At 43.0% G+C, this 72089-nt stretch overlaps 3 protein-coding genes across 3 annotated transcripts; 2 read left to right on the forward strand and 1 right to left on the reverse strand.

Moving 5' to 3' along the window:
* The first annotated feature begins 7553 nt into the window (after positions 1-7553).
* On the forward strand, positions 7554-36205 carry LOC100136711 (Rhag). The gene is made up of 10 exons (NM_001124674.2): positions 7554-7872; positions 25465-25648; positions 28880-29030; positions 29662-29809; positions 33616-33782; positions 34189-34326; positions 34735-34856; positions 35151-35221; positions 35357-35430; positions 35809-36205. Exons 1-10 carry the CDS (start codon positions 7692-7694, stop codon positions 35875-35877), a joined length of 1305 nt encoding a protein of 434 aa, NP_001118146.1. The 5' UTR covers positions 7554-7691; the 3' UTR covers positions 35878-36205.
* A 3254-nt stretch (positions 36206-39459) lies between these two features.
* Positions 39460-44389, forward strand: LOC110522020 (ADP-ribosylation factor-like protein 6-interacting protein 4). Its single transcript, XM_021600081.2, has 7 exons — positions 39460-39921; positions 40263-40563; positions 40675-40809; positions 40957-41018; positions 41140-41235; positions 41343-41435; positions 43090-44389. The coding sequence occupies exons 1-7, from the start codon at positions 39919-39921 to the stop codon at positions 43138-43140; spliced, it is 741 nt and encodes a 246-aa protein (XP_021455756.2). The 5' UTR covers positions 39460-39918; the 3' UTR covers positions 43141-44389.
* A 292-nt stretch (positions 44390-44681) lies between these two features.
* LOC110522021 (protein RD3) lies at positions 44682-54681 on the reverse strand. The gene is made up of 3 exons (XM_021600082.2): positions 54395-54681; positions 48460-48786; positions 44682-45580 (listed from the first exon to the last, which is right to left on the reverse strand). Exons 2-3 carry the CDS (start codon positions 48750-48752, stop codon positions 45223-45225), a joined length of 651 nt encoding a protein of 216 aa, XP_021455757.2. The 5' UTR covers positions 48753-48786; positions 54395-54681; the 3' UTR covers positions 44682-45222.
* Positions 54682-72089: the final 17408 nt, after the last annotated feature.

Consider the following 72089-nt stretch of genomic DNA (forward strand, 5'->3'; position numbering starts at 1 on the left):
AAAGTTGGATCAGCCTGTAGTGTGTTTTTCCACTTTAATTTTGAGTGTGACTCGAAATCCAGACCTCCATGGGTTGATAAATTTGATTTACATCGATATTTTTTTGTGGGATTTTGTTGTCAGCACATTCAACTATGTAAAGAAAAAAATATTTAATAAGAATATTTCATTCATTCAGATCTAGGATGTGTTATTTTAGTGTTCCCTTTATTTTTTGAGCAGTGTATTTAATTAAATCATTCAAAAAGCTTTGTTAATACAATTGCAGACAGAAGTTGACAAACAGGAACACAGCAAGCATTTTTCTGAGCAAATTCTGCATCAAACAAAAGGTCTCAAGTTGTTTTATTAAACCGAAGTCCCACCTTAGTGATGTCACTGACTACGTCATTACCTTTTTACTCCTGAGGCCAAAACCCTACATAAACAATGGCTTTTAGTGTTATCTTAAATTGAGCAGTAACGTCCACTCCCCAAAGCTGATTTATTGTGGAATGTCTATTATCTCCCACACTCCCCTGCAGAGTTCTGTCTCATTCAGACATTATAAGAGATAGAGAGAGAGACAAAGAAAAATAACAACTGTGGAACAATTCTAAAACTATAAAATGAATATATATATTGTTAATCTGTAGTCTAGGACCCTATAAATGTAAGGAGGGAGTAGTCTTATAACCCCTCCCCTTCTATTAATAAAATATAAGCATAATCAATTATTCTAATACATCAAACATTTTGGTCCACCCTTTTCATGACCCCTAGGTGAACCCGACACATGGAAGAATAGATTCAAGGCATAATGTACAGACAAGGGTATGGTAAGATGTGAATACAGTGGAGGTAAATCAAATCAAAGTGTATTTGTCACGTACAACAGGTGTAGGTAGACCTTACAGTGAAATGCTTACTTACAGGCTCTAACCAATAGTGCAAAAAAAGTATTAGGTGAACAATAGGTAAGTAGAGAAATAAAACAACAGTAAAAAGACAGTGAAAAATAACAGTATCGAGGCTATATACAGTAGCTAGGCTACAACAGTAGCGATGCTACATACAGACACCGGTTAGTCAGACTGATTGAGGTAGTATGTACATATGGTTAAAGTGACTATGCTTATATGATGAACAGAGAGTAGCAGTAATGTAAAAGAGGGGTTGGTGGGTGGTGGGTGGTGGGTGGCGGGACACAACCGCAAGTAGCCCAGTTGGTCGGGAGCACTGGTTGCACTGGGCATTGAGTGACGATCAAAGTTTAATTGTCACGTGCGCCGAATACAACAGGTGTAGGTAGACCTTACAGTGAAATGCTTACTTACAGGCTCTAACCAATAGTGCAAAAAAGTGACTATGCTTATATGATGAACAGAGAGTAGCAGTAACATAAAAGAGTTGTTGGTGGGTGGTGGGTGGTGGGTGGCGGGACACAACCGCAAGTAGCCCGGTTGGTCGGGAGCACTGGTTGCACTGGGCATTGAGTGACGATGAGAGGGGTACACACCATTTAAACCAGGTGAGGTCACCGCATGTGTGGGAGGTGGAACAAAAGGGTTAGCTAAGGCATATTGAACAGGGCTGGAGGCTCTACAGTGAAATAAGGCAATAATCACTAACCAAAACAGCAATGGACAAGGCATATTGACAATAGGGAGAGGCATGCGTAGCCGAGTGATCATGGAGTCTAGTGAGTAGCTAGGCGGGCTGGAGACATGACGATTGAGACAGCTAGCGGGCCGGAGGTAGCTGGCTAGCAGAAGTGCCTTAGGGGGACGGCGCGAAGGAAGTCAGTTGTAGCCCCCTTGGGCGGTTACGTCGGCAGACCAGTTGTGATGGATCGGCAGGGCTCCTTGTAGTAAAAGCGTCCAGGCCAATTGGCAAAATAGGTATTGTAGCCCAAGGAGTGGCTAATAGACCTCATTAGCTAGCTAGGCTAGCTCCAGGCTAATTGGTGCTTGCTTCGGAACAGAGACGTTAGCCACTCGGATAGCAGCTAGCTAGCTGCGATGATCCAGGTTAAAAGGTTCAGAGCTCTGGGTTGAATCTCGCTGGTATGCTCTGGGTTGAATCACGCTGTGCAGACTGGCAGGAGTTGTCCAGGATAAAGGTTAGCTGATGACCGCTAGGAGTGGCTAGCTGACTACTACTTCTGTTGGGGGTTCCGGTAATAAAGTAAATAGCAGATCCATACCACAAGTATGAGGTCCTGAGTGCTCTGGAAAATGTTTTCATCAAGGATCTCTCTGTACTTTTCTCCATTTATCTTTCACTCGATCCTGACTAGTATCCCAGTCCCTGGTGCTAAAAAAATCATCCCCACAGCATGATGGTGCCACCACCTTGCTTCAAAGCAGGGATGGCGCCAGGTTTCCTCCAAACGTGACTCTTGGCATGCAGGCCAAAAATAGTAACATTTTGGCCTCCCAGGTGGCACAGTGGTCTAGGGCACTGCATCGCGGCACTAGCAGTGCCACCAGAGACTCTGGGTTCGCGCCCAGGCTCTGTCAGCCGGCCGTGACTGGGAGGTCCGTGGGGCGACGCACAATTGACCTAGTGTCATCCGTAGGGTAGGGATATCCTTGTCTCATCGTGCACCAGCGACTCCTGTGGCGGGCTAGTGCACGCTAACCAAGGTCGCCAGGTTTCCTCCTGTGTTTCCTCCGACACATTGGTGCGGCTGGCTTCCGGGTTAGATGCGCGCTGTGTTAAGAAGCAGTGCGGCTTGGTTAGGTTGTGTTTCGGAGGACGCATGACTTTCGACCTTCGTCTCTCCCGAGCCCGTACGGGAGACAAGATAGTAATTACAAATCATTGGATACTATGAAATTGGTGAGAAAAATGGGGTAAAATAAAAATTATTGGAAAAAAATAGTAACATTTTGGTTTCATCAGAACAGAGAGTTGTTTCTCATGGTCTGAGAGTCCATTAGATGCCTTTTGGCAAACTCCAAGCGGGCTGTCATTTGCCTTTTACTGAGGAGTGTCTAATGTCTGGCAACTCTACCATAAAGTCCTGATTGGTAGAGTACTGCAGAGATGGAGAACTATCCAGAAGAACAACCATCTCCACAGAGGAACTCTGGAGCTCTGTCAGAGTGACCATCGGGTTCTTGGTCACCTGCCTAACCATGGCCCTTCTCCCCCGGTTGCTCAGTTTGGCCGAGCGGCCAGCTCTAGCAAGAGTCTTGGTGGTTCCAAACTTCTTCCACTTAAAACTTCTTCGGGATCGGTGTCCCTTCCACGGGACGAATTAGCTAACGTAGGCTAAATCAATTCGTAATCGGTTGTAAGTAACAAGAACATTTCCCAGGACATAGACATATCTGATATTGGCAGAAAGCTTCAATTCTTGTTAATCTAACTGCACTGTCCAATTTACAGTAGCTATTACAGTGAAATAATACCATGCTATTGTTTGAGGAGAGTGCACAATTTTGAACATGAAAAGTTCACATCACATGTGTGCTTAAAGCACTACAGAAAACCTGCTAACCAAACAACAGTGCAGGGCATGCTCATGGAATTAAAGGGCAACTATACTGAAAAATAAAAGTTTCTTACATTTTTCTCAGACCTCAAAAGCCATCCGCTGATGTGCATAAGCATTGTTGTGTACAAAGAAAATCCAGTTGAGTTGTTTTTCTATTAAGAAAGTATGAAAAAAACTGGGGTAATCCAGAATTTGGGTGGGGAAATCTGAAACCTGGAAAAACAAAACCAAGAAATTGGAATTTGGGAAAAAGACTGAAGTAGGCAAAAAATGAAAAAATATTTTAAAAGGCCCTACCCTTTATTAAGAGGTGCTTATACCACCCTTTATAAAGCACAGGTTTATGGCATATTTGACATAATTGGTTTATAAGGGCACAGGGCGAGACCCAGATGCAGACAAGGGAGGCAGAAAGTTTGAGTCTCTGATATTTATTAGTATCCAAGGGGGCAGGCAAGAGAATGGTCGTGGACAGGCAAAAGAACATAACAAGGTCAGAGTCCAGGAGGCACAGAGTGGCAGGCAGGCTCGAGGTCAGGGCAGGCATTATAGTCAAGGCAGGCAAGGGTCAAAACCAGAAGGACTAGCAAAAAAACAGAAAGAGGAAAAAGCAGGAGCACAGAGTAACACGCCGGTTGACTTGACAAAACAAGGTGAACTGGCACAGACAGACAGAAAACACAGGTATAAATACCCAGGGGATAATGGGGCAGATGGGTGACTCCTGGAGGGAGGTGGAGACAAGCATAAGCACAGGTGAAACAGATCAGGGTGTGACAGGGTTATGTCACATTTGACATTGGTGGTTATGACACATTTATGAGCCCTTTATAAAGTATGACATATGGTTATAGATGGTTTGTAACGGATTTATGTAGTGTTTAGGAAGGCTTTATGAAGGCTTTATAAGCTGCATGTCGTTTAAAGTGGGACCCCCCCATTGAAAAAGCATTGGCTCCATTCAACATTTTCAGACACAAAATCACAAAAGTGATTGATCAATATAATGAATGCATATGGTAATATTTCATTGTCACTAATTACATTTTCCTCTTTAAATGTTTGTCCCTTTCTACTGTAGCACTCATTTCTAAACATTACAATTTAGAGCCTCTCTTTTACCAATGTGGCATATTACTCTGACAAACAGGTGGAAACCAAGATGGCTGCTCTCTCTTTCTGTTCTCCAACCATAGAAGAACTTGACAGAGGAGGGGGTAATAATATCCCTCAACATGTGGAAGCGATTTCCAACAGGTCTGGGAACAGGTCCACTGGGTTGAGCTCCAAGAACAACAGAAAAGCGTAGCTGGCAGAGTTTGAATACATATGCCGCTCATTCATAAGACTCTTTAGGCCTACTGACGGACCCATGCCCAGTGGTAATTTGGTAGAAAGCCTCAGGTTGTTAGCACAAATAGGACCTTTACTGTGGGAACCAGTCACAGAGGGATAAAGTGGGGGTACAAACTTAAGTGGAACAGCTTGAATGTGGGAGGAAGGCTGGCTACGGGAAAGGCTGCATTGGAAGAGATACTGTGTGGAATCCAAATTTGGTAATGCACTTTCTTAACACTGGCAGGTGTAATGCATTAACTTATTAGGCAAGAATGGTCAAATGACTCCTTAAAATGTTGAGTGTGGGAGGTTGGCTATGGGAAGGCTGCATTGTGAGAGAAGCAAAGTTGGATAATTCACTTTAACACTGGCATATGTAATGTATTTTTAGGCAATACTTGTCATATTACTCCCTTAAACATTTTTTTATTTTTTTATTTCATAATGATCCTGATAAAATAACAGGCATGCTGTGCAGAACATTTACTACATAGAGACATGACATTATACTCCTTATAAGACATTATAAAGGCTCATATATGCTTATAACAAGTTATTAAGAATTATACCTGTAAATGTCTACTCTGATTAGTTGTAATAATGGCACACAGTAGGAGGAGTGTCTTTGAATGGATTTCAATCAAATCCACACTGCATTGACACTGGCCATGTGCTACAACATGTGTATTTAAATAAATACATTTGGATTCATATTAAAGTGTATATTTGCACAGCACATGATGAGCATTTTTTTGTCTACCATTTGACTGGATTATGCCTCAACATAACATGACATTGCAATTGCACTTGTGATCCGGGGATAAACACATTGGTTTAGATACACAATCTATACAAAAGTATGTGGACACCCCTTCAAATGAGTGAATTTGGCTTTTTCAGCCACACCCGTTGCTGACAGGTGCATAAAATCGAGCACACAATCATGCAATTTCCATAGACTAACATTGGTTGTCGAATGGCCTTTTACAATCAGAACTCAGGAGAAGACTCAGATGCAGACAGCTAGAGTCACATGTTTATTGACCCAAACAGGGGGCAGGCAAAAGACAGGTCAAAGGCAGGCAGAGGTCCATAATCCAGGACAGAGTCAATAAGGTACAGAACAGCAGGGAGACTCGGGGTCAGGACAGGCAGAGTTTCGAAAACAGGTCAGAGTCAGGCAGGTACAGAATGACAGGCAGGCTCGGGGTCAGGGCAGGCATAATGGTCAGAACCGGGGAAACTAGGAAACAGAACTTGAGATAGCAGGGAGACCGGAAAACACGCTGGAAAGACCTGACAAGACAAGCCGAAATGGCAACAGACAAACAGAGAAAACAGGTATAAATACACTGGGGATAATGGGGAAGATTGGCGACACCTGCAGGAGGGTGGAGACAAGCACAAAGACAGGTGAAACAGATCAGGGTGTGATACTTACTGAAGAGCTCAGTGAGTTTCAATGTGGCACCTATCCAACAAGTCAATTTGTCAAATTTCTGCCCTGCTAGAGCTGCTCCGGTCAACTGTAAGTGCTGATATTGTAAAGTGGAAACGTCTAGGAACAACAACGGCTCAGCTGAGAAATGGTAGGCCACACAAGCTCACAGAACGGGACCGCTGAAGCGTAAAAAATTGTATGTCCTTGTTTGTGACACTCACTACCAACTTCCAAACTGCCTCTGGAAGCAACGCCAGCACAACAACTGTTAGTTGTGAGCTTCATGCATTTGGTTTCCATGGCCAAGCAGCTGCACACAAGCCTAAGATCACCATGCGCAATGCCAAGCGTCAGCTGGAGTGGTATAAAGCTTTCCGCCATTGGACTGGAGCAGTGGAAATGAATCACGCTTTACCATCTGGCAGTCAAAGGACGAATCTGAGTTTGCTAAATGCCAGGAGAATGCTACCTGCCCAAATGCATAGTGCCAACTGTAAAGTTTGACGGAAGAGGAATAATGGTCTGTGGCTGTTTTTCATGGTTCGGGATAGGTTCCAGTGAAGGAAAATCTTAATGCTACAGCATACAATGACATGTTAGACGATTCTGTAATTCCAACTTTGTGCAGGCATGACAATGCCCCCGTGCACAAAGCGAGGTCCATACAGAAATGGTTTGTCAAGATAGGTGTGGGAAGAACTTGACTGGCACAGGCACAGAGCCCTGACCTCAACCCCATCGAACACCTTTGTGATGAATTGGAACGCCGATTGTGAGCCTAATCGCCTAACATCTGTGGCAGACCTCACTAATTCTCTTGTGGCTGAATGGAAGCAAGTCCCCGCAGCAATGTTCCAACATCTAGTGGAAAGCCTTCCCAAAAGAGTGGAGGCTGTTATAGTAGGAAAGAGGGAACCACTCCATATTAATGCCCATGATTTTGAAATGAGATGTTCGACGAGCAGGTGTCCATATACTTTTGGTCATGTAGTGTATCACCCAAACACACCAGAATGACTCTGACAGTGACAAATTAGTTGAAAAAAGCTCATTAGCCATTCATCTCATGTCTCTGTCACTGGCCGGGGGTCATTACTGTGTGTTTTGCCAAAGTCTTGTTTTTTCCCCCTCTTTTAATAAGAGTAAACACCCAACAGTGAGGAAACCCATCCCCATGAGCAAAGTGAAGAAAGGGGAGTAACCATGCGGGCCTGACTTTTCTGCCCTGCCATTGGTCCCCACGAAACCTGCACCAATTTAAAACCAGACACCAGTTGCTCTCCACCCGTCAGACTATTACCACAAGCCCCAAAAGATAGATAGGGAGAGAGAGAAAAAGTGAGCGTGTGTCAGAGACAGAGGGTCAGCCTGAGATAAACAGAGAGAGAGAGAGAGAGAGAGAGACACACACAGTTAGTTAATATTGGCATGCCTGCATACTCCACCAACATGAGGCTTAAGTTTCCTATCCTAGCTCTGACTCTGGAGATTATCACCATCATCCTGTTCGGTGTGTTTGTGGACTACGATGATGGGAAACACGGGGGGCACGGAGCCCACAACACCACACACCATAAGGAGAAGAAGGATCCTCTGACCCTTTATCCCAGTAAGTGACACCTGAAGGCTCCTTCATGTTAGCCTGGTCCCAGATCAGTTTGTGTGGTCTTGGAATGACAATGACCATAGGAGTTGGCAAGACAGGAACAGGTCTGGGAGCAGGCTTCCTCAGTGTGGTGCCACATATTGTATGTGTGGGCTGTCAGTGTGTCAGCCTGGTTGTGGGAGCTTGGCTGAATCATGGATTGTATTGTATTGACTCCTTAATGCCAACCCCAGTTGCTATGGATGAAGGGCTATTGAAGTTGAGTCTCACAGATTTGACCCTTATTCTCTTAATAATTGTGCAGTAGCTTTGAGGGATAAGCTATGGATCATTGGAGATGGTATTATTGAGTATTATTCAGATACTCCTGTGAACAATCAGAGAGAGAGATGTCGTGGGAAAGCATGGTGTGAGGTTGTTGTGCACGTGCCCATTCCAGCATCCTCACACCTAGAAATACTCTTTAGGGAATGGGCCAGATGCTCGAGCTGTCATAGGGGCACCACTCTCTCTCATACTGGACAGGTTCACTGTGGCTAGCCTCCAGATGGATTGTGCAAATGGGAAGATGAATGCCAGGACTGAATGGCATCCACATACTTACAATAGAACTTGCAAGTGCACTTAAGGGAGTTGCAGTCATGTGTTTTAGTGAGACATACGATTGAGTTAAAAATGTACGTGGATTTGTGTTTGGAGATAGATAAGTCTATCTATGAAAAGTGCCAAAGCCCCACCCCTACTACTTTACCTTTTGTACAAAAAATAATTTAGATGTTAGTCTGGTGTTCTTCGGGTGGTTCTTGGAATCCCAGAAAGTGTATTTTCTACCAATTTTAAAACAGCATAAATACTTGCAGACTTACAGTATAGAGGTTTGCCCAGAAATGGGCAGGGCAGGTGTGACCCGAAGAGATTAGCGTAGTGCTTAACATTTGGGCCGATCCTTTTCCATTCCAAGAATTTTGCATATCCAAAGACATCCTAAAACCTTTAGAACTATTGGTTGTTTTTAATGTTGTTTAATGGGTTATACAGCTGGAGATGTGTATAAAGGCGACATTGACTTTCTTTTCTTAAGAAAGCTGTTACATTTGCAAATTCCATTCATAACTATCATAATTGACCCCCCAAAATGGTCAATTTACTCAACAGACTGGCTAATTAACGCCCCATAACATGCTCATTCAGCTGAACAACCACAAGTTGCACCCCCCCCCCCCCCCCCCTAACAAAAACTATTGGAGTAGACTACGAGAAAATATCAGGGGTCTGATGTGTGCAATGCAGGGTCGTCTATATTGTGCATTACCAAAGCTCCACAATTACAGGTTCATAGCAGAGGAAATAAGAGGAGGAATGCAATTTTGAAAAATAGGAGCCTGTTGTTGCTGGGCTTTACCATCAATGGACAAAATCATTGTTAAAAAAAAATATTGAGAGGAACCAATGGTTTCTGTGGCTCTGTGAAGTACTTGTTTTCCTCAAAGAATGGGGACCTTAAGATTTGTTACACAGAGTTGTTTTACAGCCATAGTCTACTCCTTTCATCAAAGTCAGGCCGAATTTGTAATTTGTAATTACAGTTCACAAAAAGCAACTTCACCAATTGCACTGGTGTAAAAAGCTCCCCAATTGTCATACCAGAATAAAAGTATAGATACCTTCATAGAAAATGACTCAATTAAAAGTGAAAGTTACCCAGTAAAATACCACTTGAGGAAAAAGTATCTGGTTTTAAATGTAAACTCAGCAAAAAAGAAACCCTCTCACTGTCAACTGTGTTTATTTTCAGCAAACTTAACATGTGTAAATATTTGTAAGAAACACAACAAGATTCAACAACTGAGACATAAACTGAACAAGTTCCACAGACATGTGACAAAACAGAAATGGAATAATATGTCCCTGAACAAAAGGGGAGTCAAAATCAAAAGTAACAGTCAGTATCTGGTGTGGCCACCAGCTGCATTAAGTACTGCGTGCATCTCCTCCTCATGGACTGCACCAAATTTGCCAGTTCTTGCTGTGAGTTGTCATCCTGTACCTGTCCCGCAGGTGTGATGTTCGGATGTACCGATCCTGTGCAGGTGTTGTTACACATGGTCTGCCACTGCGAGGACGATCAGCTGTCCATCCTGTCTCCCTGTAGCGCTGTCTTAGGCGTCTCACAGTACGGACATTGCAATTTCTTGCCCTGGCCACATCTGCAGTCCTCATGCCTCCTTGCAGCATGTCTAAGGCACGTTCACGCAGATGAGCAGGGACCCTGGACATCTTTCTTTTGGTGTTTTTCAGAGTTAGTAGAAAGGCCTCTTTAGTGTCTTTCAGTGTCTTTTTAGTGTGTTTCATAACTGTGACCTTAATTGCCTACCGTCTGTAAGCTGTTAGTGTCTTAATGGTCGTTCCACAGGTGCATTAATTGTTTGTTCTTTGAACAAGCATGGGAAACAGTGTTTAAACCCTTTACAATGAAGATCTGTTAATTAAGTTATTTGGATTTTTACAAATTATCTTTGAAAGACAGGGTCCTGAAAAAGGGACATTTCTTTTTTTTAGTACAGTGGTGGAAAAAGAACTACGTTCTCATACTCAATTCTCCTTATATTAAGCAAACCAGGAGGCACAATTTGTGTTTTTTAAATGTATTTACGAACTGCCAGGGGCACACTCCAACACTCAGACATAATTTACAAACACAGTATTTGTGTTTAGTGAGTCAGATCAGAGGCAGTAGGGATGACCATGTTATATTGATAGGTGAGTGAATTGGACCATATTGCTGTCCTGCCTGAGCATTCTAAATGTTTTTGTGTGTCAGGGAAAATGTATGTGAGTAAAAATTACATATCTTCTTTAGGAATGTAGTAGAGTAAAAGTAAAAGTAGTAAAACATATCAATATTAAAGCACAGATACCCCCCAAAAACGACTTAAGTAGTATTTCAAGTTACTTTACACCACTGACCAATTGCAGTTAGATTCAGTATGATGCTAAATGAAACTCAAAGACACTGGTGCCTTGGAGGTTTGAGATTTGTCAAAATCTGCATGATCCATTCTGGTTATCATGCCTGGGAGACAGAATGAGGATTCCCCATACGGGATTACGGAAATGCGGACAGAAGGTTGATAAAACGCAAGCTTAATTCCCTTCAATTACGTTTAAGCCAGGTCATTTGTCAGAGCTATGGTGACCTCCAAACACGTCAGCATTTAACATTATTGAAAATATTTTGGCTGCTGGCCTGAAACCTAATTTCAGACTATCAACCTGAAATCCTGGTTAGCACACTACAACTACCATGGATGGAAGATGACCTAACATGTTGGACATAGAGCCCATCTGAGAGGCTAGGTTCCAAATGGACCTTCTCTCTACCTCCCACAACACCCTTCTCTCAGAGCCTTCAACTGGTATGGTGTCTCAAAGGTATCAAGTATTCAGGTGATATAAGATTGATGGGGTCGAGGCTGATCAAGAATGCAGGGCAAGCAGCCTTAGAGCATTGTTAATAGAAATGAACCTCAGCCACTAGCTTCTGTATCCTGCATTGCTAAAATGCCCATTCCTATGAGACCATCCAAGGGGTTCCTCTAAAGGCCACTGCAGAGTGTCACGGAACCGACTAGACAGCCTACTGTTAACATTGTACTTGCTAAGTCTACGGTTTTTAGGCTTGTGTCGCGTTAGCAAAATGGATTCGGGAGACAGATGCAGGAATGCGTAATAGGGTTTTCTATTTAGCCCAAATTACGGCGTGCCGTGTAAAGGCACGGGGACGAAGACCAAACAAACACGTAACAAAAACACAGGGTTGAAACCCAAGACAAAAGAGCGACAAGTATCTCAAATAAATACACAAACGCACAATGATTAACACACGGGGCGAGACCCGTAATCATCTGCACAATCCACAAGGGCACGAAAGCCCAAAACACACAGCACAGGTACTCACATGCACCAACGGACATTGTAACAATAAACGACAGCCCCATGGAAACCAAAGGGCACACTTATACAAGTACTAATCAGTGGGAATAGGGGACAGGTGTGCGTGATGAAAGTTCCGTGGATCCGTGACAGCTTGCCTAATGTTTTTGTAACCTGACTGGATGTGTGCAAAAATGTGAGAAGTAAAGTGTATGCGACCCGGGCCAGGAAGACAGTAAACTAACTTTAGATCCAGGGTCAGCTCAGTCTTGACTCTTTTGGGTTGGCGAGCCCAAGTGGGTTATTTTGTTCAGATGGTGCCAAAAACAAATATATGCAAAAAGAAAAACTACAAACAGGCATGCCCAATAGTGCTGAGCGATTAGTGCTTTTTGAGGTAAGTTCGGTTGTAACGGTTTTCTTGAGGTGAAGGAGAGGCGGACCAAAATGCAGCGTGGTGGTTATTCATGATTCTTTAATAAAGAAAACTATACATGAATAAACTAACCAAAAAAACAATAAACGTGAGAAAACCTAAACAGCCTATCTGGTGACAACAAAGACAGGAACAATCACCCACAAAATACTCAAAGAATATGGCTGCCTAAATATGGTTCCCAATCAGAGACAACGATAAACACCTGCCTCTGATTGAGAACCACTCCAGACAGCCATAGACTTACCTAGAAACCCCCACTAAGCCACAAACCCAATACCTAACAAAACCCCAGGACAAAACACACCACATACAAAAACTCATGTCACACCCTGGCCTAACCAAAATAATAAAGAAAACACAAAATACTAAGACCAGGGCGTGACATCGGTTTCGGTTTGATTATAAAAAGCTAATCACAGTTTTTGATTTTAGTTTCAATTTAAAAAATATATATATATTAAATGCATTATTAAATAATGACATCATATATTTTTTTGCTAAAAAGACATACCCAAAAGTAACTGCTATTCATGTGTAATTACATGATTCTGACATGCAAAAACATTGTATATTTGGAAAGAAGATATCTGGGAGATTATGAGGAAATAAACTGAAGACAATTTACATAGTTCAGAATACACAAGATCAAGCACACACAAAACCGTAAAAAAATAAATATAGATATTTTAATTGACAAGCTATAAGGGAATTATTGATGATTAGAGCTGTTCACAACATGTGAACAATATCAGAAATAAAAAGGGATTGATAGACCTAACAACTAGAAATGGGCAGATATTTTAGTAAGTGGTGTCAGGTGTGGTCACGGGACGTTTCCAAGTGTCCCTAAACCTCTCCAAAGTGGCATACAGTTGAAGTCGGAAGTTTACATATACTTAGGTTGGAGTCATTAAAACTCGTTTTTCAACCACTCCACACATTTCTTGTTAACAAACTATAGTTTTTGCAAGTCAGTTAGGACATCTACTTTGTAATTTTGTAAAAGTGATTTTTCCAACAATTGTTTACAGACAGATTATTTCACTTATGATTCACTGTATCACAATTCCAGTGGGTCAGAAGTTCACTTACACTAAGTTGACTGTGCCTTTAAACAGTTTGGAAAATTCCAGAAAATTATGTCATGGCTTTAGAAGCTTCTGATAGGCTAATTGACATAATTTTTGTGTGTACCTGTGGATGTATCTCAAGACCTACCTTCAAACTCAGTGCCTCTCACCTGACATCATGGGAAAATCTAAAGAAATCAGCCAATACCTCAGAAAATATATTGTAGACCTCCACAAGTCTGGTTCAACCTCGGGAGCAATTTCCAAACGCTTGAAGGTACTATGTTCATCTGTGCAAACAACAGTACGCAAGTATAAACAACATGGGACCACGCAGCCGTCATACCGCTCAGGAAGGAGATGCGTTCTGTCTCCTAGAGATGAACGTAGTTTGATGCGAAAAGTGCAAATCAATCCCAGAGCAACAGCAAAGGACCTTGTAAAGATGCTGGAGGAAACAGGCCCAAAAAGTATATATATCCACAGTAAAACGAGTCCTATATCGACATAACCTGAAAGGCCGCTCAGCAAGGAAGAAGCCACTGCTCCAAAACCTCAATAAAAAAGCCAGACTATGGTTTGCAACTGCACATGGGGACAAAGATCGTACTTTTTGGAGAAATGTCCTCTGGTCTGATGAAACAAAAATAGAACTGTTTGGCCACAATCGCAATCGTTATGTTTGGAGGAACAAGGGGGAGGCTTGCAAGCCGAAGAACGCCATCCCAACCGTGAAGCACGGGGGTGGCAGCATCATGTTGTGGGGGTGCTTTGCTGCAGGAGGGCCTGGTGCACTTCACAAAATAGATGGCATCATGAGGAAAGAAAAGTATGTGGATATATTGAAGCTACATCTCAAGACATCAGTCAGGAAGTTAAAGCTTGGTCGCAAATGGGTCTTCCAAATGGACAATGAGCCCAAGCACACTTCCAAAGTTGTGGCAAAATGGCTTAATTAAGGACAACAAAGTCAAGGTATTGGAGTGGCCATCACAAAGCCCTGACCTCAATCCTATAGAACATTTGTGGGCAGAACTGGAAAAGTGTGTGCGAGCAAGGAGGCCGACACACCTGACTCAGTTACAACAGCTCTGTCAGGAGGAATGGGCCAAAATTCACCCAACTTATTGTGGGAAGGTTGTGGAAGGCTACCCGAAACGTTTGATCCAAGTTAAACAATTTAAAGGCAATGCTACGAAATACTAATTGAGTGCATGTAAAATTCTGACCCACTGGGAATGTGATGAAAGAAATAAAAGCTGAAATAAATAATTCTCTCTGCTATTATTCTGACATTTTACATCCTTAATTTAAAGTGGTGATCCTAACTGACCTAAGACAGGGAATCTTTACTAGGAGTTTAAATGTATTTGCCTAAGGTGTATGTAAACTTCCGACTTCAACTTCCGACTTGCAAATTAGATTATTCCAGTGCTATTACATATTTGTAATCCCTAAATGCTATTTGTTCAGTATAAAAACACAATTTCTACCATATCAACCTCACTCGAACATTGTGGTGGTGTTGTGGGGTATCCAGGGTGCATTCTAGTGTCATTTCAACCTCTCCAAAGTGTCAGAATGTGGTAATTGCACTGCTTTTGCACACGGGATGTGCCAAAATATTTATTGTTCTCTATAAAAACGACATTTCTACAACACCAACCTCTCTCAAACATATCCACTGTTTTTTCAACCTCTCCAAAATGCCTGAATGTTTAGCCTAGGCTATTGGTCCCACATACAAATGAACTGTTTACAAAAACAATATAAAATAAATAGATGTACAGTACCAGTCAAAAGTTTAAAGGGTTTTTAATTATTTGTACTATTTTCTACATTGTAGAATAATAGTGAAGACATCAACACTATGAAATAACACATATGGAATCATGTAATAACAAAAAAAGTGTTAAACAAATCAAAATATACTTTATATTCAGATTCTTCAAAGTAGCCACTGGACATTAAAGAAGATACAAAAATGTCTTATCAAACACAAACTTGGTTACACATGTGTCCTCCAATAAAAAAAAAATAGAAATTAGCTGAATGATTTACAAATGACATTCGTGTTCATGTTACATCCCAGATGATTGGATTTCACTTTCATCATAGCTTGTGCATGTCTTGCATAGTCTTTGACGAAGTCCCTCTCTGCCAGGAAACACCCTTTTTTTCTCTTTGTGTTTTGTGCAATGCTTGCAGTTCTTCCTTTTGTCTTTTGGCAGGTGTGTTGGATAGTGGCGCTCACTTTGAGTGGAGGGTCTTGTGATGGTGGTGAGGTTGCTTTGGGCCCGCAATTCAGCAATTTCCAATACCAGCTACTCTCAGAAGGCCAACTGGGTGAGATGGGTTTGACCTTTTGGTTTGACCATGTGCTTGTGGAGAATGAAAGCCTTTACTGTAGCAATGTCCACAAAGTGGTAGAAAAAAAGTTATATACTACTTCCTGGTCTTGTGGAAGACCTGGTAATAGCCTATCAGAGGATCAGATAGGTCAACAACCCCCATGCTGGCATTGAAGTCCTTCACAGAAACAGGAATGGGGTCATTCTTCCTCACCCATGCCCCATCGGCTAGCACAAAGAGCTTGTAACCCCATTTGGTCTGCAAGCCAATTCGAGCATTTGAGGCAACCAAGCGCTCATCTATATATAGATTATGAGCAGGCTGTTATGGGTGTAAGATGGCACAGTGATGCCATCTGTTGGTAAATGTTCATTACTGCAACTCTTGTGTTTTACCGGGGTGCTTCAGATACCCGGATGTGTTGTGATGTACTGAACAAGACTGGTTACTCGCATCAATGCCTCTGTCTCGTCATTTAACATTCAAACATGGTGTCAGAGTCGGATAACTAACCATGCTTTCCGCAAATTAGAGTCACCTGCTCTGGTTTACAAACAAATGCTTATTTGTGTAAAATTTCGCCCGGAATTGGCCTTAAGCTAGAGTGAGTTTGCTAGTTAGCTTCAGTGTTGTTAGCACCGGTTAGACATGGCAGCGAACATTCCCCCTCCCGCCGTTATGAAGCTCAGCGGGGATTGGAGCACGAACTGGGATACGTTTAGAGGTGAATGGGAGGACTACGCGCTAGCAACGGGACTTCTGGAAAAGGAAGATGAGGTAGTGGCTGCCACTTTGAGGACTATAATGGGAACTGAATGCCGACACGTATACAAACACAACCTGAACCTAACAGCAGCACAGCAAGGTAACGCTATAGCTATTCTTGATGCTCTTGAACATTACTTTACGCCAGCAAAGAACGTCATCTACGAGCGTTATGTTTTCGGTCATTGCAAACAGGAGGACGGGGAGTCCATTGACAGCTTTGTCACTAGGTTAAGGGAAAAGGCAGCTACATGTGACTATGGTGCTTTAAGAGATGAACTGATCAGAGATACGATTGTGCTTGGCATAACGGATGAGGGCACCCGCAGACGTTTGCTGAGAGAACGTGACCTGACGCTGGCCTTGGCAGTGGAGACATGCCGTGCAGCAGAGCTTACTGATATACGGATGAGGTCCATGGAGCTAGAAAGGCAACATACGGACAATGTAAATGCTACATTCAGGCAGCCAGTAAAGAAATTCCCCTTTGCCACAGCTAATGCTAATACTACAGCCAACTCTGCAGTAGACAACCTCAATACATGCCGATATTGTGGCATTTCTCATGGACGAGGAAAAGAACACTGCCCAGCCTATGGAAAAATATGCAAATCCTGTGGTACAGCTAATCACTTCGCAAGGGTCTGCATGAAAAGCAAGAGAAAGGAGGGTAAAGTGCACTCCATGGAAACAAACACAGATGAATGGAACGACAGCACAGAGGATGTACATGCTAGCGAGTGCATAGGGGCAGTGAGGGCAAAAGGGCAAAAGTGGTTTGTCACTCTGCTACTTAATAATAAACCACAGCAATGCCAGCTAGATTCAGGGGCCACATGCAACGTTATGAGCCTTAAAGACAAAAGGAGGCTCGCGCCCAGAGACAAACTCACACAGAGTAGCACCAAGCTGAAACTGTATTCAGGCCAGTTCATGACCTCTTTAGGCCTGTTTGTGACAGAGTGTGTTTTACGTGGCCAGAAATACACCCTTGAGTTTGAAATAGTTGAGGCTAGTCAACAGCCATTACTGTCAGGTTCTACATGCGAGCGCCTTGGACTTATTAACTTCACCATCCCAGCTGATCTTAACATTATAGACAAAGTCCAGGCTGGGCCCCTGAGCAAGGAGACACTCCTAAGCAAGTACCATGATGTCTTCAACGCACCGGTCGAGTCAGTTCCTGGGGAAGTCCACTTTGAGTTGGACGCAGCAATCCAGCCTGTCCAGTGTGCACCCCGCAATGTACCAGTGGCCATGAAAGCAGCTACGAAGGCTCAGCTTGACAAATACGAAGCAGATGGCCACATCATATCCGTCACCGAGCCTACGGACTGGATAAGTAATATGGTTATCGTCAAGAAACCAGACAAGCTACGGATATGCATTGATCCTAAACACCTCAACCGGGCTCTGCGACGTTCACATTACATTATGCCCACGTTGGAGGATGTTCTTTACAAGCTCCCAAAGGCCAGAGTCTTCACGCTCGTGGATGCCAGAGATGCCTTTCTGCAATGCAAGCTCGACGAGCCCAGCAGCTACATGACCACCTTTTGGACACCCTGGGGCAGGAAGAGGTGGTTGAAGCTTCCGTTTGGTGTCTCCGTTGCTCCAGAGGTGTATCAGCGGAAACAGCATGAGCTGTTGATGGGACTCAGTGGCGTGGAACCCATAGCAGATGACATTCTTGTAGTGGGCTGTGGGGACAGTGATGAGGAGGCAGAATGTGACCATGATGCCAAGCTGCTGGCCCTGATGGTCAGATGCAGACAGGTCAAGCTAAGGCTAAGCATAAAAAAGCTTCAGTTTAAAGTGCCAGAGGTCCGCTTTCATGGGCACATCTTGTCCTCCACCGGATTGAAGGCGGATCCTGAAAAAGTGAAGGCTGTCTTGGAAATGCCCCACCCATCTGACGTGAAGGGAGTGCAGCGCTTCGTCGGATTCGTCACCTACCTGGCCAAATTCCTACCGCGGCTCTCTGAAGTGTGTGAGCCACTGAGGAGGCTCATGGACAAGGACACCATCTGGCATTGGCTCCCAAAACATGACGCAGCGGTGAGGGAAATAAAACAACTGGTCACCCAGACACCTGTACTGCGATACTACAATGTGTCAAAACCTGTCACGATTCAGAGTGACTCTAGCCAGTATGGACTTGGCTGTTGCCTCATGCAGGAGGGCCAGCCTGTGGCATTCGCCTCTAGGGCACTCACCCCAACAGAGCAGAACTATGCCCAGATAGAGAAGGAGTGCCTCAGCATTGTGTTTGCATGCCAACGCTTCCACCACTACCTGTACGGGCGCGACAATATTACCGCAGAGACCGATCACAAGCCCCTTATTGCTATATTCAGCAAGCCTCTCCTGAATGCCCCAAAACGACTGCAGAGCATGCTACTGGCCCTACAAAACTACAACCTCAAGGTGGTGTATAAGCCAGGGCCAGAGATGTATGTGAGTGACACGCTCAGCAGGGCTACTGCATCAGGCACACACACACGCTCCATGCATGAACAACACGCAGTGTGCAGCTTACAAACAGAGCAAGTGGATGTTGAACACATCAACCAGGCTGACTACCTTAATGTTACGGACCAGCGCCTTATACAAATCAGACAGCACACAGACAGGGATGGGCAACTCCAGGCATTGAGGTCTGTGATTATGATGGGCTGGCCCGACTGCAGGGAAGAAACTGCTTTAGCCGTCAGAGAATATTGGCCAATCAAAGAGGAGCTCAGTGTTCAAAACGGAGTAATATTCAAGAGTCAGAGAGTCGTTATTCCCCGGTCTCTGCGCCCTGAGATGTTGGCACGCGTGCACTCAAGTCACATAGGAGGTGAGGCCTGTTACAGACAAGCACGTGACACACTGTATTGGCCAGGAATGCAGAGTGAAATTAAAGACTATGTCAGTAAATGCACAATCTGCAATGAATATGCCATTGAGCAACAGAGAGAGACGATGATGTCCCACGAGCTACCGATGCGCCCCTGGCAGATAGTAAGTCTAGATCTCTTCCAGCACAGTGGCAAAGACTTTCTGCTGGTAGTCGATCATTACTCAGACTTTTGGGAGATTGACCTCCTCCCCGACCTCTCAGCAGAGACAACGATCAAACGCTGCAAGGCTCAGTTTGCCCGCTATGGCCAGCCAGATAGGGTAATTTCAGACAATGGACCCCAATTCTCCGGAGTTGAGTTCCGAAAATTTGCTGCAGGATGGGAATTCGAGCACGTCACTTCATCACCACGACACCCAAAAGCTAATGGGAAGGCAGAGTCCGCAGTAAAAATCGCAAAGAACCTCTGCAAAAAGGCTCTGCGAGAGGGCAAAGATGCTTGGAAAGCAATCCTGCAGTGGCGCAATACCCCGACAGAAGGCATGGACAGCAGCCCGGCACAGCGCCTCATGGCACGGCGCTTAAAAGCAGCTCTGCCAGTAGCCAGCACTCTCCTGGAGCCATGTGTGGTGACAGACGTGCTGGGGAAGCTACGTCACAGAAGACAGGTCTCCAAGTTCATCTACGACAAATCAGCAAAAGACTTACCTGATCTCAGGGTGGGTGAAACGGTGCGAATGAAGCCACTACCAGGGGACCGGACAGGCCTCTGGAGACTCGGATCCTGTGTACAGAAAGTGGCACCACGCTCCTACTTGGTCGAAGTGAATGGATCACTGTACCGTCGTAACAGGGTTGACCTTCGGATTGCTGAGCCAGCACCTACTCAGAACCCTGATGGTCAAAGGGGTCGCATGACAAAAGACAGAACCCCAGCAAGTTACATGGGGCCTGAGGCACTGGGCGAAGAGCCAGGGGATCACAGGTCGGCCGCTCCCTCACCCATCAATTCTCCCCCTAGACATTCAGGTGACACGCCTGTGCGGGAACCCGCAGTCCTCGCAGACAAGCCCCCTGTCTTTTCACGATGCGGGCGTCTGTCCCAGCCACCAAAAAGACTTAATCTGTAGGTTTCCCATCAGGGATTGTTGACAGAGATAAAAGTGAAGAGAATATCAAAATGTGTTGTTGTTCTGGAAAAAAAAAAAAAAAAAAAAATACTAAACTGTTCATGTTGGAAATTGTTACTAGGTTTGTTTTGTTAGTGAATTGACACCTCCTGTCCTATTTTATTAAAGGGAAGATGTTATGGGTGTAAGATGGCACAGTGATGCCATCTGTTGGTAAATGTTCATTACTGCAACTCTTGTGTTTTACCGGGGTGCTTCAGATACCCGGATGTGTTGTGATGTACTGAACAAGACTGGTTACTCGCATCAATGCCTCTGTCTCGTCATTTAACATTCAAACACAGGCTGGAAGTACATTTTGCATGCCTCCACCATGTCATGATAAAGGGGCTTGACTCTTGCAAGACGATCATACCCTGCAGTCCCCTTTTTCTGGTCATTCTCCTGATCCATTTGTGGATCACTCATGTTAAGAGTACGGTTGATGGCCAAGAATCAGTTTTCACTCATGATGGAGGTGGGGAACTCGAGCTGATAGAGTGGGGATCTTGCTCCAGTTGTCAACTAATCTTGATACCTTTACCAGTCCCATGTAAATCACCAAGGAAATCTAGTTGAGCGTGTCACCCATGGTGACAGGGCTCCAGGACATCTTCCCTCCCCCTGTTGCTTCCAGCTGTGCATATTCATTTTAATTTGATGACTTTACTCTTTGATATTCCTTAATAACCCCCAAAAAATAAGAAATATTGGTAAATCGCTCAGCACTAATGCCAAAACTAAAGATAAAAAACAAACGAAAGGCCTCACGGCCACCCAAAACGTCCTTTTAGCACAGCACTTGGACATGGTTGGTGCTGCCACCTGGGGTACGGAGTGTTGAAGTCTATCTTGGTCCAGTGTGGTGCCTAACTGTATGCTAACACTAAACTACCTTCTACAGTACATAACAATAGTGCATATCTCTGTATTATTTATTTGGTTTTGCAAGGTTGGAGATTTTAGATGACAATGTTGGGTAAGATGAATGTGTAGTGGTAGGCCGAAGAAGGGAGATATCCAATATGGACAAGATAAAAGCTGAGACTTGTTTTGCTGCTATGTTCCGAAGCTCCAAGTTCAGTACTCTACGTCTCAGTTGGTATAGTAGGGTGCTGACACCGGAAGGAATTTATCAGGTTAGTTCGTTCCCAGCAATAATACACGATACATCATGTATTCTAGTTTTTGTTACCCTATTGTCCATTCCCTTGCATCATCCCACTCATTGTGAGGTAATGTTTTGCACGTTGCTTGATTTGCACATTCCCAATCAGTACCCTCAATGCTAAAGAACAGAAAATATTGCATGCAATGTATTAACAACAAAAATGCTGATCTGTTCAGTCAACACATGGCTATCTTATCTTGTACAGTCGTGGCCAAAAGTTTTGAGAATGACACAAATATACATTTTCAAAAAGTCTGCTGAGTCAGTTTGTATGATGGCAATTTTCATATACTCCAGAATGTTATGAAGAGTGATCAGATGAATTGCAATTCATTGCAAAGTCACTCTTTGCCATGCAAATTAACTGAATCCCCCCCCCCCCCCCCACAACAAAAAAATTCCACTGCATTTCAGCCCTGCCACAAAAGGACCAGCTGACATCATGTCAGGGATTCTCTCGTTAACACAGGTGTGAGTGTTGACGAGGACAAGGCTGGAGATCACTCTGTCATGCTGATTGAGTTTGAATAACAGACTGGACTTCAAAAGGAGACTTCAAAAGGAGGGTGGTGCTTGGAATCATTGTTCTTACTCTGTCAATCATGGTTACCTGCAAGGAAACACGTGCGGTCATCATTGCTTTGCACAAAAAGGGCTTCACAGGCAAGGATATTGCTGCCAGTAAGATTGCACCTAAATCAACCATTTATCGGATCACCAAGAACTTCAAGGAGAGCGGTTCAATTGTTGTGAAGAAGGCTTCAGGGCACCCAAGAAAGTCCAGCAAGCGCCAGGACCGTCTCCTAAAGTTGATTTATCTGCAGGATCGGGCATCATCAGTACAGAGCTTGCTCAGGAATGACAGCAGGCAGGTGTGAGTGCATCTGCATGCACAAGTGAGGCAAGGACTTTTGGAGGATGGCCTGGTGTCAAGAAGGGCAGCAAAGAAGCCTCTTATCTCCAGGAAAAACATCAGGGACAGACAGATATTCTGCAAAAGGTACAGGGATTGGACTGCTGAGGACTGATGTAAAGTCATTTTCTCTGATGAATCCCCTTTCTGATTGTTTGGGGCATACAGAATAAAGCATGTGAGGTGAGCACTACCATCAGTCCTGTGTCGTGCCAACAGTAAAGCATCCTGAGACCATTCATGTGTGGGGTTGCTTCTCTGCCAAGGGAGTGGGCTCACTCACAATTTTGCCTAAGAACACAGCCATGAATAAAGAATGGTACCAACACATCCTCCGAGAGCAACTTATCCCAACCATCCAGGAACAGTTTGGTGATGAACAATGCCCTTTCCAGCATGATGGAGCACCTTGCCATAAGGCAAAAGTGATAACTAAGTGGCTCGGGGAACAAAACATCGATATTTTGGGTCCATGGCCAGGAAACTCCCCAGACCTCAATCCCATTGAGAACTTGAGGTCAACCCTCAAGAGGCAGGTGGACAAACAAAAACCCACAAATTCTGACAAACTCCAAGCATTGATTATGCAAGAATGGGCTGCCATCAGTCAGGATGTGGCCAAGAAGTGAATTGACAGTATGCCAAGGCGGATTGCAGAGGTCTTAAAAAAGAAGGGTCAACACTGCAAATATTGACTCTTTGCATCAACTTCATGTAATTGTCAATAAAAGCCTTAGACACTTATGAAATGCTTGTAATTATACTTCAGTATTCCATAGTAACATCTGGCAAAAATATCTAAAGACACTGAAGCAGCAAACTTTGTGGAAATGTATATGTGTGTCATTCTCAATACTTTTGGCCAAGACTGTATATATCTTATATCTTATCTTACATATTTTACATTGTTCAGACTTTGATATCAGGGAAAATATTGAATAGATTTTAGTTATTTGTTTGTTACCGGATAGGCGCGGGTGTTCTGGCCAGTGCCAGAGGGGTTATAATGTATCCTATGACGTCTCGGAGGCATTGCATAAGTAATACTAAACCTGATTATAATCATGGTCCAGTGCGCTGAATCTCATCCATAGCAATACAATGCACTCCTGGGTAGAAAGAGACAGTCACATGTAAACACGATAATGAGTGAGGAATTCATGGACTTCTAATTTGAGACAAAATCTGTTTAGAAGAGCTAACCTTCCTGTTTATTCTGTCTCTATCACTGTGTGGCAGAAAGAGGGAGCCTCCGAACAAACTCAACTCTTAAATGAATTGCCAGTTACAACAATCCCTCTACAACTGCCTAAAATGTAGCATCGGTTTTTACTTATAGTAAGGCCTGGTATGGCACAGAGACACATACAGAGAAAGAGATGTGTATGGCACTGGAATGGCATGCTGGTAGACATGTTTTTTGGAGAGTCATACACAGCTTACATAGAGTACATAGAGTAGTCATATATAGTCACAGACAAAAAAAGACAACGGACCTATCGGGCTAGTCTATGCTGCACCTAAGCCCCCCAACCACCAACCCCACACCCTGTATTCCATTACTTACCCAGGACAGTCTGGGTGGTGACTGTTTGCCTAAGTCCCTTTTTTAAATATATTTTTTTACCTTTATTTAAGTCAGTTAAGATAAAAATTCTTATTTTCAATGACGGCCTAGGAACAGTGGGTTAACTGCCTGTTCAGGAGCAGAATGGCAGATTTGTACCTTGTCAGCTCAGGGCTTTGAACTTGCAACCTTCCGGTTGCTAGTCCACCGCTCCTACCACTATGCTACCCTACCCAGCTTCCCTGACAACCACAATGCTAACTTCCCACCACAATGCTAACCAGACCTGGGGAAACAAGGACTATTGTTTCCACATTCTGCAAACGGCCACACCTTGATGTACTTTCCAGATGAGGACCCGTCATCCATCGCACAATGACTGGTCACTTTTGGGAATTGGGAGTCTGGCTTCCTGCGGTCAGGCATTTCAGGGAAGAGAACCTTTTCTGAGTGTCGAGCGAGAGTGGGAGTAGAGTGTGTGGGTGGGAGTGGGAGTGGAGCTTGGAGAATTAGGATTGTTCCTCCAGCAGCGGTGGACAAACCGTTTTAAGCTCCACGCACCTACGTACGTACGCACACACATACACACATTTGGTCAGTCTCTTGGGCCAGTAGCCTGATCCTTATCTGCAGAAACTCGGATAGTGCTCACATCCTGCTGTCCGCACACACAGTGAGCTAAAGTCCTTATAAATAAAGTCTGTCCTCTTGTATACATCAATCTAAACATGCATAAAGTGCGAGCACAGGGATCCATCTATTAAGTTTAGAAGACTTGGTTAAGATCATGTGATCCCAGTGAATGGAACAGTGTAAGGCTACTGACATGACACATCAAACTGGGTTATTGGGAGCCTGAGTTCTCAGTATCCCATTCACAGACTAATCTAATTGGTCTTCCCTCCTCAGGATTTCCATTGACCCCCTCATGGGGATAGGGGTTACTAATGTTGCTGCACAATCCAATGCGGGTGCTCTGTGAATCATTTGAGCAGCCAAAGGCAAAGCAACATAATGAATGGAATATTTACACACTACTAATAGCCCTAGGTTTTGATCAATAGCTAGACTGTCAACTGATTTGAATGTCTTTGACGTGTTGTAATAGAGGATTATACTCACATAGCAAGCCCTCCCAGGGTTTTATTCATTTGTTATAGTTTTCATTCACTATTCATTCAAAGTGAATAAATCATACGGGGCCTGTTTTATAGAGAAAAAATGCAATGATATTATGTTAACACTACCACCAACGTGTTTTTGGATTTCATGTGAATTTAAAATGTTAAGATCTCTGCCATTTTGGAAGTCACTTTTTTTTATGAATCAAACTCCACTGAGCTGACCTCTGACCTGCCATTTGTTCCCCAGTGTTCCAGGATGTCCACGTTATGATCTTCATTGGCTTTGGCTTCCTGATGACGTTTCTGAAGAGATATGGCTTCAGCAGCGTGGGCCTCAACCTGCTCCTGGCCGCCTTCGCTCTGCAGTGGGGTCTGATCATGCAAGGCCTCTGGCACCTGGACGACGGCAAGATCAAAGTCTCCATCTTCAAGTAAATAATAATAATAAATAAAGCTAGCAGTATCATCATAGTACCCATGATATAAGACATCTTCAAGTAAATAGAACATAGACATTACCAAAACCGTCAAAACCAATAATCAGCTTGCAGTAATAGCACATGTACGTACAGTTGAAGTCTGAAGTTTACATACACCATAGCCAAATACATTTAAACTCAGTGTTTCACAATTCCTGACATTTAATCCTAGTAAAAATTCTGTTTTAGGTCAGTTAGGATCACCACTTTATTTTAAGAATGTGAAATGTCAGAATAATAATAGAGAGAATGATTTATTTCAGCTTTTATTTCTTTCATCTCATTCCCAGTGGGTCAGAAGTTTACATACACTCACTTGGTATTTGGTAGCATTGCCTTTAAATTGTTTAACTTGGGTCAAACGTTTTGGGTAGCCTTCCACAACCTTCCCCATTAAGTTGGGTGAATTACGGCCCATTCCTCCTGACAGAGCTGGTTGTAACTGAGTCCGGTTTGTAAGGCCTCCTTGTTCGCACAAGCTTTTTCAGTTCTGCCCACAAATGTTCTATAGGATTGAGGTCAGGGCTTTGGTGATGGCCACTCCAATACCTTGACTTTGTTGTCCTTAAGCCATTTTGCCACAACATTGGAAGTATGCTTGGGGTCATTGTCCATTTGGAAGACCCATTTGCGACCAAGCTTTAACTTCCTGACTGATGTCTTGAGATGTTACTTCAATATATCGACATAATTTTCTTTCCTCATGATGCCATCAAATTTGTGAAGTGCACCAGGCCCTCCTGCAGCAAAGCACCCACACAATATGATGCTGCAACCCCCGTGCTTCACAGTTGGGATGGTGTTCTTCGGCTTGCAAGCCTCCCCCTTTTTCCTCCAAGCATAACAATGTTCATTATGGCCAAACAGTTATATTTTTGTTTCATCAGACCAGAGGACATTTCTCCAAAAAGTACGATCTTTGTCCCCATGTGCAGTTGCAAACCATAGTCTGGCTTTTTTATAGCGATTTTGGAAGCAGTGGCTTCTTCCTTGCTGAGTGGCCTTTCAGGTTATGTCGATATAGGACTCGTTTTACTGTGGATATAGATACTTTTGGACCTGTTTCCTCCAGCATCTTCACAAAGTCCTTTGCTGTTACTCTGGGATTGATTTGCACATTTCGCACCAAAGTACGTTCATCTCTGGGAGACAGAACGCGTCTCCTTCCTGAGCGGTATGATGGCTGCGTGGTCCCATGTTGTTTATACTTGCGCACTATTGTTTGTACAGATGAATGTGGTACCTTCAGGCATTTCGAAATTGCTCCCAAGGATGAACCAGACTTGTGGAGGTCTTGGCTGATTTCTTTTGATTTTCCCATGATGTCAAGAAAAGAGGCACTGGGATTGAAGGTAGTCCTTGAAATACATCCACAGGTAAACCTCAAATTGACTCAAATGATATCAATTAGCATATCAGAAGCTTCTAAAGCCACGGCATCATTTTCTGGAATGTTCCAAGCTGTTTAAAAGCACAGTCAACTTAGTGTATGTAAACTTGTGACCCAATGGAATTGTGATACAGTGAGTTATTAGTGAAATAATCTGTCTGTAAACAATTTCGGGAAAAATTACTTATGTCATGCACAAAGTAGATGTCCTAATCGACTTGCCAAAACTATAGTTTGTTAACAAGACATTTGTGGAGTGGTTGAAAAACGAGTTTTAATGACCCCAACCTAAGTGTATGTAAACTTCCGACTTTAACTGTACACATTAGATGACAGTCGTAGAGAAGCCTTCTACTCTAGACACATTAACCTTTCTAGTGCGGAACCCCTCGACAACATTCCGCTGAAAAGGCAGCACGCGTAATTTAAAACGTTTTTTTTAGAAATATGTAACTTTCACACATTAACAAGTCCAATACAGCAAATGAAAGATAAACATAAGGTTAATCTACCCATCGTGTCCGATTTCAAAAATGCTTTACAGCTAAAGCACAACCTGTGATTATGTTAGGTCATAGCCAAGTCGAAAAAACACACAGCCATTTTCCCAGCCAAAGATAGGAGTCACAGAAATATAGATAAAATGAATAACTAAACTTTGATGATCTTCATCAGATAACACTCATAGGACATCATGTTACACAATACATGTATGTTTTGTTCGATAATGTGCATATTTATATCCAAAAATCTCAGTTTACATTGGCGCCTTACGTGCAGTAATGTTTTGATTCCAAAACTTCCAGTGATTTTGCAAAAATACTCATAATAAACATTGATAAAATATACAAGTGTTAAAAGATAAACTTCTCCTTTAATTACCTTTGATGATCTTCATTAGAAGGCACTCCCAGGAATCCCAGTTCGACAATAAATGACTGATTTGTTCCATAAAGTTCCATCATTTATGTCCAAATAGCCACTTGTTGTTAGCGTGTTCAGCCCAGTAATCCATCTTCATGAGGCGCAGGCACTTCATCCAGACAAAAACTCAAAAAGTTCCGTTACAGTCCTTTAGAAACATGTCAAACGATGTATGGAATCAATCGTCAGGATGAAATTAACATAAAACATCAATAATGTTCCAACCGGAGAATTCCTTTGTCTTCAGAAAAGCACTGGAACGAGAAGGAACTCTGTCGGGAGCGCGCGTCATGAGACCAAGGCTCTCTGCCAGACCACTGACTCAAAGAGGTCTCATGAGCCCCTCCTTTATAGTAGAATACTCAAATGAGTTTCTAAAGATGGTTGAAATCTAGTGGAAGCCCTAAGAAGTGCAACCTCATCCAAATCTCAATGTGTATTCAGTAGGCCAAGCTTTGAAAAACTACAAACCTTAGATATCCCACCTCCTGGTTGGATTCTTCTCAGGTTTTCACCTGCCATATGAGTTCTGTTATACTCAGACATCATTCAAACAATTTTCAAAACTTCAGAGTGTTTTCTATCCAATACTACTAATAATATGCATATATTAGCATCTGGGACAGAGTAAGAGGCAGTTCACTCGGGGCACGCTATTCATCCAAAAGTGAAAATGCTGCCCCCTATCCCAAAAAGGTTAATACAGCAACAGAACGGGTAGAATGAATGAAGCTAGCATTAGTGGTACGTGCACAAGATAGAGGACAATCATAGAGAAGTGTTCTGTTCTAGTGTTAACAAGACATCTCTCGCGCTCTCTTTCTCTCTCTTCACTCCCTCCTACTCGTCCTCTCCCTCCTCACCATAAGGATGATCAATGCAGATTTCAGCACAGCCACCGTTCTCATCTCATTTGGGGCAGTGCTGGGTAAAACCAGTCCTGTCCAGCTCCTCATCATGACCATCCTGGAGATCACCATCTTCAGCATCAACGAACATCTGGTGGCCGAAATCCTGGAGGTCAGTGCACTTCACCATAATCTCAGATCCCAGAACTAACCCTTATTCTAACAGTCTGTCACAACAAACTAACTTCAACCTTGTCCACTCATCTAAGAACTTGTGAACATGAAAAACACTATACTAGAAAATTATATTAGTTAATACAGTTCAATAAGCAATATTGTGTGCAATCTTGTGAGTAGCAGCAAAGACTGTGTGAATCTCCTGTTGACCCATATATGTGTACTATCTGTTTACCTGGGACCTTATACACCTGGCCCATAACCCTAGTGAGACTGCCCTCTAGTGGTGAGAAGTGACAGCCCAAGATAACTGCGATCAGACAAGATTCATCCTGAATCCAAAAGGGCTCAGACAAATATAACCACAGCGTAAATTCTTAGGGATGAACCTACAAAGGGAAAAATATATCTAGGTCAATTTTATTTGATATTCTTGAATCAGTCCAATCCTGTACCCAACTTATCAGTGCACAAGATTTGCTTGGGAATGTGCAGAGGTGTGAAGGATGGGTGATTGACAGGTGACTGAGGTTACTAGCAGACTAAGGAGAAAGTTAGGTTAGTAGGGCTGTTCTTTTTTTTTACAACATGAACTAACTACTTTATATGGTTTGTCCCACTCACAGGCCAATGATGTTGGGGCCTCCATGATTATCCATGCCTTTGGGGCGTACTTCGGTCTCGCAGTGGCCCGCATGCTGTACCGGCCAGCTCTGAGGAACAGCCATGAGAACGATGGCTCTGTTTACCACTCTGACCTCTTCGCCATGATCGGTAAGAGCAGCTCACATGACAGTCATCAAGATCAATGCATTTTAGCCTCCCGTGTGGCACAGCGGTAAAAGGCACTGCATCGCAGTGCTAGAGGCGTCACTACAGACCCGGGTTTGATCCGGGCTGTGTCGCAGCCGGCCGTGAACGGGAGACCCATGAGGCAGCGCACAATTGGCCCAGCGTCGTCCGGGTTAGGGGACTTCGGTCGCCAGTTGTATGTTGTTTCCTCTGACACATTGGTGCAGCTGGCTTCTGGGTTAAGCAAGCAGTGTGTCAAGATGCAGTGCAGCTTGGAGGGGTCGTGTTTCGGAGGACGCATAGCTCTTGACCTTTGCCTCTCCGTACGGAGTTGCAGCAATGGGACAAGCCTGCAACTACCAATTGGATATCATGAAATTGGGGACTAAAAAATGTATCATAATAATCTATGCATTTTATTGATTAGTGTAGACCACATATGTCAGAGTCAAGGCCCGCGGGCCACATCCGGCCCGCAAGAAGGTTTTTTACGGCCCCTGGGATGATCTTGATTTATTATTAGAACCGGCCCGCAGCAAGCCGGCAGCCCGCAGATCTTTTACACGCACCAATACTACATTTCCCACAATGCAAAGGTGACGCACCGAGCAGTAGGCTGCTTCATTTCAATATTTATTGGCACAGCAGTCGTCAGCATCACAGTAAAATTAACTTTCAGATACCCATCAAAAATGGCAAAACGGAAGGTGGATACTGAGAACCGGGGGTTTCAAACAAGGTGGGAGTCGGAGTATATGTTCACGAAGGTAGCTGGAAAACCTGTGTGTCTTCTGTGTGGAGAAAGTGTGGCGGTACTGAAAGAGTATAATCTGAGACGACATTATGAAACGAAACACGCGGACAAAAACAAGAATATGGACATGGAACAAAGGCTACAAAAGGCAGAGGAATTAAAACGAGGCCTCAAATCTCGACAGGCTCTGTTCAAAAAAGCCAAATCACAAGGCCAGGCTGCTGTCAAGGCCAGTTTTATTTTGGCAGAAGAGATCGCTAAATCAGCCCGGCCATTTACGGAGGGGGATTTCATCAAAAACTGCATGATTAAAGTTTGTGACGAAGTTTGCCCAGAAAAAAGGCAACTCTTTTTAAATGTGAGTCTGAGCAGAAACACCATTGCCGAGAGAGTAGACCAGTTGTCCATCAATCTAAAAGAGCAGCTTGTGAAAAAGGGAAAAGATTTTATTGCATATTCCTTGGCTGTGGATGAGAGCACCGACATTTCTGACATTGCCCAGTTGTCAATTTTCATCCGCGGAGTGGACTCCAACCTAAGCGTGACAGAGGAGTTTTTGGCTTTACGTCCTATGCATGGCACAACTACGGGGCATGATTTGTATGAAGAGGTGTCAAGATGTGTAAATGAGATGGAGCTGCCTTGGGAAAAACTCGTGGGTTTGACAACCGACGGAGCACCTGCGATGTGTGGACACAGGAGCGGACTGGTGGCGAAGATACGGGAAAAGATGCAAGAGGAAAACGCGACAGGTGAGCTGACAGCTTATCATTGTATCATACACCAGGAAGCGTTGTGCGGTAAAGCCTTGAAAATGGAGCATGTAATGAGCATCATCACGTGCACAGTTAACTTTATCAGAGCCAAAGGTTTGAATCACCGCCAGTTCAAGGCATTTCTGACGGAGTTAGAAACGGAGCATGGTGATTTGCCTTATCACACAGAGGTGCGATGGCTAAGCCAGGGAAAGGTGCTTCAAAGATGTTTCGAGCTTCGTGAGGAGATTTGTCTGTTCTTGGACAGCAAAGGGAAAGACACAACACAACTCCGAGACGAAATGTTTCTGTGTGAAATGGCTTTTCTGTGTGACATTACGAGTCATCTGAATGCAATAAACTTGCAGCTGCAGGGTCGGGATCGTGTCATCTCTGATATGTACAGTACAGTGAAGGCATTTAAAACCAAACTGACTCTGTGGGAGACGCAGATGCGGAAAGAAAATTTGAGCCACTTTCCCAGCTGCCAGACCATGAAAGAGAAGCTCTCTACCAGTGCGTTCCCGAGCACACAGTTGGCTGATAAAATAGGTATGCTTTCCGCTGACTTTCGACGCCGATTTGCTGACTTTGAAGCACAAAAAAGCAGGTTGGAACTGCTCGGTAACCCATTTGCTGTTGACGTGGAAAGCTCACCACCAAACCTCCAAATGGAGTTGATTGACCTCCAATGCAATGATGCACTGAGGGCAAAATATGCGGCAGTGGGTGCTGCGGAGTTCGCCCGTTTCCTCCCCGGCACAATGCCCCAGCTGCGCATCCAGGCTGCTCAAACGTTGTCTATGTTTGGCAGCACATACCTGTGTGAACAACTGTTTTCTTTGATGAACCTGAACAAAACATCACACAGAAGTCGACTTACTGCTGAACACCTCCACTCAATTCTGAGGATTTCTTCAGCTCAGAGCCTTACCCCGAACATTGATGAACTTGTGGAAAAGATGGGACACCACCAAGTATCACCCTCAACCTCAAACAAGTGAACATTACTGTGCAATCACATATTTAGAGTTTTTACTCAGTTCAAGTTTAAAAGTTAAAATGTAATATTTGTTTTCACTGCATGTTACTTCTCCTTAAACAAAGTGTTGTTTTTGATTAATAGATTTTTGCACTTTATTTTTTTGTATTTCAATCCAATTATATTTTTAAAATATTTCAGTTGAGTGGATGATAGAAAATTGCTATTATTGTTTTTTCTTTGAAGTAAATTTAGCCCACTTTTGCTAAAATAGAAAATATAGTCTACTGATGGTGCCTTGAATACCGGTTTCTTTCATTTAATGTTCATGTTATGGGGATATTTATATAAAGGAAATTTGTCTTTTGTGTCTGTTGAAAATTAAAGATTACTGACAGAGCCATAAGAAAATATTGCTTTATTTATCTGATCATATTGTAATATATTTGTTAGGTTTTCAGTAGGTTCAATTAGGTTCACTAGACTATATGCGTCATTTAAAAATTTTTCAATGAACATTCGAACAGTCCGGCCCTCGTCTTGTAGCTGATTTTTTTATTTGGCCCTCCGTCCATTTGACTTTGACACCCCTGGTGTAGACAGTCCCTAACAACTGTTATAGATTAAAGAGTAGTAGATAGAGCCGCAAAATATTTTTAAAATGTTCTTTGGAACACTAGAAATAACAATTCAGCAATAAGGGTGTTCTAAGTATCAAGCATCTCAGAGTAGGAGTACTGATTTTAGTATCATTTTTTATTTGTATTTATTTTACTAGGAAAGTCAGTTAAGAACAAATTCTTATTTACAATGACAACCTACCGGGGAACTTCCTGTGCCTTGTTCAGGGGGAGAACAACAGATTTCTTATCTTGTAAACTTCAATCCATCAACACTTTCGGTTGCTGGCCCAACGCTCTAACCACTAGGCTATTCGCCGCGCCACTTTTAGATCACAATTAATGGGATTGCATGGACAGGGGGACCTGAACCTAGATTACCATTCCTACTCTGAGACGCTTGATACATACGGCTCCTGGTGTCTGTTTGCGCTGTACATTTTATCACAGGGGAAGGGGAAGGGGAAGCTCCCCCAAATCATAGTCTCAGTCACCACCTAGTGGAAATACAGTGTATCACTTCTAAAACTCACTGTATTATAAAAACAGTGACACTAGCAGGCATAATTCTGTTCAATGTAGTTTCAATATATTTAATACATCACTTTTTGTTTATATATTTTAGAATTAACTAAAGTAGCAGACAAATAAAAATCCTCCTTGAATATCTTCTCCAGGTACCGTGTTCCTCTGGATGTTCTGGCCCAGTTTCAACTCTGCCATCGCTGAATCTGGCACTGATCAGCTCATGGCGGTGACCAACACCTACTTCTCTCTGGCTGCCTGCGTACTCTCTGCCTATGCCGTCTCCAGCTTGGTGGAGCACAAAGGGAAACTGGACATGGCGAGTCTTCCAATGCTTCATTCAAACCACAAAGGGTCACAGCAAATCTGTAGATTGTTTACTTTCTTTCAATTGATTTTGACTTGTTTATGTTCAAACAAGAATATTGAGTGTGTGCGCGTGTATTGTGTGTCTTTGGGAAAGAGACAATAAAATCTCACACAGCACCTACTATAGCATAGCTCACTACAGACCCGGGTTTAATCCCGGGCTGTAGCACAACTGGCAGTGATCGGGAGTCCCATAGGGCGGCGCACAATTGGCCCAGCGTCGTCCGGGTTAGGGGAGAGTTTGGCCGGGGTAGGCCGCCATTGTAAATAAGAATTTGTTTTTAACTGACTTGCCAAGTTTAATAAAGGTTAAATAAAATATAAAATAAAAAAAGATGCTTCTGTGTCTTCCATAGGTCCACATCCAGAATGCCACTCTGGCAGGAGGTGTTGCCGTGGGAACCTGCGCTGACATGGACATCGGCCCTTTTGGTGCCATGATCATCGGGTTCGTGGCTGGCATCGTCTCCACCCTGGGCTTCAAGTTCCTCACTGTGAGTTCAAAGGTCACACAAGTCTGAACCAATAGAAAGGGAGATACCTAGTCATAACGGAATGCATTCAACCAAAATGTGTCTTAACCAAAGCCCTCTGAATCAGAGAGGTGCAGAGGGCTGTCTTGATCAACATCATCAGTCCCTGAGGAGTAGTTGTTTTTGTTGGGGGTTAACTGCCTTGCTCAAAGGCAAATCTGGAAAATCTGGTTCTGGTTTGTTAAACGAGTCTTGCCTGCTGGGGAAAAACATGCATTTTAGTCAAAACAATCACCCATCCATCCATGACTGACTAACCTGCCATCAGATGGCTAGAAATATGTTGAAATGAGAGGGCACTAGGGAATATAGAATTTATAGAATTTATAGAATATAGAATTTACACAACTGTTTATCTCTGTGTTTCAGCCAATCCTGGCATCCAACCTGGGCATCCAGGACACCTGTGGTGTCCACAATCTGCACGGCATGCCTGGCATCCTCGGGGGTATTGCTGGCATTGTGGCGGTCGCTCTGGGCAAGAAGAAAGGGTAGGGCTCATCCAATGGCATTCTTCATACTGTATATCTATAAAGGCATTGGATAAATTAATTAGAGGTCTTAGAAATAAAAGGCATTTGAAAAGGAATGATTTTCTAAAGACCTTTGGTAAATGACGATGTATAGTCAATATCAGATACAGATAGTGTAGTTTTTGAACGTCTAATAATTCACTTTTCCGTTAAGGTGTGAACTTGGCCTCAATAATTAGTCTCAAAATAAGGGTCTCTTGCCATAATTACCTAAGTACTGTCATTTTCTCATCTCCGCCATTCTTCCCTCAGGAGTGCTGCCATGCAGGGTGCAGCCCTGGCCTCATCCCTTGGGTTCGCTTTGGTTGGAGGAACTATTACAGGTGTCATTCAAAAAAATCTACATCACATTTGAACAGACAGTTTTCATATTTTATAAAACTATGCAGCTTGTTTTATACGATGCCCGCTGGGAAACATATTTAATAATACTGTTAATAACTTTTCTATTTGTACAGGTCTGATAATGAAGCTTCCATTCTGGGGACAGCCTCCAGATCAGAACTGCTTTGATGATTCCATTTATTGGGAGGTAATAATCTGAAAGAAACAAATACAACACATTATCCTGATCCATGAATGACCATCACTAGCTTACAGTTGAATCAAATGCCTGAGGTATATGGTATAACGTACAGGATGTTACATTATTGGTGTGACACTCATGTAACATTTGACATATCCAGTCCCATAATGTGGCATTAGCCACATATAGATTGTTATTAGTCACACATGGCAAATGTGGCATACTGTCTTGTATTACATTGAACGTGACCACCTGGAGACACACATAAAATATTTGATTTGTAAATTTAAAAAAGACTATCTTATAACAAATATGATTTGGTATAGATTAAATTGTGGCTAAATTCTGAGATCTGTGGCTGACTGAGATGTGACTGTGTTCTAGGTTCCTGGGGAGGAGGAGGAGGAGGGCGAGGAGAGCCTGGCTCACGGAGACCAAAAAGCAGAGGCGTAAAGCTCCCACTCTTTGCTGCACATTCACGACCTACAACCCTCTGAGCTAGAGATGGGAAAGTGAGGAATCATGAACCACACATTAGACATTGGGTGTACTCTATCTCAATAGTCTTAACTGGCTTCCTCTCCTTGTCACCTCTCCTTCATCTAATTGGTAAATCCCTACCAGGACTTCATTCGTCACCCGTCTAATTTCTTGACCATCAGTGCAGAGGACGTAAAGGAGAGAATCTATGTTGTACTATTGAATTCAACCCAGGATGGCCAGTGCTGTGAAATTGTCAGTTATTTTCAACTACTGCATAAATAATTGGATTGATATGAGACAAATTGAGATCATATCGTGATTCATGCTACCTTATTAAGACATCTCTAAATCAACTCGATCAGCAGGGAAATGTTAGCCTATGTTGTACTTTTCTAGGTCCAAACTAGGTCCTCATTGTCCATAGATTTGTACTAAATATTTTAATCTTCAATTGAAGTAGGTCCACTGAAGAGCATTTGGGAAACAAGTCATAGCTCATTATAATTTCAACTAAAGTGTAAGAGGTGGGTGTGTTACATTTTTTTTAATTTTTTTTTACTATTATTAGGTCTCAATGCAATTGAGATAATATTGTAAGGATTTTCTTATCTTAAACAAATAATGTTTACAGAAACTCATTTCAAGCAACATGCTTGCAGTGCTTTGGATGTGTTAGTCTGAAAATTGATTTAAATGAAGGAGCATTTTGATATAAATGATCCTGAATAAGTTGCATTGAAACATGAACTGTTCTTTCACACAATCGGAGGAAAGATACTTTCAGGGATTCTTTTTTTACACTGAATTTGATGACCATGAGCCATTAGAAACTGTATAGAAATAGTAGAAACAGTATATCAAGCTGACAATATCACCAATTGTCTCACATGCTTTGTGACACTATCAAAATGTTAACAGACATTTGTTTTGCCTCATTAGTTAGGGCTATACATTGTATATTTTTCTCAACGTGTCTTTTTATGTCGCCATCCAACTGACATAGCCGATATTGTGTGCTAGGCCTTGTTTAATGAATAAAATCAACTGCTACTTTAGCCTGCTGCAGAGTTAGGCCGCGTGACTGGAGCTCACTACTCCTACTGGAAAGAATCTGATACCAGACCAGGCTGCAAAGTTTAGGCAGTAGCTAAGGGCCAGTATTTATCAAGCGTCTCAGAGTGGGGTGCTGATCTTGGATCAGTTTTACCTTTCTAGATCAGCACTCCTGAGACGCTTGATAAACACGGGCCCAGGTCTCACGGGGAATGGAGCTGGGCAAGAATAGGTTCTGCATTAAGCTACTCCCTGTGTGCATCCAAATACTCTAAGGTTCCCCTTCTTCTACCCCAGTATCCTCACAGCTAAAGTGGAGTTGAGTGTCTTTCATTTTCATTTTTCAAACACAGAAAGTCAATTGAAATCTGACATGTCCAATTAAAAACCGGATAGTCTACATGTCACATGGATTCTGAATAAATGGGGCATGAGAAAGCAAGCCACTAAGAGATTTAGGATACATGAGCTGTCTATATTTCTTTCACTTATTATTGTAACCTCTTAATGCAAAGTGTAGTTAGTTACATAATGGATATAGTCAGTTTCTCTAAATCCCTGCACCTAGGACTAACAATTGTTACTTAGTGATGCAGATCACAAGTATCTCTTTATACACTGAGTGTACAAAACCTTAAGAACACTTTCATCATATTGAGTTGCACCCCCCCCCCCCTTTTTCCCCCAGAATAGTCTCAATTTGTTGGGTCATGGACTCTACAAGGTATCGAAAGCGTTCCACAGGTATGCTGGCCCATGTTGACTCCAATGCTTGACCCCAAAGGTGTTTGATGGGGTTGAAGTCAGGGCTCTGTGCAGACCAGTTAAGTTCTTCCACACCAATCTCAACAAACCACTTCTGTATGGACCTCGCTTTGTGCACGGCGGTATTGTCATGCTGAAACAGGAATGTGCCTTCCCCAAAATGTTGCCACAAAGTTGGAAGCACAGAATCATCTGGAATGTCATTGTATGCTGTAGCATTAACATTTCCCACAGTTGTGTCAAGTTGGCTGGATGTCCTTTAGGTGGTGGACCATTCTTGATACACATGGGAGACTGTTGAGTGTGATAACCCCAGCAGCGTTGCAATTCCCAACACAAACCAGTGTGCCTGGCACCTACTACCATACCCCGTTCAAAGGCACTTAAATATTTTGTCTTGCCTCTTCATCCTCTAAATGGCACACATACACAATCCATGTCTCAATTGCCTCAAGGATGAAACAAAATCCTTCTTTAACCTGTCTCCTCTTCTTCATCTACACTGATTTGAAGTGGATTTAACAAGTTAGATCAATAAGGGATCATAGCATTGACCTGGTCAGTCTATGTCTTGGAAAGAGCAGGTATTTATAATGTTTTGTACACTCAGGCTATATCGCAACCATTTTGTTGAATAAAGTGATACCTGAGAATGCAGGAGGAAAATAGTCAACAATAGTTCCTGTACTAGACCATTGTAGCAGGTAAAGATGAAACTGACTACAGATACACTACATGGCCCAAATGATGCTTGTCTAACATCTCATTCCAAAATCATGGGCATTAAAATGGAGTTGGTCCCACCTTTGTTGCTATAACAGCTTACTTTTGGCCATGTAGTGTAGCTAGCTAGATAAGTAGTACATTTGGCTGATGTAGTAGCCTATGTGTGATTTAGATGTAATGCTTAGAACACCAGCAGGCAATATTTTTTTTTTTTAAATGCTTGATATGACATTTTTTTTTTTAAGTTACAGAAAATTAATATGTATTACATTTTTGTTAATGTATAAATATTTATACTGTAATTTATGAATATGGTTTTATACAATATAAGAGTGACTCTGTCTGTGTTCTTTGACATGATTCCATTGCATTATCACCATCAACATTCTTTTCACAATCAGAACGTAGAAGGCGTGTTGTACATTTTCAAGGGCCAAGACACTAATTGTGCTATCAAGACAATCGGAGCTCTAGAAAGATGCCAGAGAGTCGGATGACCATTCAAAACGAATTTCCCAGTCGGAGCTCGTTTTTTTCATAGTTTCCAGTTGTCGTGAACTAATACATCGTTCAAAACAACTGATAACTCGGAACTGGGAACTCGGCTATTTCCGACTTCTGACTTCAGTGTGTTCAAAACAGCTGGGAACTCAAAAAAGGGAGCTCCGATTGAGAAAAATCGATTTGAACAGTCATCCAACTCGGAATTCCAACTCGGGATCTCTGGCCTCTTTCTAGAGCTCCGACTTTCCAACCTGAAGATCACTGACGTCATGATTTGACCTGATATTTTCCCGAATTCCCAGTAGATTTGAACACCGCACCACTGAAGTCGGAAGTCTGACATTTCCGAGTTCTCAGTTATTTTGAACATGGCATAATGATTCTTCATCCTTTGACCACATAGACCGCGATTTGTCAGTGGATGACACGTCCGATGACTTGGCACGCAACCATTGGTTGTTGCGTCTCCTCGCCTAGCTATGGAACGCGCTCCCAAATTGCATGTTTTATTATGAGTTTCTTTTAATAAGACATTTTTTATAAACTATGAGATGTCAGGTTTATTCTGTATGAGGAGCATCACATATGTCACTGAATTATTTTGTGTATTCAGGACTCGTGTATCCTATTAGAGACAGACATTTTCTCTCTTTCTGTTTGAATTATTACCTTGCTGCCAAGCAATCAAACCGAAAATAACGTGTCCGCATCGAGGTTTAAAAATATTGTGGTGTTCCTTTAATAAATTAACGGTGCATTGTGGGATGTAAAATGGCTCCATGGTGTTGTCAGCAAACTAGCCCACCAGTCAACTCTTACAGCCTTAACGTTACATTTACAAATAAGTACCGTCGATGAAGCATTGCTATTAATTTCTGAATAGTAGTATAGAGAATATAGCTTTGAGAATCAACAACTTTTATTGCATTCACCTCTTTTTTTTTCGTCGAAACAACAGCCACCATGGTAAGTACCTAGCGAGCTAGCTCCCTAGCCTTCTTCACTTCCGTTAACGTTATATGCAACTTGCTATTATATATGAGCGCTAACGTTAGCTAGCTAGCTAACTTGTCAGCGCAATTAGTAAGCCACCTTACCGAAATTCACCAGTGTCGATCTGATGGGTGACAACCGGAGAGAGTTATCGCCAACTTTATCCTAACTCCAATCTGCATGAACGGCTAGGCTAACTAATTTAGCCTACTGATCTACTGCTCTGTCTGGGTTTATAAACTCAAGACGAGCTTATGATAGAGGTTTGGCCTCACAATGCAAACAGACTTACATACGTACTTTATTTTTGTTAGTCTGCCGAAGTAGACAAAGTGAGAAGTCAGTCCAGCACAAGAAGAGATGATAGAAGAAGTACTGAGTCCTCCACAAGAAGAGATGACATTAGAAGAGATGACAAAAGAAGTACAGAGACTGCCAGAAGAAGAGATGACAAAAGAAGTACTGAGACTTCCAGAAGAAGATATGACGGAAGAAGTACTGAGACTGCCACAAGAAGAGATGACCGAAGAAGTACTGAGACTGCCACAAGAAGAGATGACCGAAGAAGTACTGAGACCGCCATAGGAAGAGATGACAGAAGAACAACAAGTACAGGTAATTTAATGGTCTGTGGTGATCACTTATCAGCTGATATCACATGTGTGTGTGTGCCTACCTTGAAATAATGGATAACACACACTGTGCTTCTGTATTTTTCTATTGAAGGGAAAGAAAAAATTAAAAGGAAAAGCCGCAGTAGATCATCTTCCTCCTCATCCAGCTCATCCTCATCATCGGGATCCTCTTCATCATCCTCATCCCGCTCCTCGTCTGGCAGTAGGAGTAGTTCGAGCAGCAGTGGTGAGTGTGCCAGTACATGTACCGTAGTTAAGACGCAAATGTATCTGAAATATTTTTGTGTATTTTTTTATTTGTATTTATATAAATATACAAAAAGCAGTTAAAGCCTGATAGTGTCTCAGTTAGATTTTGCAATCTCCTTTCTAGATTCCCACAGCAAGTCCAGAAAGAATTCTAAGAAAAGGAAAAAGGAAAAACAACTCAAAAAGGTAAATATTCATTAGTTTTCAGTAGCTAATTATTTTGTTGGTGTAGTCTGTACCTTGTTAGATATCAAATGGTAATTTTAAGTTATTTCAAATATGCTCTGTTTTCACTCTGTTTTAAAAGAAAGGGAAAAGGGAGAAAAAGCTTAAACGGAAGAAGGACAAGAAAATGAAGACGGAGGAGGAAAGCGCTGGACCTGGACCTATTCAGATATCCAAGGTAGAAAATGTTTATGGGGCTATTTTTCCTAAAGGAAGTACGCTACAGCCATACCTGTAGTTTAAAGCTGTCTGAAAGCTGTCATTTTGAAATGAATTGTCTTTCAGTATTTAAAAGAGAGAAAGAGAAAAAGCAAGTTCAGCATGATTTCAGGAAAGAAGATAAAAATGAAATTGAAGAAGTCAAAGAAAGACAAGCTGGTGAGTATTCCATGACGGTTTTTACTTGCAATGATTGTGGTATGTGAAGGTTGTTTATCGACCTTAGTTGATTTCACTGATTCTAAGTCGACTCGCTCTTGGTGCTAGTCTTCTAAACGTGTGTGTGTGTGTGCATACATGTATGCATGCATACATACATAGCAGTCAAAAGTTTGGACACCTACTCATTCAAGTGTTCTTTATTTTAAAAATGTTCTACATTGTAGAATAATGGTGAAGACCTCAACTATTAAATAACACATATGGAATCATGTAGCAAGCAGAAAAGTGTTAAACAAATCAATTTTACATTTTTCAAAGTAGCCACCCTTTGCCTCGACTTCAGCTTTGTACACTCTTGGCATTCTCTCAACCAGCTTCACCTGGAATGCTTTTCCAACTGTCTTGAAGGAGTACCCACATATGCTGAACACTTGTTGGCTGCTTTTCCTTCACTCTGCGGTCCAACTCATCCCAAACCATCTCAATTGGGTGGAGGTTGGTTGATTGTGAAGGCCAGGTCATCTGATGCAGCATTCCAACACTCCTTCTTGGTAGTCCTTACACAGCCTAGAGGTGGGTTGGGTCATTGTTGTGATAAAAACAAGCAATAGTTCTACTAAGTGCAAACCAAATTGGATGGCATATCGCTGCAGAATGCTGTGGTAGTTATGCTGGTTAACCTTGAATTCTAAATACATCAGACAGTGCTTGATGGTGGGAACCACGCATGCGGAGATCATCCGTTCACCTACTCAGCATCTCACAAAGACATGGCGGTTGGAACCAAAAATGTCAAATTTGGACTCATCAAACCAAAGAACAGATTCCCACCGGTCTAATGTCCATTGCTCATGTTTCTTGGCCCAAGCAAGTCTCTTTTCTTCTTGGTGTCCTTTAGTAGTGGTTTCTTTGCAGAAATTTGACTATGAAGACCTGATTTCACGCAGCCTCCTCTAAACAGTTGATGTTGAGATATCTGTTACTTGAACTCTGAAGCATTTATTTGGGCTCTAATTTCTGTGGCTGGTAACTCTAATGAACTTATCCTCTGAAGAGAAGGTAACTCTGGGTCTTCCTTTCCTGTGGCGGTCCTCGTGAGAGCCAGTTTCATCAGTGCTTGATGTATTTTGCGACTGCACATCAAGAAACTTTCAAAGTTCTTGACATTTTCCTGATTGACTGACCTTCATGTCTTTAAAGTAATGATGGACTGTCGTTTCTCTTTGCTTATTTGAGCTATTCTTGCCATAATATGGACTTGGTCTTTTACCAGATAGGGCTATCTTCTGTATACCACCCCTACCTTGTCACAACACAGCTGATTGGCTCAAATGCATTAAGAAGGAAAGCAATTCCACAAATTAACTTTTAACAAGGCACACCTGTTAATTATAATGCATCCCAGGTAACTACCTCATGAAGCTGGTTGAGAGAATGCCAAGAGTGTGCAAAGCTGTCAAGGCAAAGGGTGGCTACTTTGGAAAATATGAAATATATTTTGTTTTATTAACACTTTTTTTTGGTTACTACTAGTTTTGATGTCTTCCCTATTATTCTACAATGTAGAAAACAGTAAAAATAAAGAAAAACCCTTGAATGAGTAGGTGTCAACTTTTGACTGATTTTGTGTGTGTGTTTATTTTTTCGACAGAGAGACAAGAATCGCGCAGAACTGCTTGAATTCCTCAACTCCACGTTGTAATGCATGGACCGTCACTGTTAGTTGCGTTCCAGAATCTTCCACTTTTTTCCAGAACAGAACTCAGGGAAGGAACCCATGTGATAAAGCTCCAAAAGAAAATAAATTTTTAGGTTTATTATCACAGGAAGAGATTGGGGATATGGCCCAGGTTGTTTGAAAATGTCAGTAAAAGCCATGTCTCGGAATTTGACTTCATGCTGTCACTTGGTTGCCGGCGCCTTTCTGCAGACTATTTGTAACCGATGTCTCTGTTTTGATTTTTAGAACTGTCATTTTTACTATAATATTGAAGGAGCCAGTCGCTGACTTTTTGTCTATATGTTTGCTAAGCAAGATAGTGTTGCTGTGGTGGAATACTGTCATCCGCAAAGATCTTAGTGATGAACAACCTACCCGAGTTCAAATTGTATTTGTTTTCTTTGGGATTGATCAAAGGGGCAATCTGCTGTTGCTAAATCAATTTTTAGATTTAAATGAATGATATACTCGTTTATTCTCGAAGGTATCTATAAAAGTTATATTCTAACTGTCGTACCCCACCAGGACCCAAAATATAAGCTTGTTTTAAATGTAAACAAACACTATATAGCCTTTAAACATAGTTTTAACCATCATTTGGCTGTCATGGATGGTCAGTCCTTGTTTTCATAGCTCTGTCCATGAGTTTGTTATCCAATTTCTCCAGCCCCATAGCTGAGCTATGTACCTAATCAATGGCAGGGTGTCTGCTTTGTTATTGTTTTGAACTGCATATTTCCCCCTTTAAGCATGCCTGGCACAATGGAACAAAGGAAAAGTGCCAACTCTGTCCATTTTTCTCTCCAGGCAGGCTCAAAGTATTTGAAATCAAATACTATTTGAACCCAGATGTGATGAACAAAGATTTGTGTAAGCTTCATTGTAGTGTAATCTGTCAAATAAAACACCAGTCTGGCATTGCATTGTTTGATGATCTATGTTTTAAAGAACGGACAAAACTGTCCTGCAGCTAACTCTTGACTGTATCCCCTGGAGTTTTATTTCTTTAATGGTTGGTGTTTAAGACATATTTATATCAGAGTCATCTATAGAATGTACAAATCTGAGACCCGTAACTGGATGTCATCCCATGTAAATCAAATGTATTTTGGATGAGCGTTATACTTTGTGAAGGCAACTTGACTTGTGACAGTCCACTCAATACAACAGCTCTTTTCTCAACAGCAATAAACTGCTGCTGTTATACTCTACAGTAGTGATGTGCAATGTCCGATACAAAACATCCATTCCCTTTGTGTGTGAATTATTGCTGCCATTGTGAAACTGTTGTGAGACAGTTTGTCCTGTATCTAGGATTTGTCAATTTTCTTGGACACAGCAAATAGCACAGACTCCTGGATATTAGTTGCTATGCAATAAAACAGTGCCTATATACTTACCACTTAGAAAATGTGGATTTTCTGCTTCTCTCTTGAGAAAATGCCATAAGAAGGTGATGGGCTTTCAAAATATTTGCACAGAAATAAGTCAATAGCAATGAAGTAAGACTGACAACACAGACGTGAATCAAGATGTGCTGTATTCCAACTAAAGAATTAAAAGATCGATACAATTTCATATTGAACATAGTGTAATAGAGCAGTCAGTGATACATTTTCATTTTTAGCTATAAAACGGTCTAAAGCTGTTTTTAGTACTATTTCCCTTTTACAGTTCTAAAAATGTCACAACTTCTTGTTAATTGCTTTTGATGTAAGTCTCATTGGTTAATTCGTTTTAAGGATAAATAGTTACCAAGTATTAAGTTGAAAAGGCACTGAAAATGTATAATTTACAAGACAAAGATTTCAATAGTACAGTACAGCAGATAAGGTGTCTGACAATCTCATTGTGAAGTATTCTAAGCATAGCTCCCCAGTCAAAAGCATTCAATAGGGATCACCCCATACTGCCAAAGGAGAGGATGGCAGAGATGTCTCCTATTTCTCCCCATTATTGTGCAAAGCAGACTGGGCAGGTTCTGGGGGGACTATTATAGGCTACATCTCACTAGCTTCTCTCCGTCCCCCACTGAACCACAACACTGTCTTGTGGATCTCCAGCTCAGATGGCCTTGGTAGTGTAAAGCCCTTTGTGTCTGAAGTCAGGCATGCTCCTAACCCTCTGGGCCCTGTCAGCCCTCTCTTCCAGCGCCTTCTCCACGTCTTCCGACACCGTCTTCAGCTCCCCCTTTCCCCTGGTCGAGGTCAGGCCCACGGTGCTGCCAAAGGGGTTGATTTTGATGCGTGACTTGAAGTTCATGAGAGACATGCTCATGGCCCGCTTGTTGTTCCACTGGCGCGAGAGCCGCTGTGCCTCCTGCTCCTCCCTCAGGAGGTCCAGGGCCTCGAGGATGACAGAGCGGAAAAGGGCCGACACCTCCTGCTTCTCTGGCTCGTTCTCAGTCACCACCTGGCGGAACCTGGACGTCAGGTAGGGAACAAGGAAAGAGGGAGAAGTCACATCAGTCTCAGCTGGGGGTGCAAAATTCCTGGAACTCTCCATATACTCCCTGGTTTTCCTGAAATCCTGGATGGACAATTACGGATTTCCTGCTTATTCCCTCCCGATTTCGGGGAAACCAGGGAATTGAATGAAAGTTCCAGGAATTTTGAAACCCTGAACCCTCAGTTATGTGTGACTGGTCAGGTTTCGAACACGTTTCCTTTGCACTACATGACTGTTAGGTTAGCCCCCTGAGCTCCAGCCAAGGAATTAACTCAGGGAGCCAACGCAGGTCTTCATGTTGCTGGCCAGGGTTCAAATCCGGGTATCTTGCACACCACAATACTTTTTAAGCCCACTGAGCTAAAGCCTAGGCATTGATACAAGGAGCCAACACAAGTCTTCAGGTCTCAACCACCCCCAATACACATGCATCTGGATTGAATGATGTTTCATCTGTGGATTTTAAAATGGTACAAACCAAGAGACCTTTAGCCACCCGCTATAATCAATAGCTTTGTTTCACTTTGCCTGGTTATGGTTTCAGAGGAAAAACTGTGTGCGCATCCAAAGGAGCGTACATTTGAAACTCGCGGGAAGGGGATGAGCGCGGGCAATTCCACTCACCAGCTTATACCATTCTCACTGTACCACCACAACATGTGCTATCACTAATGCACTAGAAAAACATTTAATCCAAAAAAGCCTGTTATATAGTTAACTGCCAAAATAAAGGAAACACCAACATTTTAGTAGGGTGTTAAAAGGCGTCAGGCCACCACGAGCCGCCAGATAAGCTTTAATGCGCCTTGGCATAGAAGTGTCTGGAACTCTATTGAGGGATGCGACACCATTCTTCCATGAAAATTTCCATAATTTGGTGTTTTGTTGATGGTGGTGGAAAACGCTTTCTCAGGCACCGCTCCAGAATCTCCCATAATTTGTTCAATTGGGTTGAGATCTGGTGACTGAGACACACGCACACACACAAACACACACCCTTTAAACCCCTTATGTTACTTTGCGACCCATCTTTCAAAGTCATTGAGATCTCTTCTTCTAGCCATGGAAGCCAACATTATGGTCAACTGGGCATTTTTATACATTACCATAAGCATGATGGGATGTTAATTGCTTAATAAGCTCAGAAAACCACACCTGTTTTGAAAGCATGTGTATTGAAAGCATGTGCTGCTTCCACATACTTTGCATCCTTTATTTTGGCAGACCTGTATGTCGGAAAGAGCGTCTCTGCTTTTCCCCATGCTTTTGTGACATCAGTGCTCTCAAGTCCCTTGCCCATCAGCCAGTATAGCAGGTAGATAGCTAACGATGGCCCCTCTGTCTGCATGAACAGCAGGGCAGGGGGAGAGACAGGAAGGCTTGCCAACTATAGCCACTTACTCCCCTCAAGACAAGGCTGATAAGTTCTTAGGATGCCTTTAAATAGACCAGCCCCCACCAGCCCTTTACTCCTGTTGATTTGGCAGATTGGCCTCCAGTGTTTTCTGTTCCCTCCACCAACTCACTCTCTCTCTCTCTCTCTGCCTTTTCAATATTAATGTGGGTACATTTTCTCTCCACAGAAGGAAAATCACCATCAAATATCTGAACTCTACCTCAACAGCTACTGTACATTATACTGCACGTCGTATGTTTTTCACAATGGTCCAGGAATAATGATCCTCTGCACGTACATAACCAGTGGGAGTTGATTTACCTGAAACCACCTCTCATTCCCCAATGGGCTTCCTTCCAGTACCTGTGGTTAATATTCAATTATCACCTGACTGAGCCCTCGGATAACACCTAGGTCAGTACCACCTTTCCACAAATAGATCAACTAGCACCAACTAACGATTAGTGCGAGACACCTGAGACAACCAATCGATAGCTTCACCTTTCCTAATTTGAACTGCTTTGTGCTGAGCAGGGTAGTGTTCATTTGGCATCAAATGGACTAAAACAGGAAGGGACTACCTAGAGTTGTTTAAATAAGAAATGCTCACTTTAGTTTTCCATTGCATGCCCTACTGAACACAACCTTGGTCAGAGGGTTGGTTCAGGGAGTATGAGGATTCTGTGTTATGCACTATAGCCCGTTACCACATATGTGATTGAATATTATCTGCTGTTGGCTTGTGTGGATGTATGTATGTGTTTTGCAACATAGCTGACTTGAAACATTGCTAACAGTTTCAGGGCCATGGGCCTTTCTCATGATGGAAAAATACAGAATAACATGAAGACAGGAACTGTGCAATGAGTTGGGGGGGCACATTCAGAACGTAGTGTTACGAGAACAAACAGTCTTTTGTTAGATAACAGGAGCCAGGTGCGAGATAACAGTATCGAGCATGAGCGCATAGATATTCTTCACAGCAAGTTACATCTATCAACTGGAGCGCCCGGGGGCTGGTACCAGCTCGTACGACAACAATCAACGATAGGCTGGGTGAGTTTAAACCACGCCCAGTCTCTACTCTGACAGGCCGGCTCGGAAGCAGGAACTATTTCTGTCAGGGTATATTTATAATATCTTTGTCAAGAACAAGTCAGTTCTCTGTTTGACCTGCGAGGTGGGACAGAGAGCCCGTATATATGAAAATTGCATTTACCTCTTATTGCTTAGCTAATAAAAAATACATAGTATACAATCGGTGACTCATTATCATATTTATCCTGATACCAGATTCGAATTGACGCAACCCAAACAGGAGTAAGAGGGTAATCGATCATGAGAACACCATCGAATCAATGGGGGTCAAGGGTTGGATAGATAACTTGACCAGAAGGCCAGTGTAGATTATGGGGTTAAGTAAAGAAACAAATAAGGTCAAGACAAGGGTTTTTCACCTCAGTATGACGGTTCCACAGTAGGACGGATGCACCTTGGAGCACAGGTCCTCCAGGCCCAGCCTCTCGCCAGTCGACACATTGTAGGTGTTGCGTGGCGTGTTGACCAGCCAGGTGTAGTCCACGCCTGTCTGAAGGCGCCGATACTCGTTGTCCCTCTCACGCTGCATCCTCTCTGCCTCCTTCAGCTGCCAGCTGAGCTCCAGCATCAAGGTGTCTGTGACCACGTCAGATGGGTCCCGCCGTGGACTCCGGTAGTCCGGCTCGCTGCTCCAACCGAACCACGAGGCCATCACCGCAGTTGCCTTGTCCCCCTTTTACCATGTGCTTGCATGGGAGGAACCAGAGCGTAAGAAGAGAACATGGTGTAATTCAGTACATGGCATACAGTGCATTTGGGAAGTATTCAGACCCCTTGAATTTTTCCACATTTTGATACGTTACAAGCCTTATTCTGAAATAGATTTTTTTTTTAAATGTAAATGTCATCAATCTACCCACGATACCCCATAATGACAAAGCGAAAACAGAAATGCCTTATATAAATAAGTATTCAGACTCTTTGCTATAAGACTTGAAATTGTGCTCAGGTGCATCCTGTTTCCATTGATCATCCTTGTGATGTTTCTACAACTTGGTTGGAGTCCACCTGTGGTAAATTCAATTCTTAAATGGAAGAAGTTTGGAATTACCAAGACTCTTCCTAGAGCTGTCCGGCCGGCCAAACTGAGCAATCGGGTCACTCTGACAGAGCTCCAGAGTTCCTCTGTGGAGATGGTAGAACCTTCCAGAAGGACAATCAGGCACCAATCAACCACCAATCAGGCCTTTATGGTAGAGTGGCCAGACGGAAACCACTCCTAAGTAAAAGGCACATGACAGCCTGCATGGAGTTTGCCAAAAGGCACCTAAAGGACTCTCAGACCATGAGAAACAAGATGGTCTGGTCTGATGAAACCAAGATTGGACGCTTAGGTGCAAATGCCAAGCGCCATGTCTGGAGGAAACCTGGCACCATCCCTATGGTGAAGCATGTTGGTGGCAGCATCATGCCGTGGGGATGTTTTTCAGCAGCAGGGACTAGGAGACTTTGTCAGAATTGAGGGAAAGGCGAACGGAGCAAAGTACAGCGATCCTTGATGAAAACCTGCTCTGGAGCGTTCAGGACCTCAGACTGGGGCGAAGGTTCACCTTTCAACAGGACAACGACCCTAAGCACACAGCCAAGACAATGCAGGAGTGGCTTCGGGACATTTCTCTGAATGTCCTTGAGTGGCCCAGCCAGAGTCCGGACTTGAACCCGATCGAACATCTCTGGAGACCTGATAATAGCTGTGCAGCGATGCTCCCCATCCAACCTGACAGAGCTTGTGAGGATATGCAAAGAAAAATGGAAGAAACTCCCCAAATACAGGTATGCCTAGCTTGTAACGTCATACTCAAGAAGACTTGAGACTGTAATCGCTGCCAAAGCTGCTTAAACAAAGTACTGTCTAAAGAGTTTGAATACTTATGTACAGTGCCTTGCGAAAGTATTCGGCCCCCTTGAACTTTGCGACCTTTTGCCACATTTCAGGCTTCAAACATAAAGATATAAAACTGTATTTTTTTGTGAAGAATCAACAACAAGTGGGACACAATCATGAAGTGGAACGACATTTATGGGATATTTCAAACTTTTTTAACAAAAATTGGGCGTGCAAAATTATTCAGCCCCCTTAAGTTAATACTTTGTAGCGCCACCTTTTGCTGCGAGAACAGCTGTAAGTCGCTTGGGGTATGTCTCTATCAGTTTTGCACATCAAGTGACTGACATTTTTTCCCATTCCTCCTTGCAAAACAGCTCGAGCTCAGTGAGGTTGGATGGAGAGCATTTGTGAACAGCAGTTTTCAGTTATTTCCACAGATTCTCGATTGGATTCAGGTCTGGACTTTGACTTGGCCATTCTAACACCTGGATATGTTTAATTTTGAACCATTCCATTGTAGATTTTGCTTTATGTTTTGGATCATTGTCTTGTTGGAAGACAAATCTCCATCCCAGTCTCAGGTCTTTTGTAGACTCCATCAGGTTTTCTTCCAGAATGGTCCTGTATTTGGCTCCATCCATCTTCCCATCAATTTGAACCATCTTCCCTGTCCCTGCTGAAGAAAAGCAGGCCCAAACCATGATGCTGCCACCACCATGTTTGACAGTGGGGATGGTGTGTTCAGCTGTGTTGCTTTTACGCCAAACATAACGTTTTGCATTGTTGCCAAAAAGTTCAATTTTGGTTTCATCTGACCAGAGCACCTTCTTCCACATGTTTGGTGTGTCTCCCAGGTGGCTTGTGGCAAACTTTAAACGACACTTTTCATGAATATCTTTAAGAAATGGCTTTCTTCTTGCCACTCTTCCATAAAGGCCAGATTTGTGCAATATACGACTGATTGTTGTCCTATGGACAGTGTCTCCCACCTCAGCTGTAGATCTCTGCAGTTCATCCAAAGTGATCATGGGCCTTTTGGCTGCATCTCTGATCAGTATTCTCCTTGTATGAGCTGAAAGTTTAGAGGGACGGCCAGGTCTTGGTAGATTTGCAGTGGTCTGATACTCCTTCCATTTCAATATTATCGCTTGCACAGTGCTCCTTGGGATGTTTAAAGCTTGGGAAATATTTTTGTATCCAAATCCGGCTTTAAACTTCTTCACAACAGTATCTCGGACCTGCCTGGTGTGTTCCTTGTTCTTCATGATGCTCTCTGCGCTTTTAACGGACCTCTGAGACTATCACAGTGCAGGTGCATTTATACGGAGACTTGATTACACACAGGTGGATTGTATTTATCATCATTAGTCATTTAGGTCAACATTGGATCATTCAGAGATCCTCACTGAACTTCTGGAGAGAGTTTGCTGCACTGAAAGTAAAGGGGCTGAATAATTTTGCACGCCCAATTTTTCAGTTTTTGACTTGTTAAAAAAGTTTGAAATATCCAATAAATGTTGTTCCACTTCATGATTGTGTCCCACTTATTGTTGATTCTTCACAAAAAAATACAGTTTTATATCTTTATGTTTGAAGCCTGAAATGTGGCAAAAGGTCGCAAAGTTCAAGGGGGCCAAATACTTTCGCAAGGCACTGTATATGTGATATTTCCGTTTTTTTTTAGTTTTTTTTATATATTAGCAAAAATGTCTAAAAATCTGTTTTTGCTTTGTCATTTATGAAGTATTGTGTGTAGATTGATGAGGTTAAAACATTTTTTTTTCCAATTTAGAATAAGGCTGTAACGTAACAACATTTTGACAAAGTCAAGGGGCTTGAATACTTACCGAATGCACTGTAATTCTTTGCCTCCGCACCAAAAGAAAAGTATACTGTGTTTGCTAGGTTGTGGTATGGATTGTTTGTCTGAAAGGGTTGCTTTTGTGCAATGATGTTTTTCTCACTATACTGTATCTTTGATAAACCAGGTAAACTAAATGGAAATTGCACTTTACTAAAATACATTGCATCATTTTAATCTTAATCCATTTTATAATCTTATATTTTGTATAAGTGAGGTTTGTTAGTAATTTGTTGATATCGCTGGATGGATTGGGTGAATGTCTAGATAGTCTGTTGAGCCTAGGTTGTGGTCACATCAATGTAACCCATGGGAGGTACAGGTACTGTGTGTACCTCGTTAGCTAATGGCGGGTTTTTTTTACAACAGTTTTGGAGGCTGTCTCCCCCAGACAGGCTGTTATCACAGATTAAAAAAAATATCCCCAAAGGGGAACAGCACAGAAATAGTTGTCTCTCTCACACACACACACTCATGTTATTCAGGTGTCTGTACAAGCCAAAGCCCATAATATCCCTTCACATCCACTATCATTGTGTTTGTGTTCCAAATGGCACCCTGTTCCCTACATAGTGCACTACTTCATGGATCAATCACAACCAAAGTTGCTTACTTCCAATTCATGTAAAACTCTTCAGGGTTGCCATGTCCATTAAAACTGAGAAGGTCGGGTTATACATTTGTACAATGAAAATACATAAGGTATTGTTTGTTATACGCATAATTAATCGAAAGATAATGAATTTGGCCATCAGTGCCACTTCAAAAAAAGTATGTGCACTGTGTTGGCTTGATTTTTTCTTCTAGTTTTGGGGGGAGATTTTGATATCAATGTATATTTTGTATGTTTGTGTTGGTTTTGTATTGTAAATCATGTAGATTAAGAGTGTGTTTATAAACATATGCTTCAGGGGCGTATTGGACGGAAAGAGACGTCATGAGATAAATCCAATTATGTACACTGAACAAAAATATAAACGCAACATGTAAAGTGTTGGTCCCATATTTCATGAGCTGAAATAAAAGATCCCAGACATTTTCGTGTGGGCGAGTGGTTTGCTGATGTCAACATTGTGAACAGAGTGGTGGCCGTGGGGTTATGGTATGGGCAGCCATAAGCTATGGACAGACAACAAATACAATTGCATTTTATCGATGGCAATTTGAATGCACAGATCTACTGTGACGAGATTTGTCGTGCCATTCATGCCCGGCCCCATGTCGCAAGGATCTATACATAATTCCTGGAAGGTGAAAATGCCCCAGTTCTTCCATGGCCTGCATACACACCAGACATGTCACCCGTTGAGCATTTTTTGGATGTACGACATGTACGACAGCATGTTATCCAACAGCATGTTATCCAACAATAACCAGGAACTTCGCACAGCCATTGAAGTGTGGGACAACATACCAACGGCCACAATCAACAGCCTGATCAACTCTTTGTGAAGGAGATGTGTCGCGCTGCATGAGGCAAATGGTGGTCACACCAGATGACTGGTTTTCTGATCCACGCAGCTACCTACTTTCTTTTTAAGGTATGTGTGACTAACAGATGCATATCTGTATTCCCATATGTATGTACAATCCATAGATCAGGGCCTAATGAATTTATTTCAATTCACTGATTTACTTATATGAACTGTAACTAAGTCAAATCTATATATTAACCCTGGATTACTGATGCTATGTATTGGTCATTGAGAGGCTTTGAAGCCACCGGTTGACCATATTGGCACTCCCCAGTAGGAGCAGTCCTCCATAGGAATGAATGGAATTTTACAGTATTTCAATAAAATGTATAAGTATTTTTGTTGTTGTAGTGGGGACAGAAATATTAATCTCAAATAATTATATTTGAAGGAAAATATACAGAAATTGTTCTGCCATTTCCTAGTTGCTAAAATTTGAATAGTTCTCCTTATTTTAATGTGTGACAAAACAAGTAATCACTGCGTAGAGAATCATTGTACCATCTAAACTGCTGTGAAATATATTTTCCATAATGACAAATATTGTATTTTCAGTTGTTTGAAGCTGGTGTACAAAACCAAAAGTAAAATACTAAAAAGTGAAACATACAAATGAGAAGCATAGAAATAGAACACATAGAACATATCTACCCGTTGCTTACATGCCTCATTAGTCCTGATCTTTACACTCATAAGATCTGATCAAAATCGGTTGACAATGCCTCTTTTAATCGTCTACACCCGTCTGAAAATGTGGGCATTCTCAGAATGTGAACATGATCCGGACACAGGTTGCATGTCAGCACCAGCTATAAACACGGCTAATAATGTACTAATTAGCTCAAACACATGACATTTTCTAGTTAATTGGCTTGCCTGTTATTTAATTGTCATGCAATTGTAGGTAGATGTTATTAGATTTAAGGTTAAAGATGTTCTCGTCTAATGTATAGTGCTTCTATCTCAGACAGGAAATTCATCCAACAAATACATTTATGTGACTATATTTCCCACTTTTAACACCCTGACTACCAGAAATCTCACTTGACACACAGTATTGTAGGCCATAGTGCTACTAAAAATTTCCCCTTGAACTAAAACAAAGCATTGAATGAATAAACTCTGCTTACCTGAACTCTTGTTAGTCTCGGGACCTATAGCAGGAAGTGAATTCACAGTGCAGTGAATATATGATAAGTCCTTGGACCAAAAGACAGATGTAGAGAGAGAGAGATGTTGGTGAAAGACGTATTTCTGTTGGTCGCACGGGACTCTGATACTTCACAAGCAGGAGGGGGATTATCTGAGCACACACACTCTTAATCGGTCTTATACAGTAACCCCCACCCTTTTCTCTCTCCCCCCGGGAGGCCTGGCCTGTTGTTTCTTGTTCCAGGATGTTGGGGGCACTGTCTCAAAGGGAAAAAGTGGATCACAGCTCCTGATGAGGTGCTTGGTGAAGCCTCTTACGACTCCCTGTTGCCATAGCGATGCTCCTAAACCTATTTGGCCTCAATAAGCTCTATCAGCTGAGAGGGAGGCAGAGAGATAAAAGGAGGGGGGAAGAGAGAGAGATGACATGACAAGACTGATGGGTCGACCCAGACGCCTTTTAATAGCCCCTCGGAAGACTACAGTGCCCATTTTTGGCACTGGTAATTACTGATAATATGTTTACATTACTTATTTTATTAATCTCCCACCATTTAATAGTCAGAACAAAAAAAGACTGAGGCTTCTCTGAATATATGCCTCTTTGGCTCTATCCAGTGGTTGGTTGCATCATTACAATACAAACAATTCAGCTCATTGCTATGTCACGTCAAAGGGGCGGTCCTTAGAAAAGCTGCTCTCAGTGGACTTGATCGTGACACAGACATCGCTGGATTCCTATTTTTTTTACCTTTATTTAACTAGGCAAGTCAGTTAAGAACAAAAGCTCATGTACAATGATAGCCTACCCCGGCCAAGCCCTAACATGGACAATGATGGGCCAATTGTGCACCGACCTATGGGACCCCCAATCACGGCCGGTTGTGATACAGCCTGGAATTAAACCAGGTCTGTGGTGACACCTCTAGCACTGAGATGCAGTGCCTTAGACCACTGCGCCACTCAGGAACTCTTTTGAGCTGGTGGTTTTAAATATATAACTTTCATAGCTGTACGATAAAGAATAAGTAAATAAGTAATATTCTGTTTAAGTCAAAAACTTGTTTTTACTTCTGAAACAGATGGGGCTGGATTAAGAAATCATAGACCCCTGTAAACCCCTGCATCAATCAGGCCCTGGAGAAAGACACAAAGCACGTCAGTAGCACCGAGATAAAGGACTCTTTTCACAGCCCATCTCCTTTCACATCTCCCCTCGGATGGACACATGCTGTTCAAATGACCAAAATGTTGATTTGGACGTTCACATATTTCACATATTTTGACTATCCCTAATGTTAATATTTGGGTAAAGCAATAAAGGAGTTGAAATATTTTTGGTAGATGTTCCTAAAACTGATTGTAACTATATATCGACATATTATAAAGTATGAAAAGGCTTATTCACTCACGTCGTTAGTTGACTATGTTATCATCATATTTGAATATGGTTTATTATACTTTTATTATGTATGAGATCATATGGGTTGAAAAATAGTGTAGACACTAACTCCACCATAGTTAGTTGGACAAAGCCTATGGAGAAAATGAAAGGCATTTGTGTAGTGTTTTTGGATTAAAAAAAAGCCCAAAATAAGGTCTGTGGTAAATGCAGGCTTAGGATATATATTACGTTTTGTTCTATGAGACAATCTTCATCAGCTAATGTCACTTTTTGTGAATTTTGAATAATTGATGTTATTAAAAAAAGCACTTCAAGCACATAAAGGCTTTATAATTCATAAAGGTCATGTTAACTGATTGCTATTATCTCAAACAAAACAAAACATACAAGATCTCCTAAGCCTGTGTTAATCTCGGACTTGATTTTTCTGAGTTTATTCCAAAACCCCATTCTTTTGCCATTAAATTTTCCCATAGGGATGGCTGAATGAACTATATGTGTCACGACTTCCGCCGAAGACCTGTTCGGGCGGCGTTTGGCGGTTGACGTCACCGGTCTCCTAGCCATCGCCGCTCCACCTGTCATTTTCCATTTGTTTTGTCTTGTTTTCCCACACACCTCTGTTCCCCCCATGTCTGTGTGTGGTATTGTTCGTTTGTTGCGTGTGTGGCGCTACAGGCTGGTTTTGCGCTGGGTAATGTTGTAACCCGTGGTTTTGTTATTTTGTACCTATTTGGGTGATTTGTGTGCTATCGCTCTTTCCTTGGGCCGGAGTGTTGTGACGCAGTTGCGTCCGGCTGTTTTCCTCTGCCTGATTAAAGTGTGCCTGTTCACTCATCTCTGCTCTCCTGCACCTGACTTCCTTTGACCAGTTGCGCCCACTCTGACAATATGAAACTAATTTCCAGGTTTTAGGACTACAAGCTGGCGAGCTCTTTTGCTTTCTTGCTAGATTGATAAATACAGCCATAGCAAAACAATGCAAAACAGCTGTCAGCTCAAGATGAATAGCCCTTGCTTGCATGGTTGGTGTGTGGCTGTTCTTAGAATAAACACTTGCAAGAAAAGACAACTGCTGGGTCATTCCTACTTTCCAGTGCCTTTTGGACCTCATAACATTTGGGGAAAAAAGTATATTTAAACATTTAAAAATGCATTCTATCAGAAAAAGTACATCTTTGATTTTCAGAAAAAAATATTGATCAAGCTCAGGCACCAAAGAAATACATCCAATAATTCTTCACCACTGTTAGATGCATAATCCTAACAGGGTGGAACCTAACAAGGTGGACATTTGGGAGCCTAAATTAGCCATAGCTCTGTGGGTGATTGAAATTGAGCTAGCATAATGGTTGAACTTGAAGAGGATTTTAACTTCTATATTAAACGTATTTTACTTTTTATTTTATTTTATATATTTCATCTGTAATTTAGCCTAACAATGTGGAAATGTATGAGTGATACAAACAGACTAACATCATGAAAAAACAATTATCATTAAAAAACAATTATGACACTTGCTGAATGTGATGTCATTGTGGGATTTTTTTTTAAGGGGAACACAAAAAGACTTGAAAAATGCTAAATACAATAATAATAAATGAAATAATAATGAGGAAGGAAAAATGTGGTTCCGGTTCCAGTGGCAAGCATTGCAATCTGTGGCCTTATCATGGCCATCTTTTGCAAATGACTCTGAATTAACAGACTTATTTCCTAAAACTTGTCAATACTAACCATCATTTTAAGGTGTGGCACATTCGTTGTGTGACAAAAAATAACTAGCAGGTCTATTTTGCTTCAGCAGCTAGAATTTGTCCGTCCACAATTCCACTGTGGGAAAACGGCGACTCTCAACACCAGACTATACAAGAGATTGTTTGTGAGGAGATTACCTCCACCCTCGATTCGTGCTCACTGTGAAAGTGGATACCTATTCAACTAAAGTGGAAAGTCTTGAGAAGACAGCCAATGTGACAGAGGTATGATTCCACGACCTGCAAACAGCGCAAGCTAAATTGGAAGGGGAAATAATCAAACTCTTAAAAGAGAAAATGAAATCACATGAAAATCATTCCCGTAAATTCAATGTGTGTGTGACAGGACTTGAAACTGGTGTGGAGGCGAGCAACCCAACTTCCTTCATGAGAAATCTTCTCGGGCAGGAGAAGCTGGGTCCCATGCTGCTGATTAACATTGCGCACTGGACGGATCACGATAACAATGACATTTTATGGCAAAACTAGGTATTCTCTCATGGAACTTGAAAGGCTTTAATAGTCATATCAAACGTTACAGCTGTCTTGATTTTTTAGCAAGAAGCCATATTGATGGCTTTTCTATATCAAGTTGATATAGCAAAGTTCCAAGAAACACACCTGCTCCAAAAGGACGCACATACAATTGAGAACCATTTGTACAAATTGTCTGCTTTTTCATCAGCTCCAAACAAAAAAAGGGTATAATCATAACAATACATAAGAAACTCAAAATCACCATCCTTACTAAAGGCTAAGACCTAGAAGGCAAAATCACTCTCCTTAGATGTATCCAAAATGGAAAGAAAAGTGCCTTTAATGTGTATGCTCAGAATTCATGTTCCTATGTTTTTTGATTCTCTTAACAGCATGTTTTTTTTTAGAGTGAACTGAATTCCAACTGGGTTTTGGGACAGACATGAATGTCGTTTTGGACATGCGGGACAAATCTAATAAGACCAACTACAATCCACAGGCAACTAAGGCTTTCCAACATCTACTCTCTGATTACAACCGCATTGATGCCTGGCAAACTCATGACCCTTATGCCAGAGTACACTTTCTATTCTATTTAACCCTTATTTAACCCTTGTAAGTCAGTTAAGAACAAATTCTTATTTTACAATGACGGCCTACCCCGGCCAAACCCTCCCCTAACCCGGACAATGCTGGGCAAATTGTGCGCTGCCGGATTACACCGGTTGTGATACAGCCCGGGATCAAAGGTCCACTATGGCTCTTAATGATTAACACAGCCGTTCACAAAGGTTAATTTGGGAGATGTAAATACGGCACTGATTTCACTTTTATAAAATTAAGGTAAGGATGCCACCCAGTGTTCTCACAGTTATAAACACAGAAATTAAACTGTTTTCCAAAAGGTTGTCTCGTCTCGAGACTTACAACCCAAAGTGGATTTGTTCAACAATTATCCGTTCAATATTACATATCTAAGACTCTTCATCAGAAACAACAGCTCCTTTGGATGTATTATCTCTCGATGCAGGAAAAGCTTTTTGATAGACAAGAATGGTCATACACTACATGATCAAAAGTATGTGGACACCTCCACGTCGAACATCTCATTCCAAAATCATGGGCATTAAAATTGAGTTTTGCTCCTATAACAGCCTCCAGCCTTCTGGGAAGGCTTTCCACTAGTTGTTGGAACATTGCTGTGGGGCCATGCTTCCATTCAGCCGTAAGAGCTTAGTGAGGTCTGGCACAGATGTTGGGCGATTAGGCCTGGCTGGCAGTCGGAATTCCAATTCATCCATAAGGATTTCGATGGGGTTGAGGTCAGGGCTCTGTGCAGGCCAGTCAAGTTCTTCCACACCGATCTCGTCAAACTATTTCTGTATGAACGTCGCTTTGTGCATGGAGGCATTGTCATGCTGAAACAGAAAAGGGCCTTCCCCAAACTGTTGCCACAAATATGGAAGCACAGAAGTCATGGATTACAGGCAACATTTGCATTGAGCTAAAGGGTAGAGCTGCCACTTTCAAGGAGCGGGACTCTAACCCGGAAGCTTACAAGAAATCCCGCTATATCCTCCAACGAACCATCAAATAGGCAAAGCGTCAGTACAGGACTAAGATTGAATCGTACTACACCGGCTCCGACACTCATCGGATGTGGCAGGGCTTGCAAACTATTACAGACTACAAAGAGAAGCACAGCCGCAAGCTGCCCAGTGACATGAGCATACCAGACGAGCTAAAGTACATCTACTCATATTTCCTTGGGTATCCAGCACTCCATAAAAAAATCAGGGGCTTCCCAAAGAATGTCTTCGATGGTTTTGTCATTGTGTTCTTGATACGAGAAACACAGTACACCTACAATTTGTCTACGAGACATGTTGAATTCCCTCTTTAGTGTTCTGGGTTTAATTTAATTTCGTATTTAGTGTTCTGGGGTTTGTCGCTTGTAGTATTCACAGCGCTTATAATGTGGCTGTCCAATACCCCCAGACATTACTGTTTTCATATACAACAGCCAGGACCTAAGCCCCCCCGCCATACTCTTTGAAATGTTCAAACACATTCCACAGTTCAACGAGGTCACTACACACCAATCATCATGACAGCTTTAAGCTTTAACATAAACAGATGCACTATCTGGTTAAATAAACACTCACTCGAGAGCGTGAGAACGGAAGGACAGGATGTACATATACGGGCATAAGCACTCACTCATACCGTGGGAACCGAAGGAGAGGATGTACATATATGGGCGTAACCAAGTGACCCATAAAATAGGTCATAACTCACTCGTTTGACGGATGCCGTCTACTGTATCCTCTCTTACTGTATTAACAGTACTTTCTACTTTTTTTTACAGCATCTGAGTGAATCATTTATATTTTGCAGATCGAAATTTACCCAGGCTCGAACGATACTGTCCCAAAGAGCGTCTGGAGGACGGAGTTGTCAAGCGTGATGGAGAAGTCTTTGAGAGGGCAGACCTTTCCTGGGAGGAAGAGCAGCTGCTTTTTGTCTAGATCATGGCTAGGATGGGCTCGGCCTTAGGGATGAGGGAGTAGCTTAAATAGGCTCAATGGAATGTGGGCTCCAAGTTCGAAGAAGATCTAATCATGTTGGATCATTCTTGGGTGGTCTCCAACTCAGAATGCACATACAAGGATAACAGGTGTTGTCGGAGATACATCACTTGCGAAAAGAAGCTACTTGCTGTTCACTCAAACCAACACTGTTTCGGATGGGAATGTCCATTCTACTGATTCTAATTCTATGGGACAATCGCTATATATCCACCTGAACTACTCCAAAGCTGGGAGGTTGGTAATTTATCGTTTTACAAAGCTATACATAGTAATCAATATTTTACCAGTTCATACATTTTACTGATAACCATAAGAAATGAGATTCTATCCACCTCCTCATTCTCTGTCCTGTTGTCGAATAGAGATTGCAGCGTTGTATCTGTGTCATTATGGCGTCTGTGAGCGCATGGGCAGTGCCATTGAGACAGATACATCGTTGTGATCTGCTAGCTACTATGCCATGAGACTTCCAACAATTGTGCTAAACTAACAATATACTAACTTCAAAAATCTCCAAACTGCACGCAGAGACATAAAAATTTTATTAATGAGTTCATCTGACTCTGGGTAAGTAGAAAAACAACCTAAATCTCACAATATCCCATAAAAAAATGTATACGCCATAGTAGGGTTGGGATCAATTTCAATTCAATTAATTGAAGATGTTAAAGGGATAGTTCATTTTTTTACACCTTATAATCAGATGGCTAACAAAGAAACGATGGGGGTGATGGGGGCTAGTCGTCAAATATTTGTGGCCAAATCCCCTCAAGTTAATAGTGGCTACTTAATCAACTCTGAATCATGGATTACAGTTTTCCCTGGCCCATGGACTACTTTCAGGGTAAGGAACCATCTGACTGACTATAAGGTGTAAAAACGTGAACTAACCCTTAATTTAATTTACAAATCAATCATTGCAAATAGGGCATTAATGGTCAAGGATATCTTATTAAACTGAATATGATAAGCTTTTTACATGAAGGTTTTTCCTTTTCTATTTGTTTTATTCATGACCCCAAACCCAACCCCTGAATGTACTATGTAATATATATGCCATATTTGTTGTTTTCCCTCCACAGTTGCTGTCATGAAGCGCTTACCGGGAGCAACAAAGGGACAAGTGGGAATGGCTTAAAACAGTAAAGACTGAATTGGCGCCATCTCCGACTCCATAGATACAGGTAGGTTAACCGGTTGCTTCCGGGCCGCACACATGATGACTCATCCCTGCTCTCTTCTTCGGCCGGCTCGTATCTTTTTCCTCAACTCATGCCCACATAGGGCCGCGAACAGCGGACAATCCCGTCCCACTAGGAGATGTACCGGCAACACTGGTACTGCACCCACCATCATCTGCCAGCTCCCTTGTGGCATCACGATGTTGGTCCATATGGATGGATACCGCTTTGTGTCACCGTGAACACAGGAAATGGACATCTCCTTACCCCGTTCGGTCTCCTGGTTCAGCAGGCTCATGGTTACGAGCATAACCATACTTCCGGAGTCTAATAGCGCTTCCGTGTCGTGTCCGTAAACCTTTTCCGGGACCATGGGTGCCATTGATTTGTGGTGCACCCAACAGGGTTGACCCTACCCCAGCCGTCTCGCCATGGGTTTGCGGTCCTTTAGCCCTGCCGACTGTCGGTTCAGGGGATACAGCGGTGGGGCTGTCCTTCCATCCCCTCGAACAGGTCGCCGACTCAGCAGGGCCTGAGTGTTCTGATGCGCCTCCACTGCTTCCAGGAGTCCCTCCAAGGTCTGTGGTGCGCATAAACTCGCTGCTCTCTTCATGTTATGAGGTAGTGACCAGAAGAAGTGATCCAGGACCACTTTGTCGAGGATAGAGAGGGTGGCTACGTTCGGTTAGGAGCCATGACCTGGTGATACGCAGTAGGTCGCTCATCTGGGCTCGGGGGGATGCATCGGGTACAAACCTTCAGTCGTGGAACCGTTGAAGCCCGATGGGCCAGGCTGTACCAGTTGCGGCTGAGTATCTCCTGTTTGAGTCTGTCGTAGTTAGCCGCTTGTTCGTCGTTAAGATCCCAATATCCCTTTTGGGCATTCCGAGAGAAGAACGGGACCAGCAGACTGGCCTACTTCGGCCTTGGCCATCGTTCTCGTAGTGCTGTCCGTTCAAACATACAGAGGTATCTTTTAGCTTCTTCCGGCGCCGACAGAGATGGCCGCCTCGCCTCGCTTCGCGTTCCTAGGAAACTATGCAGTATTTTGTTTGTTTGTGTGTTATTTCTTACATTGTTACCCCAGGTAATCTTAGGTTTAATTACATACAGTCAGGAAGAACTATTGGATATAAGAGCAACGTCAACTCACCAACATTACCACCAGGAATACGACTTTCCCGAAGTGGATCCTCTGTTTGACCCACCACCCAGGACAATGGATTGGATCCCAGCCGGCAGAAGGGGCAGACGGAGCGGTCTTCTGGTCATGCTCCGTAGACGGGAGCATCAAGCACCGCTCCCGAGCATACTACTTGCCAATGCCCATTCTCTTGACAACAAGGTAGACCAAAACCCGAGCAAGGGTTGCCTTCCAGAGAGACATCAGAGACTGTAATGTTCTTTGTTTCATGGAAACATGGCTCACGCTATCGGAGTCGGTACAGCCACCTGGTTTCTTCATGCATCGCGTCGAAAGAAACAAGGATCTCTCTGGTGTGGGCGGGGGTGTATGCCTTATGTTTAACAATACGTGATGTGATCATAACAACATAGAGGAACTCAATTCCTTTTGTTCACCTGATTTAGAATTCCTCACAATCAAATGCCTACCGCATTATCTACCAAAATAATTATCTTCGATAATAATCACAGTCGTGTATATTCCCCCCCAAGCAGACACATCGACGGCCCTGAAAGAACTTCATTCGACTCGATGTAAACTGGAAACCACATATCCTGAGGCTGCATTTATTATAGCCGGGAATTTTAACAAGGCTCATTTGAAAACAAGGCTCCATAAATTCTATCAGCATATTGATTGCGCGACCCGGGCTGGCAAAACCCTGGATCATTGTTATTCTAACTTCCGCAACGCATATAAGGCCCTCCCCCGCCCTCCTTTCGGAAAGCTGACCACGACTCCATTTTGTTGCTCCCAGCCTATAGACAGAAACTAAAACAGGAAGCACCCATGCACAGGTCTGTTCAACGCTTGTCCAACCAATCGGATTCCACGCTTCATGATTGCTTCGATCACGTGGACTGGGATATGTTCCGCATAGCGTCGAACAACAAGATTGTTGAATACGCTGATTCGGTGAGCGAGTTTATTACCAAGTGCATCGGTGATGTTGTACCCACAGCATCTATTAAAACATTCCCCCAACCAGAAACTGTGGATTGATGGCAGCATTCGGGCAAAACTGAAAGTGCGAATCACTGCTTTTAATCAGGGCAAGGTGACCGGAAACATGACCAAATACAAACAGTGTAGCTATTCCCTCCGCAAGGCAATCAAACAAGCTAAGCATCAGTATAGAGACAAGTAGAGTTGCAATTCAACGGCTCAGACACGAGAGGTATGTGGTAGGGTCTACAGTCAATCATGGACTACAAAAGAAAAACCTGCTACCAAAACCTGTGGGCTCTCCTGCACTGCAACCAACAGGGGTAAAACATTTAAACGTGTTAACCCTCGCAAGGCTGCAGGCCCAGAAGGCATCCCCAGCCGCGTCCTCAGAGCATGCGCAGACCAGCTGGCTGGTGTGTTTATGGACATATTCAATCCATCCTTATCCCAGTCTGCTGTTCCCACATGCTTCAAGAGGGCCACCATCATTCCTGTTACCAAGGAAGCTAAGGTAACTGAGCTAAATGACTACCGCCCCGTAGCACTCACTTCCGTCATTGTGAAGTGCTTTGAGAGACTAGTCAAGGACCATATCACCTCCACCCTACCTGACACCCTAGACCCACTCCAATTTGCTTACCGCCCCAATAGGTCCACAGACGACAAAATCACAATCACACTTCCCTAACCCATCTGGGCAAGAGGAATACCTATGTAAGAATGCTGTTCATCGATTACAGCTCAGCATTTAACAGCATAGTACCCTCCAAACACGTCATCAAGCTCAAGATCCTGGGTCCCGACCCCGCCCTGTGCAACTGGGTCCTGGACTTCCTGATGGGCCACACCCAGGTGGTGAGGGTAGGTAACAACATCTCCACCCCGCTGATCCTCAACACTGGGGCCCCACAAGGGTGCGTTCTCAGCCCTCTCCTGTACTCCCTGTTCACCCAGGACTCAATCATCAAGTTTGCAGGCGACACTAAAGTGGTAGGCTTGATTACCAACAACGACGAGACAGCCTACAGGGAGGAGGTGAGGGCCCGCAGAGTGTGGTGTCAGGAAAATAACCTCACACTCAATGTCAACAAAACAATGGAGATGATCATGGACTTCAGGAAACTTGGCTTGTCACCAAAAACACTCACACACTTTTACAGATGCACAATCGAGAGCATCCTGTCGGGCTGTATCACCGCCTGGTATGGCAACTGCTCCGCCCATAACCGTAAGGCTCTCAAGAGGGTGGTGAGGTCTGCACAACGCATCACCGAGGGCAAACTACCTGCCCTCCAGGACACCTACAGCACCTGATGTCACAGGAAGACCAAAAAGATAATCAAGGACAACAACCACCCGAGCCACTGCCTGTTCACCTGCTACCATCCAGAAGGCGAGGTCAGTACCGGTGCATCAAAGCGGGGACCAAGAGACTGAAAAACAGCTTCTATCTCAAGGCCATCAGACTGTTAAACAGCCATCACTAGCCTCCCGGGTGGCGCAGTGGTTAAGGGCGCTGTACTGCAGCGCCAGCTGTGCCATCAGAGTCCCTGGGTTCGCGCCCAGGCTCTGTCGTAACCGGCCGCGACCGGGAGGTCCGTGGGGCGACGCACAATTGGCCTAGCGTCGTCCGGGTTAGGGAGGGATTGGTCGGTAGGGATCTCCTTGTCTCATCGCGCACCAGCGACTCCTGTGGCGGGCCGGGCGCAGTGCGCGCTAGCCAAGGTTGCCAGGTGCACGGTGTAGCCTCCGACACATTGGTGCGGCTGGCTTCCGGGTTGGATGCGCGCTGTGTTAAGAAGCAGTACGGCTGATGGGTTGTGTATCGGAGGACGCATGACATTCAACCTTCGTCTCTCCCGAGCCCGTACGGGAGTTGCAGCAATGAGACAAGATAGTAGCTACTACAACAATTGGATACCACGAAATTGGGGAGAAAAAAGGGGTACAATTTAAAAAATAATTTAAAGAAAATAATAATAAAAATAAAAAAACAGCCATCACTAACATTGAGTGGCTGCTGCCAACATACTGACTCAACTCTAGCCACTTTAATAACGGAAAAATTGATGTAAAAAATGTATCACTAGCCACTTTAAAAAATGCTACTTTATTTAATGTTTACAAGCCTACCACTGATGAAATAAATGTATCACTAGCCACTTTAAACAATGCCACTTTATATAAAGTCTACATACCCTACATTACTCATCTCATGTGTATATACTGTATACCGTCTACTGCATCTTGCCTATGCCGTTCGGCCATCACTCATTCATATATTTTTATGTACATATTCTTACTTATTCATTCCTTTACACTTGTTTGTATAAGGTAGTTGTTGTGAAATTGTTAGGTTAGATTACTTGTTAGATATTACTGCATGGTCGGAACTAGAAGCACAAGTATTTCGCTACACTCGCGTTAACATCTGCTAACCATGTGTATGTGACAAATAAACATTTGATTTGATTTCCATGTCATTGTCTTCCGTTAGCTTGATTAAAAACTGGCTGGGATGTGATTCGGGAGACGATCCTCCTTGCAGCTTCTTGATTTCCTCAATCAGGCGGACGTTTTGTAGTCGCTGTTCCTCCAGCGTTCGTTCCTGAACCTCCTGTTGTGCGGAGCTATCAACTCGTCCATGCTGATATTGTGTAAACGTCAACCCTGATCTGACCACGTTATCATTGTGCCCGCATTCTCCACCACTTGTGGCAGACCAGGGGGTTTGGTCAAGACGTTTACACAGATCAGACATGGACAGAGTAGAATTAGCTCGGATTCAAGGGTGTTAATTTAAATAATACATCAAAAAGTAAAGGATAGGTCTCCCCCATGAGACCCTCTCCGGGATACCGTCTTCTGGGCTCCAGGTCTTGCTGTATCCTGTCGGGATCAAAACTGCACTCACTCCTGTTACCTCTTTAACCGTCCCCAACTATACTCTCTCTGTGTGCTGCCCTTCTGGCAGCCCTTGATTACTCACCAACTCCCAATCAGCCCCAATTAGTCCTGGCCGGAGAACCCGTCGAGACCTGGCACGTCCAGCAGATGGAGCCATCGCTTCGTGATGTGCACACCATCTGTCACCAGGCCTCGACGAGTCTCCCCCTGGTGGCTGACCTGCTGTACGTCACACCATATAAAACACAAGCAATATACATGTATTACTTTTCCGTATGGGATGGTACAATTAAACCCACCCTGTATTCAACCGGCACACAAAGGCAACCATCTCAATGATGAATCTTATGAAGGCTGAATAACTCATTGCTTACAGTTAACTGCCATTGAATGTATGTCAACCCCACATCCACTTTTGTCCTCCCTCCCTCCTGAAAAGGAGGACTACAAGTAGCACATTGTAAAACTCAGGCCTTTTCACTCCTCCAATGATTAGACAAAGTAACACACTGGCCCTCCAAAAGAGAGAGCAAGAGAGAGAGAGCGGGAGGGAGAAAGATGAGATAGGGGGAGAGAGAGATAATGAGAGTGATAGAGTGAGAGAGAAAGAGGGATGGAGCAAGGGAGTGAGAGAAAGAGAGAAATGGGGCTAAGCAGTGGAGGACTGTGGATACAGCCAAGCAGAATAAAAGCATTGTTCTATTCTCAGTCTAGTCCACATTGGGCCCCTGCACGCGCATCTGCCATTACGTCAGGCTGAATGTGACTGCATGCTGTACTGAACTGAGGACAAGTGAACGGCAGAATCACATGTTGAGCTGATATATCGACATGATGATTGAGACATTGCCTGGTCTCCATGGAGCCATTAGCTCTGCCCACTATGTGGAGAGAGAGAGAGAGAGAGAGAGAGCGAGAGAGAGAGAGAGAGAGAGAGAATGAGGGAGGGATGGGAGGGAAAGAGAGAAAGGGAGATAGAAGAGAATGAACGAAGGAGGGAAAGGCATATTATGGGAAACTGGGGAGAGGGGAGAAGGAGGAGGAAGCAGTAGACAAGACAAGAGGGTAAAGGGGGAGACATTGGGTGAGTCGAGGGGAGAAGGAAGTCTTGGGCCAGAGAGGGGAGGAGAGGGAGATACAGAGAGGGTGAGACGTGTGGGAGAATCAGAAGCAGGCCAGGCAAATCTGACCTAGTGTACAGAAGGTGTGTGTGCGGTTTGTACAGTTTGTGCTGTCTGACTGAGTGAAAAGGAAATGGGTGCAATAAGTGCACGCATCGGTCAAAGCCATGTTCCTAATTGCAGTTCACACAAAGACTTGGACTGTTGAGAAAGGGGCCATAATTTTATGAGTTGAAGAAAACTGAAGGAGATATTGGTCATGGAGACATTGGAATTACAGTGGTGCGAGTTGTCTAATAAGTTATTTTTTTAACTTAGAATTTCTTAAATTAGGCCTACAGTTAATTATACAGTTCAAGTTGGAAGTTCACAAACACTTAGGTTGGAGTCATTAAAACTTGTTTTTCAACCACTCCACAAACATCTTGTTAACAAACTATAGTTTTGGCAAGTCGGTTAGGACATCTACTTTGTGCATGATACAAGTCATTTTTCCAACAATTGTTTACAGACAGATTATTTCACTGAATCACATTTCCAGTGGGACAGAAGTTTACATACACTAAGTTGACTGTGCCTTTAAACAGCTTGGAAAATTGCAGAAAATATCATGGCTTTAGAAGCTTCTGATAGACAAATTGACATCATTTGGGTCAATTGGAGGTGTACCTGTGGATGTATTTCAAGGCAATCCTTGCTTGACATCATGGGAAAATCAAAAGAAATCAGCCAAGACCTCCACAAGTCTGGTGTAGACCTCCACAAGTCTGGTTCATCCTTGGGAGCAATTTCCAAATGCCTGAAGGTACCACGTTCTATCTACAAACAATGGTACACAAGTATAAACAACATGGGACCAGCCGTCATAACGCTCAGGAAGGAGACGCGTTCTGTCTCCTAGAGATGAATGTGCTTTGAGATGAATGTGCGAAAAGTGCAAGTCAATCCCAGAACAACAGCAAAGGACCTTGTGAAGATGCTGTAGGAAACAGGTACAAAAGTATCTATATCCACAGTAAAAAGAGTCCTATATCGACATAACCTGAAAGGCCACTCAGCAAGGAAGAAGCCACTGCTCCAAAACCGCCATAAAAAGCCAGACTACGGTTTGCAACTGCACATGGGGACAAAGATCATACTTTTTTGGAGAAATGTCCTCTGGTCTGATGAAACAAAAATAGAACTGTTTGGCCATAATGAACATTGTTATGCTTGGAGGAACAAGGGGGAGGCTTGCAAGCCGAAGAACACCATCCCAGCCATGAAGCACGGGGGTGGCAGCATCGTGTTGTGGGGGTGTTTTGCTGCAGGAGGGACTGGTGCACGTCACAAAATAGATTGCATCATGAGGAAGGACAATTATGTGGATATATTGGAGCAACATCTCAAGACATCAGTCAGGAAGTTAAAGCTTGGTCGCAAATGGGTCTTCCAAATAGACAATAGGACAACAAAGTCAAGGTATTGGAGTGGCCATCACAAAGCCCTGACCTTTATCCTATAGAATATTTGTGGGCAGAACTGAAAAAGCATGTGAGAGCAAGGTGGCCGACAAATCTGACTCAGTTACACCAACTCTGTCAGGAGGAAAGGGCCGAAATTCACCCAACTTATTGTGGGAAGCTTGTGGAAGGCTACCCGAAACGTTTGACCCAAGTTTAAATATTTAAAGACAATGAACCAAATACTAATTGAGTGTATGTAAACTTCTGACCCACTGGAAATTTAATGAAAGGAATACAAACTGAAATAAATCATTCTCACTACTATTATTCTCACATTTCACATTCTTAAAATAAAGTGGTGATCCTAACTGACCTAAGACAGCGAATTTTTACTAGGATTAAATGTTAGGAATTGTGAAAAACTGAGTTTACATGTATTTGGCTAAGGTGTATGTAAACTTCTGACTTCAGCTGTATATGTTTTTATGACACATCAAATGTTTATCACCCTGACCACAATGGAACTACGTTCTAAAACTTTTGTGATGTTCTCTATGAAGGGGACCTTCTACTTCTAAAAATTCACCTTTCCAGAAACAAGTCTCTCACCTTTGCCGCTTGCTATAGACCACCCTCTACCCCCAGCGGTGCCCTGGACACCATATGTGAATTGATTGCCCCCCATCTATCTTCAGAGCTCGTGCTGCTAGGTGATCTAAGCTGGGACATGCTTAACACCCCAGCCATTCTACAGTCTAAGCTTGATGCCCTCAAGCTCACACAAATGATCAATGAACCTACCAGGTACAACCCCAAATCCGTAAACATGGGCACCCTCATAGATATCATCCTAACTAACTCGTCGGATTTCCAAGATGGCGTATCAGTCAGACGTGTTGTCGTGTCGTGTCCCTTGTATATATCGTTTTTTTTAACATATTTTTCTTCGCATATATTTTAAAACATTTTGCTAAACCTCAACATCTAAATACTCTCCTGCAACCCGCCTCACCCAATGTAGCGTGGATCTGCTTTTTTTTTCTAAAGCATTTATATTTACTTCGGATCCGGAACCCCTCAACTGAAGCTAGCCAGCTAACTACCAGCTATCAGTCAGCAAACCATTGCTAGCGGTCATCAGCTAACCTTTAGCTCGGAAAGCTCTCGCCAGTTCGAACAACGCGACTCTAACCAGAGCATAACAGACCTATTATTTTTATCCCCGGATTCCCACCGCAAACGGAACATTTTCAGCTGGATCTTCACAACTAGCTAACTAGCTAACCGCAACCCCGGATGATTACTCCTGGCTAGCGTTTCCATCTACTTAGCTTGAAGCTAGCCCGGCCAGAGCTCCTGTGCTACCACCAAAGCATACTCCTGGGCTGCAATATCCGGACCCAAGACCGGTCTATCGATGTCACCGCATGAAGAGGCATAAACAGACTCACCCCATCGCGACGTCCCCCAAAGGCTAACTTTCTAGCCCTTGCTATCTGCTTGCTTGCTAATTCGGCCTGCTAACTGCTAGCTTGTTTAGCCCCGGTCCGCTAACTGCTACCTTGTTTAGCCCCGGCCTACTAACTGTTAGCTTGTTAGCACAGGCCTGCTAACTGTCTGAATCGCCGCGTCCCAACCACTCACTGGACCCATATTTATTCTCTTTTCGATTCTAAATTCGATTAAACCTTCCGGTAACCTACCTCACCCATTGTGATACGGAACCTCCAGAAGCTAACCAGCTAACTAGCTACAAGCTATTTAGTCATTGTTAGCCACTGCTAGCGGCTTTTACCTTCTGCACAGCCAGCCAGTTTTTAAACCTGGATAATACTCGCCAGTCTAGCTTCCCTGCCCCATCCACCGCTGCCCCCTGGACACTGATCACTTGGCTACATAGCTGATGCATGCTGGACTGTCCATTAATCACGGTACTCCATTCTGCTTGTTTATGTTTTATCTGTCGGCCCCAGCCGCACTCAGGCTCTGTGTGTAGTTAATCCGACCCTCCCTGCCTAGTCAACGCCATTTTACCTGCTGTTGTTGTGCTAGCTGATTAGCTGTTGTTGTCTCACCGACTGTTTTAGCTAGCTCTCCAAAATCAACACCTGTGATTACTGTATGCCTCGCTGTATGTCTCTCTCAAATGTCAATATGCCTTGTATACTGTTGTTCAGATTAGTTATCATTGTTTTAGTTTACAATGGAACCCCTAGTTCCACTCTTCATACCCCTGATACCTCCTTTGTCCCACCTCCCACACATGCGGTGACCTCATCCATTACAACCAGCATGTCCAGAGATACAACCTCTCTCATCATCACCCAGTGCCTGGGCTTACCTCCGCTGTACCCGCACCCCACCATACCCCTGTCTGCGCTTTATGCCCTGAATACATTCTACCATGCCCAGAAATCTGCTCCTTTTATTCTCTGTCCCCAACGCTCTAGGCGACCAGTTTTGATAGCCTTTAGCCGCACCCTCATACTACTCCTCCTCTGTTCCGCGGGTGATGTGGAGGTAAACCCAGGCCCTGCATGTCCCCAGGCACCCTCATTTGTTGACTTCTGTGATCGAAAAAACCTTGGTTTCATGCATGTCAACATCAGAAGCCTCCTCCCTAAGTTTGTTTTACTCACTGCTTTAGCACACTCT

The sequence above is a fragment of the Oncorhynchus mykiss genome, chromosome 4 (genome assembly GCF_013265735.2).
Source record: "Oncorhynchus mykiss isolate Arlee chromosome 4, USDA_OmykA_1.1, whole genome shotgun sequence".
Classification (NCBI taxonomy): Eukaryota; Metazoa; Chordata; class Actinopteri; order Salmoniformes; family Salmonidae; genus Oncorhynchus; species Oncorhynchus mykiss.

Excerpts from the sequence above, each read along its gene's own strand:
- LOC100136711 (NM_001124674.2), top strand. The coding sequence starts at position 7,692 with ATGCCTGCATACTCCACCAACATGAGGCTTAAGTTTCCTATCCTAGCT. Across the intron at positions 33,783-34,188 it reads ACAAAGGGAAACTGGACATG|GTCCACATCCAGAATGCCAC; the intron begins GCGAGTCTTCCA and ends TGTCTTCCATAG. Across the intron at positions 35,431-35,808 it reads ATGATTCCATTTATTGGGAG|GTTCCTGGGGAGGAGGAGGA; the intron begins GTAATAATCTGA and ends ACTGTGTTCTAG.
- LOC110522020 (XM_021600081.2), top strand. Across the intron at positions 40,810-40,956 it reads GAGTAGTTCGAGCAGCAGTG|ATTCCCACAGCAAGTCCAGA; the intron begins GTGAGTGTGCCA and ends TCTCCTTTCTAG. Across the intron at positions 41,436-43,089 it reads AGTCAAAGAAAGACAAGCTG|AGAGACAAGAATCGCGCAGA; the intron begins GTGAGTATTCCA and ends TTTTTTCGACAG.
- LOC110522021 (XM_021600082.2), bottom strand. The coding sequence starts at position 48,752 with ATGGCCTCGTGGTTCGGTTGGAGCAGCGAGCCGGACTACCGGAGTCCA. Across the intron at positions 45,581-48,459 it reads TGTGGAACCGTCATACTGAG|GTTCCGCCAGGTGGTGACTG; the intron begins GTGAAAAACCCT and ends CCTGACGTCCAG.